General features: G+C 41.7%; 3 protein-coding genes across 3 annotated transcripts; all 3 read right to left on the reverse strand.

The window, feature by feature from the left end:
- Window positions 1-21,099: 21,099 nt before the first annotated feature.
- LOC113622633 (granzyme H-like) lies at window positions 21,100-24,203 on the reverse strand. Its single transcript, XM_027110965.1, has 5 exons — window positions 24,034-24,203; window positions 22,801-22,961; window positions 22,244-22,379; window positions 21,785-22,042; window positions 21,100-21,371 (listed from the first exon to the last, which is right to left on the reverse strand). Exons 1-5 carry the CDS (start codon window positions 24,085-24,087, stop codon window positions 21,183-21,185), a joined length of 798 nt encoding a protein of 265 aa, XP_026966766.1. The 5' UTR covers window positions 24,088-24,203; the 3' UTR covers window positions 21,100-21,182.
- Window positions 24,204-26,922: 2,719 nt separating this feature from the next.
- On the reverse strand, window positions 26,923-33,582 carry LOC113622959 (mast cell protease 3-like). The gene is given in 8 exon segments (XM_027111725.1): window positions 26,923-27,084; window positions 27,423-27,456; window positions 27,458-27,678; window positions 27,873-28,008; window positions 28,481-28,536; window positions 28,538-28,628; window positions 28,843-28,889; window positions 33,574-33,582. Coding segments are annotated over 8 exon segments (756 nt in total).
- A 7,596-nt stretch (window positions 33,583-41,178) lies between these two features.
- Window positions 41,179-46,109, reverse strand: LOC113622634 (granzyme B-like). The gene is made up of 5 exons (XM_027110967.1): window positions 45,904-46,109; window positions 43,116-43,263; window positions 42,526-42,661; window positions 42,069-42,326; window positions 41,179-41,413 (listed from the first exon to the last, which is right to left on the reverse strand). Exons 1-5 carry the CDS (start codon window positions 45,962-45,964, stop codon window positions 41,270-41,272), a joined length of 747 nt encoding a protein of 248 aa, XP_026966768.1. The 5' UTR covers window positions 45,965-46,109; the 3' UTR covers window positions 41,179-41,269.
- Between the last annotated feature and the right edge of the window lie 25,402 nt (window positions 46,110-71,511).

Here is a 71,511-nt window from a genome sequence, read left to right on the forward strand (position 1 = left end):
AGCCTCCAAGTGTTTGTGGTTTTTTACAGTTTTTTTCTAATAGTTGATTTATGATCTCATAGTGTTGTGGTCAGAGAAGAAGCTTGATATGATTTCAGTTTTCTTAAAGTTACCAAGGCTTGCTTTGTGACCCAGCAGGTGATCTCTCCTGGAGAATGTTCCATGTGCCCTTGAGAAGAATGTGTATTCTGATGCTTTTGGATGGAATGTTCTATAAATATCAATTAAATCCATCTGGTCTAATGTGTCATTTAAGGCCCATATTTCCTTATTGATTTTCTGTCTGGATGATCTGTCCATTGATGTAAGTGGGGTGTTAAAGCTCCCCACTATTATTGTGTTACTGTTGATGTCTCCATTTATGGCTGTTAGCATTTGTCTTGTATATTGAGCTGCTCCTATGTTGGGTGCATATATATTTACAATTATTTTATCTTCTTCTTGGATTGATCCCTGGATCATTATTAGTGTCCTGCTTTGTCTCTTATAACAGTCTTTATTTTAAAGACTAGTTTATCTGATATGAGTATTGCTACTCCAACTTTCTTTTGATTTCCATCTGTGTGGAATACCGTTTTCCATCCCCTCACTTTCAGTCTATATGTGTTCCTAGATCTGAGGTCGGTCTCTCGTAGACAGCATATATACGGATCTTGTTTTTAAGAGCATTTTCTCTGTTAATTTATTTAAAATGACATACAATTAATTAAGGGGCAATTTTGACATTGAATTGTGGGTTTTTTTACATGTTGTTTTTTATAATTTACTTTCTCATATAATATTTTTTACATCTTTATTGGAGTATAATTGCTTTACAATGGTGTGTTAGTTTCTGCTTTATAACAAAGTGAATCAGTTATACATATACATATGTTCCCATATCTCTTCCCTCTTGCATCTCCCTCCCTCCCACCATCCCTATCCCACCCCTCTAGGTGGTCACAAAGCACCGAGCTGATCTCCCTGTGCTATGTGGCTGCTTCCCACTAGCTATCTATTGTATGTTTGGTAGTGTATATATGTCCATGCCACTCTCTCACTTTGTCACAGCTTAGCCTTCCACCTCCCCATATCCTCAAGTCCATTCTCTACTAAGTCTGTGTCTTTATTCCTGTCTTACCCCTAGGTTCTTCATGACTTCTTTTTTTTTTTCTTAAATGCCATATATATGTGTCAGCATACGGTATTTGTCTTTCTCTTTCTGACTTACTTCACTCTGTATGACAGACTCTAGGTCCATCCACCTCATTACAAATAGCTCAATTTCGTTTCCTTTTATGGCTGAGTAATATTCCATTGTATATATGTGCCACATCTTCTTTATCCATTCATCCGATGATGGACACTTAGGTTGTTTCCATCTCCGGGCTACTGTAAATAGAGCTGCAATGAACATTTTGGTACATGACTCTTTTAGAATTATGGTTTCCTCAGGGTATATGCCCAGTAGTGGGATTGCTGGGTCATATGGTAGTTCTATTTGTAGTTTTCTAAGGAACCTCCATACTGTTCTCCATAGTGGCTATACCAATTTACATTCCCACAGGCAGTGCAAGAGTGTTCCCTTTTCTCCACACCCTCTCCAGCATTTATTGTTTCTAGATTTTTTGATGATGGCCATTCTGACTGGTGTGAGATGATATCTCATTGTAGTTTTGATTTGCATTTCTCTAATGATTAATGATGTTGAGCATTCTTTCATGTGTTTGTTGGCAGTCTGTATATCTTCTTTGGAGAAATGTCTATTTAGGTTTTCTGCCCATTTTTGGATTGGGCTGTTTGTATTTTTGTTATTGAGCTGCGTGAGCTGCTTATAAATTTTGGAGATTAATCCTTTGTCAGTTGCTTCATTTGAAAATATTTTCCCCCCCTTCAGAGAGTTGTCTTTTGGTCTTGTTTATGGTTTCTTTTGCTGTGCAAAAGCTTTGCAGTTTCATTAGGTCCCATTTGTTTATTTTTGGTTTTATTTCCATTTCTCTAGGAGGTGGGTCAAAAAGGATCTTGCTGTGATTTATGTCATAGAGTGTTCTGCCTATGTTTTCCTCTAAGAGTTTGATAGTTTCTGGCCTTACATTTAGGTCTTTAATCCATTTTGAGCTTATTTTTGTGTATGGTGTTAGGGAGTGATCTAATCTCATACTTTTAAATGTACCTGTCCAGTTTTCCCAGCACCACTTATTGAAGAGGCTGTCCTTTCTCCACTGTATATTCCTGCCTCCTTTATCAAAGGTAAGGTGACTATATGTGTATGGGTTTATCTCTGGGCTTTCTATCCTGTTCCATGGATCTATATTTCTGTTTTTGTGCCAGTACCATACTGTCTTGATTACTGTAGCTTTGTAGTATAGTCTGAAGTTAGGGAGTCTGATTCCTCCAGCTCCGTTTTTCTTTCTCAAGATTGCTTTGGCTATTCAGGGTCTTTTGTGTTTCCATACAAATTGTGAAATTTTTTGTTCTACTTCTGTCAAAAATGCCAGTGGTAGTTTGATAGGGATTGCATTGAATCTGTAGATTGCTTTGGGTAATAGAGTCATTTTCACAATGTTTACTCTTCCAATACAAGAACATGGTATATCTCTCCATCTATTTGTATCATCCTTAATTACTTTCATCAGTGTCTTATAATTTTCTGCATACAGGTCTTTTGTCTCCTTAGGTAGGTTTATTCCTAGGTATTTTATCCTTTTTGTTGCAATGGTAAATGGGAGTGTTTTGTTAATTTCACTTTCAGATTTTTCATCAGTAGTGTATAGGAATGCCAGAGATTTCTGTGCATTAATTTTGTATTCTGCTACTTTACCAAATTCATTGATTAGCTCCAGTAGTTTTCTGGTAGCATCTTTAGGATTCTCTATGTATAGTATCATGTCCTCTGCAAACAGTGACAGCTTTACTTCTTCTTTTCCGATTTGGATTCCTTTTATTTCCTTTTCGTCTCTGATTGCTTTGGCTAAAACTTCCAAAACTATGTTGAATAAGAGTGGTGAGAGTGGGCAACCTTGTTTTGTTCCTGATCTTAGTGGAAATTCTTTCAGTTTTTCACCATTGAGGACCATGTTGGCTGTGGGTTTGTCATATATGGCCTTTATTATGTTGAGGAAAGTTCCCTCTATGCCTACTTTCTGCAGGGTTTTTATCATAAATGGGTGTTATATTTTGCCAAAAGCTTCCTTGCATCTATTGAGATAACCATATGGTTTTTCTCCTTCAGTTTTTTAATATGGTGTATCACATTGATTGATTTGCCTATATTGAAGAATCCTTGCATTCCTGGAATAAACCCCACTTGATCATGGTGTATGATCCTTTTAATGTGCTGTGGGATTCAGTTTGCTAGTATTTTGTTGAGGATTTTTTCATCTATGTTCATCAATGATAATGGCCTGTATTGGCCTGTATATTGTTCTTTGTAACATCCTTGTCTGGTTTTGGTATCAGGGTGATGGTGGCCTCGTAAAATGAGTTTGGGAGTGTTACTCCCTCTGCTATATTTCGGAAGAGTTTGAGAAGGATAGGTGTTAGCTCTTCTCTAATAGTTTGATAGAATTCTGTGAAGCCATCTGGTCCTGGGCTTTTGTTTGTTGGAAGATTTGTGTGTGTGTGTGTGTGTGATATGGAGGCCTTTCACTGTTGTGGCCTCTTCCATTGTGGAGCACAGGCTCTGGAAGCACAGGATCAGCGGCCCCGGTGCACGAGTCCATCTGCTCCGCGGCATGAGGGATCTTCCCGGACCGGGGCACGAACCTGTGTCCCCTGCATCAGCAGGCGGACTCTCAACCACTGCGCCATCAGGGAAACCCTGTTGGAAGATTTTTAATCACAGTTTCAATTGCAGTGCTTGTGATTGGTCTGTTCATATTTTCTATTTCTTCCTGATTCAGTCTTGGCACGTTGTGCATTTCTAAGAATTTGTCTATTTCTTCCAGGTTGTCCATTTTATTGGCATCGAGTTGCTTGTAGTAATCTCTCATGATCTTTTGTATTTCTGCAGTGTCAGTTGTTACTTCTCCTTTTTCATTTCTAATTCTATTGATTTGAGTCTTCTCCCTTTTTTTCTTGATGAGTCTAGCTAATGGTTCATCAATTTTGTTTACCTTTTCCAAGAACCAGCTTTTAGTTTTATTGATCTTTGCTATTATTTCCTTCATTTCTTTTTCATTTATTTCTGGTCTGATTTTTATGATTTCTTTCCTTCTGCTAACTTTGGGGTTTTTTTGTTCTTCTTTCTCTAATTGCTTTAGGTGCAAGGTTACGTTGTTTATCTGAGATGTTTCCTGTTTCTTAAGGTAGGATTGTATTGCTATAAACTTCCCTCTTAGAACTGCTTTTGCTGCGTCCCATAGGTTTTGGGTCGTCGTGTCTCCCTTGTCATTTGTTTCTAGGTATTTTTTGATTTCTTCTTTGACTTCTTCAGTGATCACTTCATTATTAAGTACTGCATTGTTTAGCCTCCATATGTTTGTATTTTTTACAGATGTTTTCCTGTAATTGATATCTAGTCTCATAGCATTGTGGTCGGAAAAGATACTTGATATGATTTCAATTTTCTTAAATTTTCCAACTCTTGATTTGTGACCCAAGATATGATCTATCCTGGATAATGTTCCATGAGCAGTTGAGAAAAATGTGTATTCTGTTGTTTTTGGATGGAATGTCCTATAAATATCAATTAAGTCCATCTTGTTTAATGTATCATTAAAAGCTTGTGTTTCCTTATTTATTTTCATTTTGGATGATCTGTCCATTGGTGAAAGTGGGGTGTTAAAGTCCCCTACTATGAATGTGTTACTGTCAATTTCCCCCTTTATGGCTGTTAGTATTTGCCTTATGTATTGAGGTGCTCCTATGTTAGGTGCATAAATATTTACAATTGTTATATCTTCTTCTTGGATCGATCGCTTGATCATTATGTAGTGTCCTTCTTTGTCTCCTCTAATAGTCTTTATTTTAAAGTCTATTTTGTCTTATATGAGAATTGCTATTCCAGCTTTCTTTGGTTTCCATTTGCATGGAATATCTTTTTCCATTGCCTCACTTTCAGTCTGTATGTGTCTCTAGGTCTGAAGTGGGTCTCTTGTAGACAGCATATATATGGGTCTTGTTTTTGTATCCATTCAGCCAGTCTGTGTCTTTTGGTGGGAGCATTTAATCCATTTACATTTAAGGTAATTATCAGTATGTATGTTCCTATTCCCATTTTCTTAATTGTTTTGGGTTTGTTATTATAGGTCTTTTCCTTCTCTTGTGTTTCTCGCCTAGAGAAGATCTTTTAGCATTTGTTGTAAAGCTGGTTTGGTGGTGCTGAACTCTCTCAGCTTTTGCTTGGCTGTAAAGGTTTTAATTTCTCCATCAAATCTGAATGAGATTCGTGCTGGGTAGAGTAATCTTGGTTGTAGGTTTTTCTCCTTCATCACTTTAAACATGTCCTGCCAGTCCCTTCTGGCTTGCAGAGTTTCTGCTGTAAGATCAGCTGTTAACCTTATGGGGATTCCCTTGTGTGTTATTTGTTGTTTTTCCCTTGCTACTTTTAGTATATTTTCTTTGTATTTAATTTTTGACAGTTTGATTAATATGTGTCTTGGCATGTTTCTCCTTGGATTTATCCTGTATGGGACTCTCTGCGTCCTGGACTTGATTAACTATTTCCTTTCCTATATTAGAGAAAGTTTCAACTATAATCTCTTCAAATATTTTCTCAGTCCCTTTCTTTTACTCTTCTTCTTCTGGAACCCCTATAATTTGAATGTTGGTCCATAGAATGTTGTCCCAGAAGTCTCTGAGACTGTCCTCATTTCTTTTCATTCTTTCTTCTTTATTCTGCTCTGCAGTAGTTATTTCCACTCTTTTATCTTCCAGGTCACTTACCCGTTCTTCTGCCTCAGTTATTCTGCTATTGATCCCTTCTAGAGTATTTTAATTTCATTTATTGTGTTGTTCATCATTGCTTGTTTCATCTTTAATTCTTCTAGGTCCTTGTTAAATGTTTCTTGCATTTTCTCTATTCTATTTCCAAGATTTTGGATCATCTTTATGATCATTATTCTGAATTCTTTTTCAGGTAGACTGCCTATTTCCTCTTCATTTGTTAGATCTGGTGGGTTTTTATCTTGCTCATTCATCTGCTGTGTGTTTTTCTGTCTTCTCATTTTTCTTATCTTACTGTGTTTGGGGTCTCCTTTTTGCAGGCTGCAGGTTCGTAGTTCCCGTTGTTTTTGGTGTCTGTCCCCAGTGGTTAAAGTTGGTTCAGTGGGTTGTGTAGGCTTCCTGGTGGAGGGGACTGGTGCCTATGTTCTGGTGGGTGAGGCTGGATCTTGTCTTTGTGGTGGGCAGGTCCACATCTGGTGGTGTGTTTTTTGGTGTCTGTTGACTTATTATAATTTTAGGCAGCCTCTCTGCTAATGAGTGGCGTTGTGTTCCTGTCCTGCTAGTTGTTCGGCATAGGGTGTCCAGCACTGTATCTTGCTGGTCGTTGAGTGAAGCTGGGTGTTGGTGTTGTGATTGCGATCTCTGGGAGATTTTCGCCGTTTGATATTACGTGGAGCTGGGAGGTCTCTTGTGGACCAGTGTCCTGAAGTTGGCTCTCCCACCTCAGAGGCACAGCACTGACTCCTGGCTGTAGCACCAAGAGCCTTTCATCCACACGGCTCAGAATAAAAGGGAGAAAAAGTAGAAAGAAAGAAAGAAAGAAAGAAAGAAAGAGAGAGAGGGAGAGAGAGAGAAAGAAAGAAAGAAGATAAAAGAAAATAAAGTACAGTAAGGTAAAATAAAGTTATTAAAATATAATTATTAAGAAAAAAAAATTTTTTAAGTAAAAAATAAAACAAAAAACCCCCCAAAAAACCAGGTGGATAAAGCCCTAGGACAAATGGTGAAAGCAAAGCTATACAGACAAAATCTCACACAGAAGCATACACATACACACTCACAAAAAGAGGAAAAGGGGAAAAAATAATAAATCTTGCTCTCAAAGTCCACCTCCTCAATTTGGGATGATTCGTTGTCTATTCAGGTATTCCACAGATGCAGGGTACATCAAGTTGATTGTGGAGATTTAATCCGCTGCTCCTGAGGCCTCTGGGAGAGCTTTCCCTTTCTCTTCTTTGTTCGCACAGCTCCCGGGGTTCAGATTTGGATTTGGCCCCGCCTCTGCGTGTAGGTCGCTGGAGGGCGTCTGTTCTTCACTCAGACAGGACGGGGTTAAAGGAGCTGCTGATTCAGGGGCTCTGGCTCATTCAGGCTGCGGGGGAAGGAGGGGTACAGAGTGCGGGGGGAGCCTGTGGCGGCAGAGGCCTGCGTGACGTTGCACCCGCCTGAAGCGCACCGTGCGTTCTCCTGGGGAAGTTTTCCCTGCATCCTGGGACCCTGGCAGTGGCGGGCTGCACAAGCTCCCCGGAAGGGAGGTGTGGAGAGTGACCTGTGCTTGCACACAGGCTTCTTGGTGGCGGCAGCAGCAGCCTTAGCATCTCATGCCCGTCTCTCGGGTCCGCGCTGTTAGCCACGGCCCGCACCCATCTCTGGAGCTCCTTTAAGCAGCGCTCTGAATTCCCTCTCCTCGCGCACCAGGAAACAAAGAGGCAAGAAAACGTCTCTTGTCTCTTCGGCAGCTCCAGACTTTTTCCTGGACTCCCTCCTGGCTAGCTGTGGCGCACTAGCCCCCTTCAGGCTGTGTTTACGCCACCAGCCCCAGTCCTCTCCCTGCGCTCCGACCAAAGCCCGAGCCTCAGCTCCCAGCCCACGCCCGTCCTGGTGGGTGAGCAGACAAACCTCTCGGGCTGGTGAGTGCTGGTCAGCACCGATCCTCTGTGTGGGAATTTCTCCGCTTTGCTCTCCGCACCCCTGTTGCTGCGCTCTCCTCCATGGCTCCGAAGCTTCCCCCCTCCGCCACCCCCAGCCTCTGCCCACTAAGGGGCTTCTAGTGTGTGGAAACCTTTCCTCCTTCACAGTTCTCTCCCACTGATGCAGGTCCCGTCCCTATTCTTTTGTTTGTTTTTTCTTTTGCCCTACCCAGGTACGTGGGGAGTATCTTGCCTTTTGGGAGGTCTGAGGTCTTCTGCCAGCCTTCAGTAGGTGTTCTGTAGGAGTTGTTCCACGTGTAGATGTATTTCTGGTGTATCTGTGGGGAGGAAGGTGATCTCCGTGTCTTACTCTTCCACCATCTTCCCCCTGTCCTGAATTGTGGGTTTTTATAACATATGTAGCTGTAATGCATATAACAAATATGCCCAGAGAGGATAAGTATGGTGGAGATGTAAGTAAGGGCCAGATTTTGACAGATTTTCTGTGCACTGAAACAAGGTTGGAATTAGCATGAAAACCAGGGAGAGTCCCTGCAGGGTCTTGATCTTGGGTCAGGTTTGATTTGCCCTTAGAAGGATCACTCCAGGTCCAATGCAGATGTGACTCTATCAAATATACCAGTACATGGCCCACTTTTCCATCAAAGAGCCTCAGAAAATAGAATGAGGATGTACAGCACAGGGAACTCTGCTCAATATTCTGTAATAACCTGCTAGTGTTGGAGGGTCTCCTGCAGAGGTGGAGGTGGCTGTGTCTCACCGTGAGGACATGGACACTGGCAGCAGAAGTTCTGTGAAGCACTCCTTGACATGAGTCCTCCCAGAGTCCACCATTAGCCCCACCAAAAAAAAAAAGCTGGATCTTGTTTTTGTATCCATTCAGCCAGTCTGTGTCTTTTGGTTGGAGCATTTAATCCATTTACATTTAAGGTAATTATTGATACATATGTTCTTATTGCCATCTTGTTAATTGTTTTGGATTTGTTTTAGTAGGCCTTTTTTCTTCCCTTCCTCTTTTGTTCTCTTCTCTTGTGTTTTGATGACTATGTTTAGTGTTGTGTTTGGATTGCTTTTCCTTTTCTCTGTGTGTATCTATTGTAGATTTTTGGTTTGTCGTTCCAGTGAGGTTTTGATACAGCCAGCCATATATATATATATGTATGTATATATGTATATATATATATATATATATATATATACACATATATACTGGTCTCTTAATTTCAAATGCATTTCCAATATACTGCATTTGTACTCTCCTCTTCTCATGATTGTTGGTTTTGATATCGTATTTGTGTGTGGATGATTTCCTACCTTTGCTGTATGTTTGCCTTTACTGATGAGCTTTCCCATTTGTAATTTTCTTGTTTCTAGTTGTGGCCTTTTCTTTTCCAACTACAGAAGTTCCTTTAGCATTTGTTGGAAAGCTGGTTTTGGTGGTGCTGAATTCTCTTAGCTTTTGCTTGTCTGTAAAGTTTTGATTTCTCCATCAAATCTGAATGAGAGCGTTGTTGGCTAGAGTATTCTTGGTTGTAGGTTTTTCCCTTTCATCAGTTTAAATATGTCATGTTACTCCATTCTGGTCTGCAGAGTTTCTGCGGAAAAATCAAAAGATAACCTTATGGGGATTCCCTTGTATGTTTTTTGTTGCTTTTCCCTTGTTGCTTTTAATATTTTCTCTGTATTTAATTTTTGTTAATTTGATTAATATGTGTTTTTGTGTATTCTGCCTTAGGCTTATCTTGTATGGGACTGTCTGTGCTTCCTGAGCTTGAGTATTTCCTTTCCCATGTTAGGGAAGTTTTTGGCTATTATATCTTTAAATATTTTCTTAGTTCCTTTCTCTCTCTTCTTCTGGGACCAGTATAATGTGAATGTTGGCTTCTTAGACTGTCTTCATCTCTTTTCATTCTTCTTTCTTTATTCTGTTCTGCAACAGTGATTTCCACCAGTCTGTCTTCCGTTTCTCTTATTCATTCTTCTGCCTTATTTATTCTGTTATTGATTCCTTCTAGTGTATTTTTTTATTTCAGTTACTGTATTGTATTTTTCAGTTACTGTATTGTATTGTATTATTCATCTCTGTTCTTTAAAGCTTCTAGACTTTTACTAAACATTACTTGTATCCTCTCTGTCTGTGCCTCCATTCGTTTTCCTAGATCTTGGATCATTTTTACTCTCATTACTCTGAAATGTTTTTAAGTTAGATAACCTAACTTCACTTCACTTGGTTGTTCTCCTTGGGTTTTATCTTGTTCCTTTGTCTGGATCGTATTTCTCTGCCATCTCATTTTGTCTAACTTTCTGTGTTTGTGGTCTCTGTTCCGCAGGCTGCAGGATGGTAATTCCTTTTGGTTCTGGTGTCTGCCCACTGGTGGGTGAGGTTGGTCTAGAAGATTGTGCAGGCTTTCTGGTAGGTGGGACTGTTGCCTGCCCACTGGAGGGTGGAGCTGGGTTTTGTTCCTCTGGTGGGCAGGGCCATGTCAAGGGATGTGTTTATAGGCAGATCTTGGCTCAGGATGACTTTAGGCAACCTGTCTGCTGATGGGTGGGACTGTGTTTCCACCCTTGGGTTGTTTGGCCTGAGGTGTCCCAGGACTGGATTCTGCAGGCTGTTGGGTAGGGCCAGGTCTCTGTGCCAAAATGGCAACCTCTGGGAGATCTCACACCGATGAGTCCCTGAGGTATCTGCCACCAGTGTCCTTGCCCCCACAGTGAGCCAGAGCTGATCCCTGCCTCCCCAGGAGACCTTCCAGGACCCACAGGTAGGTCTGACCCAGGCTCTTTTGGAGTCACTGTTTTGTCCTGGGTCCTAGTGCATGTGCAACCTTGCATGTGTACTCCAAGAGTGAAGTCTCTGTTTCCCCTAGTCCTGTGGAATTCCTTCATTCAAGCCCCCTGTCCTTCAAAGTCTATTGCTCTCAGGGCTCCTCCTCCTGATGGCAGACCCCCAGGCTGGGGATCCAGATGTGGGGCTCAGAAGTTTCACTCGTGTGGGAGAATCTCTGAAATATAATTATTTTCCAGTTTGTGGGTTGCCCACCTGGTGGGTATGGGATTTGATTATATTGTGTAAGTGCCCCTCCTGCCATCTCATTGCAGCTTCTTATTTGTCTTTCTGTGTTGAATTTTTTTTTTTGGTAGGTTCGAGTCTTTTTTGTCAATCATTGTTCAGCAGTTAGTTGTGATTTTGGTGTTTTCTTTTGAGGAGGTAAGATCAAGTCCTTTTACTCCACCATCTTGTCTCTTTTCCTACACGAGTTTTTTTCAATAGTAAATACTACCATACTACACTATCCATGGTCGATTGTATAAGTGAATGCAAAACCACAAAATGGGAAGGCTGACTATAAGTTTTATTTGAATTTTCCACTGGGTGGAGGGTTGATCCCCTTAACCCCTATACTGTTCAAGGGTCAAGTGTCAATAATGAGTCAAAATATAAAGCATAATGGAAAAAAATGAGTTCAAAATGATTAATAGTGTTACAAATAATTTGTAGTAAAATTTGTCGAGTATGTATGAATAAAAATAAAATGACCATTTAACACTATATCTCAAATTAATTAATTTAAAGAAAAAAACTTTTAGAAGATAGGAGAATTTCTTTATAAACTTGACATTGGGAAAAAATTTAAGATATAAAAAGTACTAACCTTCAGTAATTACAAAGTAAAAATTGATAAATTGATCTATATAAAAAATTTGTTGGGTAAATATGAATAGAGGTGAAATTCTGTTTATCAAAGATACTATTAAGATAGTGAAAAGGAAAGCCACAGGGTGGGAGAAGATATTTGCAATAACTGAGAAAGGGTTTCTATCTAGGAGATATGTGTGTATATGTATAAATCATATCTATGTTATCTTATATGTCATTGGGAAGGCAATAATTTGAAAATATACATTAAATTGACAAATCCCTAAAAATATAAATTAATGAAATGTATCCAAGAAGTTTGAATTTTCCTATAAACAAATAAACTGATTCAGTTTTCAAAAACATTCCATCAAGGAGAACCCCACGCTCACAAAGCTTCACTGAACATCTCTACAAAATAGTCAAAGAACATTATGTAATGTGTACTGGAGAGTAGGCACTACTGATCTCTTTTATGGGACTAGCAAAACCTCGATGCCAAACCCAGTGAAGACAATATGGGAAAGGAATATTTCAGGCTAATATCATGAATATTGAGGTAAGTCAAATCATTCAATAAGGAAAAATATCATCTCAGGACTAATTTGGATTTAGGAGTAGGTGGCATTGTATTCAAAACCCAATTGCTATAACACAATACATTGATTGATGAAATGATTATTCAATTAAAGCAAAACAGAATAAGCAATTTCTGAAATTCACCCTCATCAATTAAAATTCTAGCAAACTAGAACTAAAAAAAAGAATGTCTTTAATTTGATAAAATGTCTCCATAAAAATCCCCAAGCAGGGGCTTCCCTGATGGCGCAGTGGTTGGGAGTCCACCTGCCAATGCAGGGGACACGAGTTTGTGCCCTGGTCCGGGGGGATCCCATGTGCCACGGAACGGCTGGGACCGTGAGCCATGGCCGCTGGACCTGCGCGTCCGGAGCCTGTGCTCCGCAACGGGAGAGGCCACAGCAGTGAGGGGCCCATGTACAGCAAAAAAAAAAAAAAAAAAAAAATCCCCAAGCAATCATTATATGCTTAAACACACAGTGTTTTAGTTTGAGAGCAAAAAATACAAGGGCACATGGATAGCCATAATCACCATTTGTCTTCAGTATTACACTAGAGATTTTACCCAGTGCAGTTAAGCAGGAAATAGAAGTGAAAGTCATAAGGTCAGGAAAAGAGGAAATAAAACTTTGAATATATGAGATATTATAGTGTACACAGAGAATGCTCAAGAACCTGCAGATCAGTTATTACAATTAACTAGACAGTTTGACAAATTAGTTGGGCACAAAATCAACTTAAACTTTAATCATATTTCGATATATACTGTAATACTGTTGGAAAATGAAATTTGAAAAGATTAACGTTTAAACCATGAAAATTATCAAGTAACTAAATATAAATCTAAAAAAAGATGTGCAAGACCTCTTTGGTGAAAATTATAGAATTATATTAAGAAGACCTAAGCTTAGAGATATTCTATGTTCATGTTTGGAAGAGAAAATATTTTCAAAATGTCAGTTCTCCAAAAAGTGATCTATAGATTCATTGCACCCAAGAGGTATTTCATAGAACTTAATTGATTCTAGATAGATGTGGAAAAATCAATGGCCCACATTAGCCAGGACAGTCTTGAAGAATGAGAATAAGATGGGAGGTCTTGCTTTAGCAAATTAAGTCATAGTAATGACAATAGTGTGGTATTGATGAGGGCATAGAGACATAGACTAAGGGACAAGAAATAGAGATCCCACACAGATATGGGCACTGATACACACATATTGAACACTTGGTTTATGATGGAGGTTTTATGGCAGAGAGTGGGGGAAAGACTATTTTCTTTTTCCCTCATAAATAAGTGGTGCTAGGACAATAAATGTCTCTATGGTGTCTTATAAGAACACATATTTATACATGGAAAAAATCCCTGACCCTTATTTCACACCATGCCCAATAATCCATTTTAGGTGGATTATAGATCCAAGTGTGAATAAGTATTTGAAAATATAATGCAACAATATCTTCAGGATAGGTAAATATTTTAAATACGTTACATAAAAGTATTAATCATCAATAAAAGTATTGATGACTTTGACATTAAAATAGAGAGAAACAAAAGCCAGAGGTTAGGGATTAGAGAGAACATTTGGGTGGAGAGGGGATATATGACAGTAGAGAGAGGTATATATGCTTTTATTTTCTGTTTTAATGAAAGAAAGTATGATAGTTGAACAAATAAGACTGTGATACATTTCACAATATCCATAGCTACTTACATCTACTTTGGACTGTTTTATTACATTTCCATAAGTTACAATTGTTTTCTTCTCTGGGATGTTGGGACATTAGATAGGGTGTTTCCCATATCTTCCCGGGGCTCCAAATACCACCAACAATCCAAATATTCTGGGCAGGCAGTTGCCAGATGGTACTGGATCACTTCCCCTTCCCTCTTTTGCTGCTTCTTTGGTCAGAAATCAACATAGTTGGTCTTGGCTTTCTAGGAGACCAGTGTACTCCTGAGGCATTCTGGACATCATCAGGGCTGTTTTAACATCACTCTTAGAAGGACATTTTGGAAGCTCCTTGGGGAACTTCTACTGATGAGCTTGTGTTGCCACCACCATTGTCTTTTCACCACATGTGTAAAGAAAGACAAATGAAATGGAAACACAACACTCCAAAATCTATGAGATGCAGGAAAAGCAGTCCTAAGAGGGAATTTAATGCAATACTGGCATTCCTCAAGAAACAAGAAACATCTCAAATAAGCAAAGTAACCTATCATCTAAAGGCATTCAAAAAAAAAAAAAAAGCCCAAAGTCAGCAGAAGGAAGGAAATAATAAAGATCAGAGAGGAAATAAATAAAATGGAGACAACAAATAATGGGAAAAAAATCTATGAAACAAAGAGCTGATTTTTTTGAAGGAATAAACAAAATTAATAAACCTTTAGCCATGCTCACCAAGAAGAAAAGAGCGAGGCCCCAAGTAAACAAAATAAGAAATGAAAGAGGAGAAATAACAACTGACATCACAGAGATACAAAAAATCATAAGAGAATACTACAAACATGTATGTGTCAACATATTGGTTAGCGTAGAAGAAATGGACAAATTTCTAGAAAGTCACAACCTGCCAAGACTGAGTCAAGAAGACACAGATAATTTGAACAGACTGATCACTAGTAGTTAAATTGAATGTCTAATTAACAAAACTCCCAGCAAACAAAAGTCCAGGGCCAGATGACTTCACAGGGGAATTCTACCAAACATATAAGTAAGAGCTTATACCTATCCATCTCAAACTATACCAAATAATTAAAGAGGAAGATACACTCCCAAATTCATTGTATGACGGCACCATTACCCTGACACCAAAACATACAAAGGCACTACAAAAAAAATTATAGGCCAATATCTTTGAAGAATATAGATGTAAAAATCCTCAACAAAATATTAGCAAACCAAATTCAGCAATGTATAAGAAGCATCATACAATGTGATCAAGTTGGATTTATTCCAGGACACAAGGATCATTCAACATTCACAAACCAATCCATGTGATACACCACATTAAAAAAGAACAGATAAAAATCAAATGATCATTTCAATAGATGCAAAAAAAGCACTTGACAAAATTCAATATCCACTCATGATAAAAACTCCTAGTAAAGTGGGTATACAGGGAACACATCTCAACATAATAAAGACCATTTATGACAAACTCAAAGTCAAGGATGCCCATATATGGGGATATATGTATACTTATAGCTGATTCACTTTGTTGTACAGTAGAAACTAACACAACATTGTAAAGCAATTATACTCCAATAAAGATATAAAAAATAAAATTGTATCAGAAAGAATAAAATTAAGGAATAAACTTAACCAAGGAGGTAAAAGACGTATAGAAAACTATAAAACATTGATGAGGAAATCGGAGATGATACAAAGAAATGGAAAGGTATCTGGCACTCTTAGATTGGAAGAATTAATATTGTTAAAATGACCTTACTACCCAAAGCAATCTACAGGCTAATGCAATCCCTATCAAAATACCCATGACATTTTTCAAATAACTAGAAAAAATCGTCCTAAAATTCATATGGAACCACAAGAGACCCCAAATTGCCAAAGCAATCTTGAGAAAAAAGAACAAAGCTGGAGTTATCACTCTCTCTGACTTCAGACCGTATTACAAAGCTACAGTAATCCAAACAGCATGGTACTGGCATACAAACAGGCACATAGAACAATGGAGTAGAATATACAACCCATGCACCTACAGTCCATTTAACCTAGGAAATAAACTCATGCACCTATGGTCCATTAATCTACAACAAAAGAGACAAGAGTCTACAATGGAGACAGACAATCTCTTCAACAAGTGGTGCTGGGAAAACTGGACAGCTACATGTAAAACAATTAGATTAGATACTTCCTCACACCATAAACAAAAATAAACTCAAAATGGTTTAAAGACCTAAATGTAAGACCTGAAACCATAAAACTCCTAGAAGAGAACATAGCCAGAACACTGCCTATTGTAACAATATTTTTTTGGATTTATCTCCTAAGGCAAAAGAAATAGAAGCAAAAATAAACAAATGGTACCTAATTAAATGTAAAAGCTTTTGCATAGCAAAGGAAACAAAAGAAACCAAAGAAAAGGCAACCTACAGGATGGAAGAAAATATTTGCAAATGATAAGACTGACATGGGGTTAATATCTAAAAGATATAAACAGCTCATACAACTCAATATCAAAAAACAAACAACCCAATCAATAAATGGGCAGAAGACCTGAATAGACATTTTTTTCCAAAGAAGACATACAAATGGCTAACTGGCACATGAAAAGATGCTCAACATACAAATCAAAACAACAATGAGATATAACCTCATACCTGTCGGAATGGCTATCAACAAAAAGAACACAAATAACAAATGTTGGAGAGGATGTGGAGAAAAGGGGACCCTCCTACACTGCTGGTGGGAATGTAAGCTGGTGCAGCCACTATGGAGAACAGTATGGAGTTTCCTCAAAAATCTAAAAATAGAACTTCCATATGATCCAGTGATTCCATTCCTGGGTATATATCCAGAAAAATAAACAAAAACACTAATTGAAAAAATACATGTACCCCAGTGTTCATAATAGCACTATTTACAATAGCCAAGATACAGAAGCAACCCAAGTGCCAATTAAACAAATGGATAAAGAAGATATGGTATACATATACAGTGGAATATTACTTGGCCATTAAAAACAATGAAATTCTGCCATTTACAGCAGTGTGGATGGACCTAGAGAATATTATGATTAGTGAAATAAGTTAGAAGACAAATACTATATGATATTTATATGTGGAATCTAAAAAATAGTACAACTGTTTGTATATGGAAAGTGGAAACACACTCACAGATATAGAAAACAAACTAGTGGTTACCAAAGGAGAGAGGGAAGCTGGGAGTGGCATTTAGGGGTATGTGATTCAGAGGTACAAACTATTGTGTATAAAATAGATAAGCAACAAGGATATACTGTACAGCACAGGGAATTATAGCCATTATCTTGTAATAACTTTTAATGGAGTATAATCTGTAAAATACTGAATCACTATGCTGTATACCTAAAACAAATATAATAATATAAATCAACTATACTTCAATAAAAAGACATAAAAAAATCTAAAAGCAAAAACAAATAAATGAAAATTTATCTAATTAAATCTGATTTTTCTATTAAAAAATAAGCAGAAGAAAATTTTGGGGCCCATGATCCTTTTAAACAGCAAACAGTAGTAAGTACCGTGGTAGAGAAGATCTGGCAGCTTACCAAAACCAATTTTCTTTTCTTCCAGGGGGCATAGGTGAACTCCACTGTCCAGTCTACCTTGAGGGTAGGTGTGACTCTGTCACTGTCGCAGGAAATGGGATGTGAATGAAATGCTGTGAGCCTCTTCCAGAGCTGGGCTGTAAACTCCCATGCCTGACCATCTAGTTTCTTCCCTTTCCACGATTTGACACAGATGAATACAGGGAACTTGGAAGCATCTTTAGGGAACTGAGACTGTGTCTCATAATCTTGGGCTGACCATGTAATTTATTACCCAACTGGGACACCTGAGAGTGGAAGGGGGCACTGCTCAGCAGGAATACTCACTTTGGACTGTGCCTGAGCAAGAAATAGACCGTGCCTGAGCAAGAAATATACTTCTATTGTGCTAGCCACGAAATGCTAAAGTTTATCTGTTAGAATTGTCAGGGTTATCTTAACTAACAAATGCCAACTTACTTAAGCCAGCATTTTTCTAACATGGAATGTTTTTAAAAATAAAATTGTTTTACTAATGGTAAATTTTAAATAGTGAATAAATGAAAAACAGAAAGAAGAAAAATGTCAGCCTTAATCTCACCATCCAACTGACCACTGTTAATGGATGTATTTCCATCCAGAGTTTTTACATGTGTATTTTTTATAGATGTGATTACAATACTTTCAGTTTTGAATCCTATAGTTCATTCAACAAACATTTTCCTCATTTTATTAAAAAATCTATTAGTGAAGATCATTTTAGTATCTCTTCATATTTAATAAAAAGGCATTTAAGTTATCTAAATCATGCATAAATGTTGTAGAAAAATTAGATAAGTGGATGTGCAGGAAGAAAGAAAGGCCTAAAAGGAAAATGTGTGTATAAACAAAAATTGACTGCAGTATATGCTGCTCTTAACCTGCCTTTGACTTAAATCTAATGAACATTCTTTCATGTGGCAATTGTAATTCTATATCATGACTTTAAAGTTGCCATAGTGTTCAAAGCTATGAAACTTCTAAAAAGCAAAACCCCAGTTAGTGTTGGATTAATTAGTTTTTCTAAGATTTGACTTGTGTAACTTTTTTAGGCATTACCTTCTCCACTTTTCTCGGTGTGGTTGATGGTTACGTCAGGCACCTTTTTTCCTTTTTTTTAAAAGATGTTTGTGTACAAGGTGTGATAGTGCATTTTCTCAATGTCCGTTCTGCATCTCATTATTATCATTTTTGTCGATCCTTCTCAATTATATAAGCAAAAATTATTAATATTTTCATTTGCATTGATTAATTAGTGACCTTTCACTTTTCCCCAAGTGTTTATTCAATTTTTTTAATTATGATTTGCCTATTAATGTTCTTAGCCTAGTTGACTTTCTTTCGTTTTCTCAGCTTAGTTTTTGTTCTTTTGTTTTCTTAGCCTAGTTTCCTAGAGCGGTGGATAATGTAGATGGTAATGGCTACGTAATGCGAATGTGCTATACTTTACCATCTCCCTATTTTGGACATTAATACTGATTCTAATTTGAGACCTATGATGAAATAATGGTGTGATGAACATCGATACGAATAACCCCCCTAAACACACACACACGCACTCTTTAGATCTTATGTAGGTTAAAGTCCTAGAAATAAAAACCACTAGATCAAAGAGAGAAATAATGTAAATATATTTAGATATCATTTTAAGGAAACACATACCATTAAGGGCAGCCCCGGGTTCATGACGCTACAGTCATCATAAGGTAATAGTTTTTCTTCCTAATGTATCTCGTACTAGGTCAAGTGCTTCTGTCAGGTGTAAGGGGGAAGAGTGACCCATCAGGCATTGTCCCTCAAGGCCACACACCCTTGCCTGCGGTGGTGGATCTGCTGCTGGCTCTGGCTTACACCCTGGGGTTCCATGGAGCTCTTCATGGCTGACTTTCTGGGCTCTCTACATTCCTTTTGCATGACGGCTTCTCCTAAGAGTGTCGTCATTTACTGCCGTGACCTGAAGTTGTCCCTTGTCTCACGCACATCTTACTGTTCGCTTGCTCACCTCCATGCATGTATTCAGCTCTTTTGTCACCTGTGCTCTGCCGGCTCCAGGGAAGACTTGGCAGATGGATGTAGGGACTGTCTTGTGTAAAAAATAAGTTTTTATTTGCTTTTCACCTTAGTTTTCAACGTGCTGAGTTTTGCTTTTCATATTCATGCGATTTGTTTTTCTTTTTAGTGAAATTCCTTCTATTTACGATGTTGATCTCACTTTATTCAGTGTTTGTCCAGTTATCGTGAATTTGTTGTGTTCTGTTACATCCAATGCACTGGTGGTGCTGTTTGAAGGATACAGGACATCTGGGTCACAGTGAACTGTGTTACCCTTTAAGTGTGGCATTTTGTGGATTTGTGGACTGAGGTTCATGTCTCCACGTGTGATATAACTAAAGATCAGGCTGTTCTGGCTGCCTCTCTCCTTTTTCCCTCCCTCCCCTCCGGACATGGACTCCACAGAGCACAGATTGGAAACCCCAGGACCTGTGGGTCACCAAGCCTCTTCCAATTTCACATTGCCCTTGTGGAATCAAGCAAGATCATGCGTGTGAAACTCTAATGTGCAATCCAGCTAAAATACAGAGAATTTAATTATTTTCAAGACAAGATTTCTTTCAGATTCCAAATACAGGTCCATCTGTGTCAAACTGAACTTCCTAGTGGAAGGAGAGGAACCAGCAGAATTTAGAGGAAATTTCTCATCACTGCAAGTTTCCCAACTGGCGGAGGCAGAGCCTGTTATGTGCTGGTACAGTGAGAGGTCAACATTTGATCTACTGATGGAGGGCAGAGTGGTACTTTCCCACCCAGCAGCCCTGGGTCCCTCTGGCTCACAAGGCTGCCATAATCTGGTTGTCAGCAGGGAGAGTCAGGGGTCCAAGGCCAGGCCAGGCTGAAAAGGGCTTAGGCTGCTGAGTGACTACACAGGCCTTGGAGGTGGCTGAGCCCCTGGGGGATGCTGGGTTGGATCCAGGGCCTGAGCTGGCCCCACCCAGGTGGGAGATGGGTACTGGCTCCTCTGATAAGCATCAGGTACTGGCTGGCAAGTCAGGTTTGGAGGGGACAGTCAAAGGAGGAGAATTCACATGGGGCCCTGGGAGCTCTGTTAGGGAGATGAGAGGGAGGCTGGCTCAAAACAGCATGAGCTGGAAGGGAAAGGAGCTGGTGGCCAGGGCACTCAGATAGAAAACAGGGGCTGGTGTGGGACAGTAGACAGGGAGCAAGGTTGACTGAGTCCCGTGTTGGGCCCAGGGCAGAGTGGGGAGATGGGACTCCAGTGAGGCTGAGGGCCATCATGGGAACATCTCAGCCTCCTAAGCTCTAGACGGTCCTGGTTATGGGAGAAGCCTGCCCTCACTGGAGAGAGAGGCCCTGGAAACAGGAAACTGAGTGTCCATGGCATGACCCCCTGACCTCCTAGGTCCCTGGAGTTATTCTCCTTCCTCTGACCTGTTCTTTGCTCTGCCAAACTGAAGAGGGGTTGGAGACAGTGGTTGGCTTAGAGAAGGTAAAAAATTTCTAAGGCCCAGAGAGGACCATTTTGAGGGAGAGAAGATTGTCGTTTTTAATGGATCTCACTTTAGACTCAGACCTGGCAGAAGGCTAAGCACCAAAGAGGCATGATTGAGAAATCAATGAGACTCTATACAGACCTCATGGGATTTAGGGAGGAGTGAGGGCTGGGGAGAGAGGGGGAAGCAATACCCAGAACTGACAGCAGAGGGCATCCTGGAGAAGTGTGGTTGCATATTGAGGCGGTTCAATGAATAAATAGGAATTCAGGTGTAATCACGCTACAGATCCATTTATTGTGGCCCCGTGATCCCACTGCGAACCCCTATGGGATTCTTGCTGCTGCCCCAGAATGATGGTCAGCAGAGAGAAAGGTCAGTCTCAAGCTGCTGTTCGAGGCGCTTCATTGTTCTCTTTAACCAGGGCAGGAAGTGTGAGACCTTGGTGAAGACTCCTGGAGATGTCCCGGTTGATTTTCCATAGGAGAAAATACCCTGGATCACGTCTTTGCACACGTTTTTGCACACGAGGGGCCCGCCGGAGTCACCCTGTGGGTAGAGAAAGGAAGGGCTGAGTGGGCCTCCTTCCGGTCCTATCTTCCCTGCCACCCCAGGCTGGGTGGTCTCTGTCAGGGGCTGTGAGGAAGATCTGGGCCAGAGGAGGCCTGGTCACCTCCCTCGCTGCTGGGGTCCAGCCTGGCTATGACTGTTCTTTGCAGCTCGACTCAGGTCTACCTTTCTGTCAGTCCTCATGGAAACTCTGGTGATAACGCAGCTACGGGATGACTGATCCTTCCTCACCCCCAACCCTGATCCACTCAGGGGAGAGAATTAAATTTTGGATTAGTGGACCTGCCTGCCCAAGCTCTCAGGCTGAGGATGAGGTTATGGCCCGTCCCCTACCCAGACCTCCCCAAGATCCTCTCCCCGGGGCCTGTGTGCTTAGATGCGAGGAACCTGACCTTGAAGGCAGTCTTCACCTTCCTCGGGTCCCCCACGCAAATCTGGGTGGCCTGGCTGTAATAGGCTGGGAAGAGGGATTTGCACACTGGATCCTCCTGCACCGTCAGCTCTGCCTCCTGCAGGGTGGTGGTTAGAGTGCCCACGGCCACCTGCCCCCAGCCGGCCACACTGCACGCCTTTCCTGGCTTCACCTGGACCTCGTGCCTGGGCAGGCTGAGGGGTCTCACAGCTGCAGTCCCCTTGGCCTTTCTCTCCAGCTGAGGGGAAGAGACAAGAGTCCAGCTCAGCCAATGGCCTCTGGGCTTGGGTGCCAGGATGAGGCTGCACTGACCACCCCCCTCACCTGAGCCACTGGGACTGATCAGGCAGCCAGATGGGAGGGAGGAAAGGGACAGGTGGTAGTGGAGGGGAAACGATCTGTCCCCAGGAGGGCCGGAGGAGTGGGGAGGTTTCCTTGCCTGCAGTAACATGATGTCATTGGAGTAGCTCTTAGGATCATAGTCTGGGTGGGGGACGGCTCGTCTCACTGGGATCATCTGCTGGGTCCTCTCCTGTTTCTTGATGTTGTGGGCCCCCAGGATGACGTTGATTAAACTGCACAGAGAGCAGAGCAGGAGTGTGGGGACTCTGCCCTGTGCTTCTCAATGACATGAGGGCAGGGATCCTGGGAGCTTTCTCAGGCAATACGGCGAAATTACTCTGAGTTTGGATTTTGACTCTCTGTGCACTCTTTCATCCTCCACTGATGCTTCATCTGACCCGTGTGGGCCCTCGCTTCTCAACCTTGCCTCTTGCTGTCACCTCTGACCCTCTGACCTCAAAACTCACCTGCCCCATTTCTCAGCTTTTCGTCACCCTAGTGCGGCTCTTAAGATGGCTTGTTTGATGAGGTCTTGTGGTCCTGAGTTACCACGATCTCAGGGTGAGGGAGGGGCTCCCCTGGGCCCAGCCCCTGGGGAGGGGCTGGGGTCCCTGTCGGGGTCTCAGGAGGGGTAGGCTGGCTGCTGCCCCTCACCTTCCTCTGCAGTGAGCAGCCGTCAGAACAAAGTCCTTTTGCACGAGGACACCGCCGCACCTCTTCCTACTCTCCTTATCCAGAAGCTGAACAAACACCATGTAGGGACGGGAGTGGGGCTTGGCCTCGTGGCCCCCGATGATCTCCTCTGTAAGAAAAGGCTGGAAGATGGGGTGATGGGAGAGGTGTGGTCAGGATGGAGGCTCAGGGAGGTGACGGTCAGGTGGGTTGACAGCACCTTGCAGACACCGGGGGAGAGTCCTCCAGGTTCTCACTGCAGCAGGATAACCTTTTCTGAACCTCAAGCCTCACAATCTCCCTCTGAGAGAGGGGTCAGTGCTTGTTCTTCAGGTCCTGCATCAGGCACATGTGCGGAGGAGGGCGGGTCTGCCTTCCCGATGGTGGAGGCCCAGAGAATCGTGGACGGGACTCCCTGATGAGCCCTCACTCCCGCCGAGTCTCCGGGACCCTCTAATCCTCTGCTAACATCTTGATTTGTGCCATTTTCTAATAATTACCTATGAGCTTATGGAATTGGATTTTCTAAAATCCTCATGTCCTTGGGCCTAACACAACCTAGGATCTCAGTAAATGATTTTTTGGCTGCAAGAGTGAATGGCCTCCAATTAGCTTTAGGCTGAGGTTTGGTGGGGATAGTGCTGGTGGCATTCAAGGCCATAGGGGTGGGGGGAGGGCACTGCCAAAGACAGTGGGGCAGCTGAGGGCCTGGGAGGTGGGGGAGATGGGGCAGAAAATGAGCTGTTTGCGTCCTGGGGCAGAGTCGAGTCGCCCAGAGAGCTTTGGGTGCTGTCGTCTAGCACTTCTGATCAATCACCCCCTGGGTTCCTCTCCTGGGCAGGAGTGAGGGGCGGAGGGTACTGAGAAATATCGTTGGTTCTTAAGCTGGGTCCACTGACAATTCCTATACTGTAGTGGATTCACTTGAGCTGCCTATTCCGGGGGTGAAGTGAGGGATTTTAATTACCTGTGTTTTGCAGCTTCACATCCTCTGCCAAATACACAACCCACTTGCCCTGCTGGTGAGAGAGAAGCTAAGACCCACCCTTCCTTTCTGCCATCCGTCCTCACTGAGTGTCTATGCAGCATCGAAATTGTTAGTCTGGGTTTGGGATGGGAGCTGGGGTTGAGAAAGGTGAGCTGGGCAGAAGGGTCAGGACTACAGTAGGTTTAGTGAGATGGGCTCTGGCCTCAAGAATGGGGATTGTCACTCACCAGTCCCAGCCCGGTGGGCAGAAGAAAGGCCATCAGGAGCAGGAGAGGCTGCATCTTCCCCGAAGTTCTGCCCAGGTTGGAGCTGCTGGTGTTTCTTCCTTCCAGACACAAAACACAGGGGAAGGAAGGAGGGCAGGCTCAGTTCACACACAGACCTCCCAGACTTGTGCTCCCCCGCCGAGCCAGGTGTCAGCATGCCACGTGGTCGTCCACGTTCTCTGCCGTGGGTTAAGTGAGAACGACACTGTCACCCCACTTGTACTCCCACCGCTGAGTCACAAAGCCAGAAGAAAGAACAAGAAAGTGAAGGCTGTGGTTCAGCCAGCACAGGGGCTGGGTCCCAGAAACCCCTCAGTGACTGAATCAAGAATATCTTCATTTTTCGACTCTTGGTTCCTTTTTGATTCTGGTGAAATCCTGAATAATTACACAATAGGCTAGGTCCTATTGTGTAATACGAGAGACACAGCTCCTGCCCCTGAGAGGCTGGCTGTCAGCTGGAGTAGACCTAGAATCTGTGGGTAGAGAATAAGATGGCAAGGACTGTGGTGAGGGGGGTCTGCTTGGTGCCATTGTGAGGTAGAGGCTGGACTTGCTTTAGGAGCAGGTAGACCTGGACCACCCAAGTACCCCACGCAGCAACCCCATTTCTTATGTTGCCACCATCCCAGTCTCATATTTTTGAAGTGTTTAGAATTGCTTCTTTAAATGTAAACGTTCTGCAACAAAGAGAGCTTTTCCATTTTTTTGGTGGTTTTTTGTTTTTGTGTGTGTTTTTTAAAAAATTAATTAATTACTTTTGGCTGTGTTGGGTCTTCATTGCTGCACCCGGGCTTTCTCTAGTTGTGGTGAGCAGGGGCTACTCTTTGTTGCAGTGTGCGGGCTTCTCATTGCAGTGGCTTCTCTTGTTGCAGAGCACGGGCTGTAGGCATGTGGGCTTCAGTAGGTGTGGCATGTGGGCTCAGTAGTTGTGGCTCATGGGCTCTAGAGTGCAGGCTCAGTAGTTGTGGTGCACAGGCTTAGTTGCTCTGCGGCATGTGGGATCTTCCCGGGCCAGGGCTCGAACCCGTGTCCCCTGCATTGGCAGGTGGATTCTTAACCACTGTGCCACTGGGTAAGTCCAAGAGAGCTTTTCTTATCCCACAATCTTGAACAAAATGCCTGGACTTGATATTCACTTGACCAAAACAAACCATCACTGGGTCCATTGGAAGTGAGTGACTGATTGGGTTGTGCTGAGGTGTTTAGCACCCCTCGAGCCGAGATGGGGGCTGTCCCACTCAAATCAGGGTGCCTGTGAGTGGGGAGGGGCTTCCTCTATAGAAATGCTGCTTACTGGTGTGCACTGAAGGGGAAACGGATGCCGGTCATCCTAATAATTACTACCCACTAAGTATTCTCTGTCCAGAGAACCACATCTCTGATGGCCCTGGGCATAGTAATCCTAGACATTTGCAGATGATCCCACCACTCTCACCAGTATGAGGACAGAAGGAAGAGTGATGGCAGGGAAGGCATGAGGAGTTCTCAGCAACCCAACCCCAAGTCAGTTGAAGAAACAGCATTCTATGGACTTATAGAAAAAGAGGGGAAGGAAACATGCTTAAGCATGAATGATGATTATCTTGGGATGGTGGAATTCTTGGTAATTTTAATTTTCTTATATGTTCTGTATTTAATTGTCTTTCTATGATGAATGTGTTAGTTTCTATGATGAATATATGTTACTTTTATACCCAAAACACATTTTGCCAGACATGAAGCTCACTCACCATGCATACATTCAGCCAACAAGTTCTTCTCTTCAGTCCAACCATCTCTAAGCTGCATGTTTTAAAAATGAGGTTGCTTTTCTGAATATGTTCTTATATTAAAAATTCAGGGGCTTCCCTGGTGGCGCAGTGGTTGAGAGTCCGTCTGCCGATGCAGGGAACATGGGTTCGTGCCCCGGTCCAGGAAGATCCCACATGCCGCGGAGCGGCTGGGCCCGTGAGCCATGGCTGCTGAGCCTGAGCATCCGGAGCCTGTGCTCCGCAACGAGGGAGGCCACAGCAGTGAGAGGCCCGCGTACCGCAAAAAAAAAAAAAAAAAAAGATGGAAGAGCGTCTTCAAGGTCACTTTGGGCTGAGGGAGGATGTGCCGTCAGGACACCAGAGGTTGCACAGGGTCCTGGGCTCAGGGCTCCAGGACAGAGCTGCGACAGGCACTTGAGCTGGGCCTGGGAATACCGAAGGCCCTCCTGAAACTCTCTCAGCCTTCGGAGCTCTGGCTGCTCTGACGTGGAGAGGGAACTCTGCATGGGGAGCACTACACATTTCTAAAGCCTCCCCACATTTCTGTTTCTGGGGTTGAGAAGGGCCCCCCTCAACCTCAGAGCTTCTCAGGTGGTCCTCCTTCCAAATCTGGATTCTCCTATGTTGCCACATTGGCACTGGGATAGGGTGGGGCAGGGGAGTGGGTGTGGGTTAGGAGGAGGGCATATGGATGCGATAAGGGGGTCCTCGAGAAGAGGGTCATGTTCTCCTGAGGAGGTGTCTCCCTTTTCTGATGGAGCCCATGGTCAGCCTGGCAGGGGGAGCTGGCACTGGGGACGAGGGACTGGAGGGAGCTGGCTGTCAGTGCAGCAGGAATTTTTATTCTAGAGTTGGAAGGGTGGGTGGTGTGTTGGAGGGGGAAGCCCATAACAGATCAGAAATGTGAACGGATGGTTGCCAGACACAGTAGGTGCCTAACGAATGTGCTTGAATGAATAAAATAGGAATCAATGATTTCTGCTCAAGAGATGAAAGTTTATTAAGTTCCAGGCAGTCCCCCCTTCACCCCCTTTTGGCCCAGTGCCATTCTGACCTCTATCCCAGAGGAGATGGAGGGATCCATCCCAGGGGCACGTTAGTCTGGTCCCTGCAGTTTATAGTAGCTCATTGTTTTTTGGATCCAGTACAGAAGGCTCGAGACTCTGGTGTAGACATTTGGAGGTGTCCCATTCTCTTCTCCAAAGGAGACGATGCCCTGGGCCATGCCGTTACACACAAGGGGGCCCCCAGAGGCGCCCTGTGGGCAGAGAGAGGAGGGGCTGAGCCGGATCTTCTTCAGGTGTGGTCCTCTGTGCTGCCCCAGGGTGGATGGTCTCTGTTGGGGGCCCTGGCTGATATCAGGGACTGTTGGTCCTGAGGATTCAGCCTGGCCTTGACAATCTCCCCTCCTCCTCCCCAAGGAAGCCTCTGCCCATATGTGGTGGTGGGACAGTCTCCATGCCCCCAGGGAAACAGGACAGAGACTGGATAGGAGAAAAGGCTGGGGACACAGGGATATGATTAGTTCCCACTGCCCTGGACCCTCACAGCTTGGCTGTGCCCAGGGCTTTGCATGGCTAACGCTGGGGATCTCACCAAAAAAGAACCCTTCCTCTTTCTTGGGTTCCCTACATATCTGGGTAGTGGTGTTGTAATCTTTGTAGCAAGAGATGCATTCCTCATCCCTTTGGACTTCAAGGTCTACCGCCTGCAGTTTCTCTGCCATGGGATTGTTCATGCCCAGGTGCCCCCAGCCGGCCACACTGCACACCATCCCTGGCTTCACCAGCTCCCTCCTCCAGGGCAGCCTGATGGGGCTCACAGCGGCGGTCAGGTAGGCCTTCCTCCTCAGCTGAAGGCAGAGGAAAGGCATTCTAACCTACTTTTGGCCCACAGAGGCCTCAGGGACAGTTATGGGGTTGCCTTCCTCACTGCCCTGGGACAACTGAAGGGGTCATACCGGAAGGAGGGACAGGAATGAGGTCATGGGGGATTCAAAACCCAGGTATGAAAGTGTGCAAGAACCAGTGTGGCTACGTGCCCTACCTGCAGTCACATGATAGCATTGACCCACTTATTATGATCATAGCCTGGGTGGGGGATGGCTCTTCTCACTAGGATGACCTGCTGGGTCCTCTCCTGCTGGTAGATGTTGTGGTCCCTCGGGGTGACGTTGATTGAGCTGCCCCGAGAGCAGAGAGGGAGGTGGAGTCGCAGGAAATACAGACCAGGAGCCGTGAGGAAAGAGCACAGCTTGGGACAGGGTGGGACTGGAGGGGAGAAAGTTCTAGGTGTGGGACCTGGGGCTGAGCTTCTCTGTGCTGCCTGCTTCCTGGCAGCCCGGGCTGGGTGCAAGTTCCTGGAGTCCACTTAGGGTGTTCAGTCCTGCACAGAGCTTGACCGTCTCTAAGGAAAACCAGGAATTTCTCACATCTGCACTCTGGACTCCAGGGTGCAACCTCAGCTTCCTTCCATCCCACCTTTGATCAGTCCCTTCTCTCCACGGGCCACTCGCATTGACCTGTTCCTCTCTCCCCAAAGCTCACCTGTCCTCTGAAGAGCTCTCCTACGTTACTTGGTGGCCCAGGTCTGCAGCCCCTGAGAACCCTGTGAGGGGTCTACAGAGGGGTGGGGGCCCAGGTGTTGCTCCTCACCTTCCCCAGCAGTGAGCTGCTGTCAGCATGAAGTCCTCATGCACAAGGAGACCCCCCACAGATGAAACTTTTCTCTGAAGCATGGTACTCAAGAAACGCCATGTAGGGACGAGAGTGAGGCTTGGCCTCATGGCCCTGATGATTTTGCCTGAAAGAGAGATTGCAGTCTGCCCGCTGTGCTCATGGAGCCAAGGCCTGGAGAGGGGGGATGGGAGCAGATTTGCTGGTCTTTGAGGGAATTTGACCAGAGTTCAGAAAGTTCCTGGAGATGGACCAGAGCCAGGATATGTATGAGTGTAGCACCTGAGCAGGGTTTCTCCAGTGCAGGATGGGACTGGACCTCTGACGGTGGGGACGGTCACTTACCTGCCTCCCCACTGGGGGACAGAAGAAGGGCCAGCAGGAGCATCTCTCCAGGAAGGCTGCCCAGATCTGAGTCGCCGCTGCTTCCTTCTGGTCCTTTAACCCTGGGGGTCCCCTCTGGTGTTGTGACCTTTATCAAGTGAGGTTTCTCTGAAAGTCTCACAGCTCTGTCTGATCAAGTCCTGGGGTCTGAGTGGAGCATGAACTACCGGTCACCACGGAAGGACCCGTAGCTCTCGGCTCAGCGCCACCACAGCAGCAGAAAACAAGAAAGGCAGCTCCAAGTAGGGGTAGTTGGAGATGTTGTATCAGCCAGTAGCAGGTCCCTGAGCCCTAGCAGCCTGGCTCTCAGGATGATAGATTCAAGAATATCTTAATTCTCGTGGTTCTCTTTAGATCACCAGGGTGACTGTGTATTGAGGCCTCTTTTTGTGTGAGACTGTGGGAAACATTGGAGATAACATCTCTTGCTTCTGGTGGAGGAGACAAGCCGTCATGATCAGACAAGGATGGTGAGATCCTTGGTATGGGATGGACAGAATGGTGTGAGAGTGATGCTGAAGAGGGCTTATTCCAGTTATAAAGAACTGAGTGGTTTAAGAACAGCAGCGACATTGCTTTTACCCACGAATCTGCATTTTGGTCAGGGTACAGTGTGGATAGCATCCCTCTGTTCCCCTTGGTGTCAGGGAGGCTTGAATCCTGGAAACTGAATCATCTGAAGGCTCACTCACACCTACCCAGTGGTTAGTGCTTGCTGTTCACTGGGCCCGTTGGTTTCCCTTCACAAGGTCCCCTCAAGTAGTCTCAGTTCATGGGATTGTTTGGCTCCCTCACAACACAGTGGTGGGCTTCCCCAGAATGAGCATCTGCTAAAAAAAGAATGAGCCAGGCAGAAGCATCTATTCTACCCTATTCCACTAACTGAAGCGATCAAGAGCCCCCACCAGATTAAAAAGGAAGGGTCGTAGACCCCACCTCCCAGCAGGAGGAGTGTTGCCGTCATGTAAGGAGAACGCGTGGGATGGGAGATACACAACGGTAGTCGTAGCAAAGCAGAATCTGCCGCACTGCTTTAGGGGTCTGGAGAGTTAGTCAGAGCCATTGAAACCACTGATCCGTCTAAGCCTAGGTCAGTGCCTTTGGATAGGTTGAGGTCTGCTCTGTCCAACCCACGTGCACTGAGAATGGAAGAAGTTTGCCTGTCCCCAGAGCTACTCTTTTTAATGAATTACTGATACCATGTGAAGTGAGAATGGGTGCCAGGGAGCCAAAGCAGAGTACCCACACCACTATCCAGAGAATTGCATTCTGGTGTCTCTGTACCATTTGCTAAACAAATTATCCTGATCATGTCTCCATAATGGAAAAGAAGGAGAGAGTCATGGAATGGAAAACATTGTTGGTTCTACATATCGTGATCCCAAGTCTCTTAAAAAGCAACAAAACCTTAAAGAAACAAAGCACACTCTCAGTAGGGAGCCACGGTAGATGAGAGCGTGGTGTCCAAGCCAGGCCTGCATGGGGTGGGAATGTGCCCGCTCCAGGCGTCTCTCCTGTGTGGACACACTCCCTACGTGGGCTCGGACACCCTGCACTGGGCAGCCTGGATGAGTAATTAGAATACACGTGAGGCAGGGAGTGGATGCCCAAGTCTGTTGAAGAGGGTGTTTAAACAGGGACTGGCTATTAGGTGGTATCGGAGCTCAAGGGAGATTTAAAGGCCTTCATGGAGTCGGGGCGGTGGAGAGGGGGGAGTCTGGCGGGATGTGTCAGAGCAGGATAAATAGGGTGAGGTGGGCATGGGTATGAAGGGGCTGCCTGATGTGGATTGCCAGAGCCTGGGTGGGGGGAGCAGGGGAGGCACTTGGAGAAGATGAGTGAGAGATCTGTTATATAAATCTCCGTGGGGATTAATCAAATAAGTCAACATATTAAGCTAATGAGCCAGGTTTCTCACTGTCTGAGGATTAGATGGTATTGGTGGCGTCAAGGTTAATCCCCTGGGTTTGATCGTAGGACTGTGGTTATGCAAGAGTGTCCTTGTTTGTAGGGATTACACTCTATAAGGTATTTGAGAAGTTGATGGAGCACCATGTCAGTAACTTTACTCGCAAATGAGTCTGGAAGACAAAAGTTTTTGTATTGCAATGGCAACTTTTCTATAAGCTGGAGATTATTTCAAAATTAAAAGGAAATCTGTACCTTTCATATATACAAATAATAAACACTTTGAAGATATAATTGGGAAGAACATCTGTTATAGTAGCAGCAAAAAAAGATGAGGGGCTTAGGAAAACCTGAACCAGAATTGTGAAAAACCTATTTGTGCAAAATGTTAAAGAACTTCTGAAAAACACAAAAACAGACTTTAGAAACAGCAAGATATTCTTAGTTCTCACATATGACAGATCTACACCCAAAAGGTACTGATTCTCCCAAAGCTAATATATAAATGTGATTATAAAAATAATATATATGATGTGATTTTTAAAAACCCACCCAATTTTTTCACTTGGTGTTACACAAAGTCTAGATTGTTTCTAAAATTTGTGTAGAAAATAAGCATGAAAGGATCACTAGGGGAATTGTTAAAAAGAAAAAGGAATAGTACGGCAGAGGGTTAGCCTATCAGATCTTAAGAACGCCTATAAAAGTTCTTTCCGAAAAACAGTGTGGTATTGTATCATGAACAGAGAGAGAGTCTAGTGAAACACAATGGAAAAATTCAGAAACATTCACAGGTATATATGGAAATGAAGTTTATAATAAAGTAGCAATTCAAATCATAAGGGAAAAGATGGACTTTTAATAAATGATTTAGGAACAACTGGATAGTCATTTGTTAAGAGATTACGTTGGAGCAGTATCCTACAGAAACCACCAGAATAAAGTCCAAATAGGTAAGATATTTGTATACTGAAATACACAAAATAAAACCATATATTGCCTGGAAATAAACATGGGTAAAGTCCTTTAGAAAGTGAGAGTGGAGAAAGCCTTTCTAGCAATGACTCTAAATTCATACACTTTAAAAGAAAGACTGATAAATAAATTATGATTTGAAAAACTAAATTTTAAAGTTTGTATATCAAAGAAGAGTGTAAGAAAATTCAAATTACATGCAGCAAACTTGTAAAGAATTATTGCAACCTTTGTCACAATTAAGGAGCTAATCTAATATTCAAAGATCTCTAAATCCAGAAGAAACAGACCAAAAACCTGATAGAATGGGCGAAAGACCTGAGCGTTCACAGTAAAATAAATGTAAAAAATAATAAAGAGTCTCAACTTCACTCTTATTCAGATAAATAGAAATAAGAAAAGGAAAAAAGAAAATAATTATTCTACTCTATCTCATCTCTCAGATGGCCAAAAGTTCTAAAGTTAAACAGCATATACCATGGGTAAGGCTTTTTTTTAATTGGTGTTGCAAGATACATCTCTTTTCCCCCAATAAGTTTACTTTCCTCCTATCCATGTCTTTATATTTAAGATGTTTCTCATTAAACAGCACAAGGTTGAGTCTTGCATTTTTATCCAGACTAACAATCTGTGTCCTTTGGAGTACTTAATCTAGTTACATTTAATGCAGCTACTGATAGGGTTGGATTGAAGAATATCGTATTGCTATTTGATTTCTATTAATGTGGTTTATTCTTTGTTCTTTTGCCCTACTTTTCCTGCTATATTTTGTTGTATCTCATTTTGTCTTCTTTATTGGCTTTTAGTTATATATCTATATATTATTTTAGCTATTACTCTAAGATTACAATATGCCTCCTTCACATATTACAGGCAACCTTGAATTCATGCTATACCACTTCATATGTGAACATTGTAATGATATATTTTCATTTGTCTTCCTTCTCACCCTTTGAGTTCTTTTTGTCATACATTTCACCACTATATGCCGTAAATACTAAAGCATTTTTTGCCTTAAAGTCAATAATCCATGTAAGAAATTGATATAAATACTTTTCCACTTGGTCACTTTTTAAAAATTAGAGTATAGTTGATTTACAATATTATATTACTTTCAGGTGTCCATATTTTTACAGTTTATACTGACTATAAAGTTATTATAAAATATTGGCTGTATTCCCTGTGTTGTACATTACATCCTTGTATCTTATTTATTTTATACCTAGTGGTTTGTACCTCTTAGTCTCCTTCCTCTATCTTCTTTCTCCCATTACCCTCTCCCCTCTGGTAACCACTAGCTTTTTTCTCTGTATCTATGAGCCTGTTTGTGTTTTATTACATTCGTTCATTTGTTTTATATTTTAGATTCCACGTGTAAGTGAAAATGTACAGTATTTATCTTTATCTGATTTATTTCACTAAACATAATACCCTCCATGTCCATCCATGTTGTTGCAAATGGTAAATTTCATTGTTTATTTTATGGCTGAGTATATTCTATTGTGCATATATATATGCCACATCTTCTCTATGCATTCATCTGTTGATGGACACTGAGATTGATTCCATAAATTGGCTTCTGTGAACATTGGTATAACTTTTTGAACTAGTTTTTTTGTTTTCTTCAGATATATACGCAGGAGTGGAATTGCTGAATCACATGGTAGTTCTATTTTTAAGTATTTGAGGAACCTCAGTACTGTTTTCTATAGTGGCTATACCAATTTATATTCCCACCAACAGGATACCAGTTTTTTCTTTTCAACACATCCTTGCTAGCATTTGTTATTTCTTGTCTTTTTGACAATAACCATTCTGAGAAGTGTGAGGTGATATCTCACTGTGATTTTGATTTGCATTTACCTGATGATTAGTGATGTTGAACATCTTTTCATGTATCTGTTGGCCATTTGCATGTCTTCTTTAGAAAAATGTCTATTCAGATGACTGCCCATTAAAAACATTTTTTTAATTGAAGTATAGTTGATTTACAATGTTGTGTTAATTTCTGCTGCACATCAAAGTGATTCAGTTATACATATATATATATTCTTTTCATATTCTTTTCCATTATGATTTTTCACAGGATACTGAGTATAGTTCCCTGCACCCTGCCTATTTTTCAATTGGTTTTTTTTTTTTTTATAATGAGTTGTGTGAGTTCTTTATATATTTTAGATATTAATTGCTTATCAGACATATCACTTGTAAATAGTTTCTCTTATTCAGTAGGTTGCCTTTTGGTTTTGTTGATGGTTTCCTTTGCTGTGCAAAAGCTTTTAAGTTTAATTAGGTCCCATTTGTTTCTTTTTGCTTTTGTTTCCCTTGCCTGAGGAGAAATATCCAAAAAACCCCAATATATTGCTGAGACCTATGCCAAAGAGTGCACCGCCTATGTTTTCTTCTGAGAATTTAATGGTTTAAGGTCTTTAATAAATTTTGAGTTTATTTTTGTATATGGTGTGAGAAAATGTTCTAATTTTACTCTTTCACATGTAGCTGTCCAGTTTTCCTGACACCACTTATTGAAGAGACTTTTCTCCATTGTATTATCTTGCCTTCTTTGTGGTATATTTATTGACTTATGTACATGTGTTCATTTCTGGGCTCTCTATTCTGTTCCATTAATCTTTGTGTCTGTTTTTGTGCCAAATTCATACTGTTTTGATTATGGTAGCTTTATGGTACCGTATGAAGTCAGGGAGGATGATACCTCTAGCTTTGTTCTTTTTCCTCAGCATTTCTTTGGCTATTTGGGGTCCTTTGTTTTTGCATATGAATTTTAGGATCATTTGTTCTAGCTCTGAAAAATGGCATGGGTATTTTTATAGGGATTGCATTAAATCTGTAGGTTGTTTTGGGTCATATCTCATGTTAATAATATTAATTCTTTCAATCCCTGAACATGTGATATCTTTCCATTTATTTGTTCAACTTCTTTCAATCAATGTTTTATAGTTTTTAGAGTATAGATCTTTCACCTTTTTGAATAAATTTATTCATAGGTATTTTATTTATTTTGATGGGTTGTAATTGGGATTTTTTTCTTTCTATTTCTGGGAGTTCATTACTAGTATATAAAAAAACAACAGATTTCCATATATTCATCTTATATCCTGCAACTTTACTGAATTCATTTATTTCTTCTAATATATTTTTTTTTTTGGTGGAGTCGTTTGAGTTTTCTATATATAATATCATGTCATCTGCAAATAGTGACAATTTTACTTCTTTCATTCCTATTTGGATGCTTTTATTTCTTTTTCTTGTCTGATTGTTGTGGCTAGGATTTCCAATACTATGTTAAATAGAAATTGTGAGTGTGGGCCTTTTTGTCTTGTTCCTAACCTTAGAGGAAAAGCTTTCAGCTTTTCATCGTTGAATATGATGTTAGCTGTGGGTTTGTCATAAATGGCCTTTATTATGTTGAGACATGTTCGCTCTATACCAACTTTGTTGAAAGTTTTTATCATGAATCGATGTTGAATTTTGTCAAATGCTTTATCTGTATCTATTGAGATGATCATATGATTTTTATTCTTTGTTTTGTTAATGTGGTGTAGGGTTGATTGATTTGCAGATAAGGAACCATCCATCTGTCCCTTGAATAAATCCCACTTGATCTTGGTGTATGATCCTTTTAATGTATTGTTGAAGTTGGTTTGTTAATATTTTATTGAGGATTTTTGCATCTATGTAGGTCAGGGATTTTCTTTTTTTGTATTTCATTCCTTCCTTCCTTCCTTCCTTCCTTCCTTCCTTCCTTCCTTCCTTCCTTCCTTCCTTCCTTCCTCCTTCCCTCCCTCCCTCCGTCTCTCCCTTCCTTCTCTCTCTCTTTCTTCTTTCTTTCTTTCCCTCTCTTTCTTTCTTTCTTTCTCTTTCTTTCCCTCTCTCTCTTTCTTTCTTTCCCTCTTTCTTTCTTTCTCTCTTTCTTTCTTTCTTTTTTTCCCTCTCTCTCTTTCTTTCTCTTTCTTTCCCTCTCTCTCTCTCTTTTTCTTTCTTTCTTTCTTTCTTCTTTCGTATTTGTCTGGTTTCAGTATCAGAGTAATGTTATCCTCATGGAATGTTTGTGAGTGTTCCCTCTTCATTATTTTGGAATAGTTGAGGAGGATAGGTGTTAACTCTTTAAATGTTTGGTAGAATTCCTTTGTCAAGCTGTCTGGTTCTGGACTTTTGTTTACTGGGAGATTTTTGATTTCTGAATCAATTTCAATTCTAGTTATCAGCTGTTCAGATGATCTATTTCTTCCTGATTCAGTCTTGGAAGATTGTATGTCTCTAGGAATTCATCCATTTATTCTAGGTTGTCCCATTTGTTGGCATATAACTTTTTTGCAGTATTCTCTTATGATTGTTTGTATTTCTGTGGTATCAATTGTAGCTTCACCTATTTCATTTCTTATTTTACTTATTTGGGTTCTCTCCCTTTTTTCTTAAAAAAAAGAAAAAAACATGGGCAGTTTTCAGTATGCTACCTTGGTGTGGGGACTGGGAGCAAGTCTGTGCACTCTTCAAGAGTGGAGTCTAGGGAGAGCCCTCCAGTAAGCCCAATGATTTTTAAACCAGCTAATGGGTCTCACCTTTTCAGTGTCAGACCCCAGGGCTGGGGTGCCTAATATGAAGCTCAAACCCCCTTCTTCACAGTGAGGATCCCTGAGTCTGTGACATCCCCTCATTTTATGGGTCATCACTAGGGATAATGGTCTTGCCTAGATATCATCCCCTCCTCTTCCCAGACTCCCTGTGTGTGTGTATGTGTGCTTTAATAGCCTTGGTTGTAGAAGAGCTATTCTGCTAGTCTTCCAGTTATTCTCAGCAAGAGTTGCTCTATATGTAGTTGTAGTTTTGATGTGTTCTTGGGGGCAGGTGAGCTCGGGGTCTTCCTACTTCACCATCTTGAGTCCACATTTTACACTTTTATTTTTGTTTTTCCCTTCCTGCTTGCAAATGGGGGAATCATCTCCCTTCAGCTTGAAGACTTCTTTTAGTATTTCTTACAGTGCAGGTCTGATGGCAACAAATTCTCTTACCTTTGTTTTTCTGAAAATGTCTTTATTTTGTCTTCATTTTTGAACAATATTTTCACTGGACATAGAATTCTAGGTTGAATTCCAAAAATAGGTTGCTATTTTTTTTCTTTCAATCATTTAAAAATGTTATTTCCCTGCCTTCTGACTTCCATTATTTCTGACAAGAAGCTTGTTGTGATTCTTGTTTCCCCTAAAGTAATGTAAGTTCTTTTCCCCTCTGCCTATGGTCAACTGTTTTCTCTTTATCTTTGATTTTCATTAATTTGACTATTACATGCTTAGATGTGATTTTCTTTGTCTTACTTGATTAACACAGGTTCATTGAGCCTCTTGACTCTGAATAAGAAATGTAGTCTAGCAATATGCCTCTGGAAAGTAAGGAAACTTTTGTTGAATTTTTTTCATAGTGAAATGTGTTTGTTGGCCAAAAGGGTATTGTGTGGGATACCAAGACAGGAAATAAACCCTGGAAGTTCTGCAAGTCCACAGTGAGTGCTATTGGCAGAAGTATGGTCATGGTCAGGGAAGGCAGAGCCATCCCTGTTCCAATGCACATTCCCAAGAGAAATTAGCAAGAACTTGCATCCCTTTAGGTCTCTCGCCCCAGAACTGGCTTGGCAGTTCTCTCTCCAATCACACTGGGACCTGAGTCTTCTTGTGGGTCTGGAGGGCAGGAGGGGTGATGGGAGAGGGTCTTGGTGAGTAGAGGCATTTCGTTAGAGGTCATTGCGGAGATGTTTTACTGCATTTCATTTTTTATTTCCATTACAGAGATCTTGCTTAAGCAAGGCAAGAATTTTTTCCTTGAAGGTGGGGGACAGAGGATACTTCTAAGGACAAGAAGATTTGAAGGAATCAGCATGTTTCACGTACTTACCTGCCTCCATCCAAGTGTGCCCATGAGCAGACAGACCAGCTCACCAGGAAGGTGTTTTGAATACTTGTCAGAGAATGGCTGCCACGGGGGCCCAGAGGCTTGCTCTCTGGGGAGGTAAGTGTCTGAGCAGAGGCTCATGTCTTGTCCAGGGATGCCAGGAAGTCATCACAAGGGCAGGGGTTAGAAAACATGGAAGGCCTCTTGCTGGCTTGGCTGTCAGGGAGTCTGGCTCAGTCCAGGCTCTGTCCTAACCCTATGGTGCCTCCAGTCGGTCACTACCCCCTCCTGGGACTTTGTCTCCCTCATCTCTGAAAGGAGAATGAGGGTCTGCAACAAAGATTCTTAAACCTGTTTTAAATCATAAAACCATTTCCTCAAAATAAATGTAATACTTGAGCTGCACATGTATGTGGCTGGGCAACTTTTTAAAATGCTGTGTTTTTTTGTTTCTATATTTTCCTTTTTGTCTTTTTCAATCAAGGAGCCAGGTCCTTAGTATGTCTTAGGGTTTTTTTCAGCTCTAAATCAGAAGCTGTGTGACACCACTGCTCTTCCTTTGTAAAAGTGCCCAGGTCATTAGGAGATTACGCTGCTGCATGCTTTGTGCACAAAAATGGGAAACGGCGTGCTTTTGAGGGTTATGTGATCCCAGGGTATTGACCCCATGGCGCAGAGGAGCATGGTGTGTTTTTGGGGCAGGATGGCACCTGCACAGAGCTGGAACTCACACTCAGCTCCCAGGCAGTGCTGCATAGCAGTGCAAGACCTTGGGTAGATGGCTGCTAGGAGTGTCTGGCGAGGTGAGCCCAGCACAGGGAGATCCTTGCTCAGCAAAAAATCACATACTCTACATGGTGGCCTCCAAGCCTTTCCTTCCTAAGTCTGAAAAGTCTAGGTCGTCTTGGACTGTATGGATGCAGCAGCAACCGTGATGGCCTAAAGAGCAGAGACGCTTCTCCATTTGTCCAGACCACATGGGCCTCCCTGATTCCAGTTTCATCTGCACAGGCAGGAGCTTGCAGTCATGACAGGGATCATGTTTTTGGTCCATCCAACAGGATGAGTGTGTAGACTCAGATTCTGATTACCTTCAAACAAATACTTCATATGGGTTTTCCTACCACCTGAATGTGTGCGATGACATTCCTACCTGCTACTTTTAGAGTAAAAGAAATAAGGTTGCCCTTGTTCCTTCTTCCTCCCTCCCTGCTACCTTCTCCCCTAGGGGACAAGGATGCTCCCGTGAGCAGAGCGGGATCTTCACATCTAGGAAACAAATGACTCGTTCTAGAGTCACATGTAATAGCACTTCTACAGAGTGTAACCAGCAAAAAAAATAAACACAAATGCTTTATCCCTGTGGACTTCCCACAGGGATAAAGAGATCTAGGCCCCTCAGGTGGAATCATGTGAAGGTGGGAAGGGAGAGAAAAGATTCAGATGAAAGTCAACACTGTCAGTTCCACCCGCGCTCAGATGATAGAACCTGTGTTACCGAGTCCACGTGCGCTCTGCTTGCTGCGTGATGGGCCAATAAATCAGAGGCGAGGTATCGAGGCAAGGGATAGGGCTTTATTCGCAAAGCCGGCAGACCGAGAAGACGGCCGACTGAAGTCTCAAAACTAACCATCTTGTCTTGGTTTGGATGCCAATTTCTTTTACAGAAGAGAGATGGGAGAGGAGATGAGGAAGTAAGGTAAAAAGGCCATAAGATTGGCAACTGTCCCCTGGAATGGCCAGCCTTCGGGAGGGGATGTGATAATTTCTTCTTTCTTTTTTTTAAAAATAAACTTATTATTTATTTATTGTTTATTTTCATTCATTCGTTCGTTTTTGGCTGCCTTGGGTCTTCGTTGCTGCGTGCAGGCTTTCTCTAGTTGCGGCGAACAGGGGCTACTCTTCGTTGTGGTGCACGGGTTTCTCATTGCGGTGGCTTCTCTTGTGTGGAGCATGGGCTCTAGGTGCACGGGATTCAGTAGTTGTGGCACGTGGGCTCAGTAGTTGTGGCTTGCAGGCTCTAGAACACAGGCTCAGTAGTTGTGGTACACGGGCTTAGTTGCTCCGTGGCATGTGGGATCTTCCTGGACCAGGGCTCGAACCCATGTCTCCTGCATTGGCAGGTGGATTCTTAACCACTGTGCCACCAGGGAAGTCCAATTTCTTCTTTCTTGCAGCCATCCAAAGAAGCCAGCCATCTTCTTTCTTGCAAACATCCTGACAGGGTCAGAATGTTTCCCTAAATAAAGGCACTTTCGTTTAACGTTCAGGCAGAGAGGCAGGGTTCCCTGAGGCAGGCCATTGTGTATAGACAGTATCGTTTTAGTGAACAAAAGCAACAGAAAGCAAAGGTTAAAGTAAAAGAAACAGATCCAACATGTAGTCAGATTTGGCTCCTCACTGTTACACCTATCTTATGTCCACCGTACAACCCCAGTGTCTGGCACTTAGTAGGTGCTCAATCAGTGCGTGTGTTGATTGGTGAAAAACATTGTGCTTTTCAGTCCTGCTAAAGACAGGAGTCCTTTCTAACTCAAAAGGTCCCAGGTGACCAGCAGGGAATCTCAGCCTAGAGGCCACCAGCGACTAAAGGGACTCAGGCTACTGAGTGACCACGTGGCCAGTGGACCCTGAACACATGGCGGACATTGGGCTGCATGTGGGAATTGAGCTGGCCCTGACCAGGAGGGAGATGGGGCCAAGGGTTCTGGAGAGACATCCCTCATGGGCCCTGCCTGGTGCCAGCACAAGCCTGGTCCCTCTGATACCCCTCTCTGCCAGGGCATGAGCTGGGTTGGCATCTCAGTGGTGATGCCCTGCTGGAACCCTAGGGTGCTCAGGGTGTCCTGGTGGGAAGGCTATGAGGAAGGGGTCAGCTCAGATCAGTGTGGTCTGGAGGGGACAGGAATCGGTGGACTCTGAGAACTCATGGTGGTGAGCAGGGATGGACAAGAGGCAGCCTGGGGACTGGAGGCAGAGCTGGTCCGTGAGCTCCGAGGAGGGCTGGGAGGACACTCAGCCTAGGTGAGAATGAGGAGCTTCTCACGAGACCCACCCCTGCTCTGTGCCGGCCTCCCTGGCTGTGGGAGAGAAACGTCTGCTCAGGAAGGCGCCTCCCCTCCCCAGTGGTGGGGCTCTGTCCTGGAGCTGCAGCCCCAGGCTGTGCCTGCTTGGTGTCCAGGACCCATGGTGTGATCCCCCCCTCTCCGCCATGTAACACAGGGCCAGGAGCCAAGAAGCTCACCCTGAGCCCCAGGACCAGAGAGGTTCGTGTTTTCTCCTGACGGTGCTCAGCGGCAGCCCTGGAAGGAGGGCAGGCCCTGAAAGACAGGCGTGGGTATGCAGGACCTGGGTAACAGCTTTGCATGGGGTTTATGGGAAGAGATGGTGGGAGGGGGAAGAGGTGGAAGCAGAAAACTGCAAAATTTGGTCGTTGGCTTTCGAAACATAGAGTGGGTGCCTATGAAGAAGGGTCAGTGAGTAAACGAGAAGCCAGCCCTTCCTGCTCAGCTGAGAGACATTTATTCAGCTGCTGATACCCCCAGCCCCCCAGTGTAATTCTGGATCAGCTCCAGGGAAGAAGTTCTGGTTCCGCAGTCAGAGGCTTTTCATGGTTTTCTTTATCCAGGGCAGGAAACTTGAGACTTTGGTGCAGGCCCGTGGAGGTGACCCATTTTTTTGTCCATAGGAGACAATGCCCTGGGCCACATTGTTACACACCAGAGGGCCCCCGGAGTCCCCCTGAGGACAGAGAAGGGGAAGCACTGAGCCAGGTCTCCTCCTGGTCCTGCCTCCCTACTGTCCCAAGCCCCCTCTCGGGGGAGGCCACCTTGCATGGCCTCCAGGTAGGAGGTCAGAGGGCAGGGCAGGCCCCCGTGGTCCCCTCGGCTGCCAAGCCCTGACCCTGGACATTGTCACTGCTTCACTTCACCAGGTGGCAGCACCCTGTCCTCCCCCAGGTCTCAGATCCTTTCTCTATCAAGACGCTGTGGGACTGTGGGCTCCAAGCTGCTGTTCAAGGACATGGAAGCAGGTTGGTGGGCTGACACTCAACAGGGAGGATGAGCTCATTAAGCCAGGTGGGTTCCAGTTCTGAGGAGGCACCTGGTTTTAACTACCACACACTCAGGAAGCCCAGTTTTCTAACACCTGTGCCTTCGTGTGTTGCAAATTCCCGCTCTGAAGGAGCACCAGGTTGAGATTCCCCGTAGGTCTTTTGTAGACTTGCAGGGGCCCTAGGCACTCCCAGCTCTGGCTGTTGCCCCTTCTCTTCCTGGAGAGAAAGGTCCCAGCTTAGAAGGTGGGGCAGTTCCCACACTGCTTGGGTCCCCGGGTCCCAGATCTTCTACAAACACGTGTCTCCCCAGAGCCAGGCAAGGTAGGTGGTCATTCTCACCTTAAAGGAAGCTTTGTTTTCCTTCGGGTCCCCCACACACAGCTGAATGGCATTGTTGTAATAATTGTGTAAGTAGAGTTCACACTTTTGATCCTTCTGTATGGTCAGCTTTACCTCCTGCAGTGTGTCTGAGTACGTGCCCAGAGCGACCTGCCCCCAGCCGGCTACACTGCACACCCGTCCTGGCTTCACCCGAGCCTTGCGCCTGGGCAGGCTGAGGGGTCTCACGGCTGCAGTCTGCTTGACCTTTCTCTCCAGCTGATGGGAAGAGGCAAGAGAGTCCAGCTCAGCCAGTGGTCCCCGGGCCTGGACACGGCAATGATGCTGCCGTGTCTTCCCTCTCACCTGAGCCACAGGGACTGGTCAGGCAGCCAGATGGGAGGGAGGAAAGGGATGCGTGGCAGTGGGAGGGGAAATGATCTGTTTCCAGGAGGGCAGGAGAAGCAAGGAGGTTTACCTTTAGTAACATGATGTCATTGGAGTAGTTCTTTTCATTATAGCCTGGGTGGGGGATGGCTCTTCTCACCGGGATGACCTGCTGGGTCCTCTCCCGATCCTTGATGTTGTGGGCCCCCAGGGTGACGTTGACTGAGCTGCACAGACAGCAAAGCAGGAGGTGGAGTCACAGGAGATACAGCCCGGGAGCCGAAGGGCAGGTGACACCAGGGCCGGGCTGCAGCTGAGGGGAAATGCAGGCAACAGGAGGGCCCCGGGGGCTGAACTGTCTGTGCCCTCTGTTTCTTGGCAGGCAAGGTCGGATTCTGGAGCCATTGGTAAGGGCACAGTGGTTCCCAAGTGTCAGCCCCAGGAAAACATGTGAAATTGCATTAGTTTGTATTCTGATACCAAGGCATGCCCTATCTCTAGTCTCTCTTACTTCAGCAATGCCTCTGACACTGACCTGCCCCTCCCCGCTGCCCTCTTTCTCACCCTCTCAGGAGCCCTCCCAGCTCATGCGTTCCTAGGAGGCTGGTTGCTTCCAGAGAAAAAGGCAGGGCTCCCTGTCAGGGGTTTTCAGGAGGGTGCGGGCTACTTCCGGCTCCTCACCTTCCCCAGCAGTGAGCGGCTGTCAGCACAAAGTCCTCTCGAATCAGGAACCCACCGCACCTTTTTTGATCATCCTGGTCCCAGATCTGAAGAAATGCCATGTAGGGGCGGGAGTGGGGCTTGACCTCATGGCCCCCGATGATCTCCCCTGAAGGAAAAGACTGTTCTGCTTGTGTGCAACCACTGACTGCACCTGGCAGGCATCGACTTGATGCTCAGAACTGCTGGGCACTGCAGGTCCAGCCTGGCCTGAGGTTGGCAGTGTGAGGGGCCTCAACATCCTCTTCTAGAAAAGGGAAGAGCAGCAGTCTGGGTCTGTGAAACTGTCTTCCACACATAGTTGGAGGTGAGCATACCTGTCTTAGGTACAGCAAAGTCCTAGAGGCTTCTGAACATTCCTCTCCCGACTATGCTTTGTTTTAATGAGTTTCTAAGGGCCCGGTAATCCCGGGCCCTTTAATGAGTTTCTAAGGGCCCGGTCATCCCGTGATGTCTAGCCTAGCTTTCCAGTGCTCAGGGCTTTAGAGGAGGGATCTAGATGTCATCATAGCCTATTTCCCAGGGCCTGACACACAGTAAGTGCCCAATAAGTATTTGCTGGCTACATGAAGGAATGACCACACCCCTGTCCACCCCCCACCGACACACACACAAAATGGGCCTCTGGAAGGGGGTTGTTGGTAGGGCCAACGCTGGTGGGATTCTGGAAAGGAGAGAAGTTCTGGTCTGCCCAACAGTGGCTTCATCCTTGAAAGAGGGGAGCCAGTAATGGCTCAGGAAGAAAAGCAGATTAAAGACCTAAATGTAAGGCCAGAAACTATCAAACTCTTAGAGGAAAACATCGGCAGAACACTCTACGACATAAATCGCAGTAAGATCCTTTTTGACCCACCTCCTAGAGAAATGGAAATAAAAACAAAAATAAACAAATGGGACCTACTGAAACTTAAAAGATTCTGCACAGCAAAGGAAACCATAAACAAGACCAAAAGACAACCCTCAGAATGGGAGAAAATATTTGCAAATGAAGCAACCGACAAAGGATTAATCTCCAAAATTTATAAGCAGCTCATGCAGCTCAATAACAAAAAGACAAACAACCCAATCCAAAAATGGGCAGAAGACCTAAATAGACATTTCTCCAAAGAAGATATACAGATTGCCAACAAACACATGAAAGAATGCTCAACATCATTAATCATTAGAGAAATGCAAATCAAAACTACAATGAGATATCATCTCACACCAGTCAGAATGGCCATCATCAAAAAATCTAGAAACAATAAATGCTGGAGAGGGTGTGGAGAAAAGGGAACACTCTTGCACTGCTGGTGGGAATGTGAATTGGTTCAGCCACTATGGAGAACAGTATGGAGGTTCCTTAAAAAATTACAAATAGAACTACCATACGACCCAGCAATCCCACTCCTGGGCATATACCCTGCGCAAACCATAATTCAAAAAGAGTCATGGGGCTTCCCTGGTGGCACAGTGGTTGAGAGTCCACCTGCCGATGCAGGGGACACAGGTTCGTGCCCTGGTCCGGGAAGATCCCACATGCCACGGAGCGGCCCGTGAGCCATGGCCGCTGAGCCTGCATGTCCAGAGCCTGTGCTCTGCAACGGGAGAAGCCACAACAGTGAGAGGCCCGTGTACCGCAAAAAAAAAAAAGAGTCGTGTACCAAAATGTTCATTGCAGCACTATTTACAATAGCCAGGACATGGAAGCAACCTAAGTGTCCATCAACAGATGAATGGATAAAGAAGATGTGGCACATATATACAATGGAATATTACTCAGCCATAAAAAGAAATGAAATTGAGTTATTTGTAGTAAGGTGGATGGACCTAGAGTCTGTCATACAGAGTGAAGTAAGTCAGAAAGAGAAAAACAAATACCGTATGCTAACACATATATATGGAATCTAAGAAAAAAAAAAAGGGGTCATGAAGAACCTAGGGGTAAGACGGGAATAAAGACACAGACCTACTAGAGAATGGACTTGAGGACACAGGGAGGGGGAAGGGTAAGCTGTGACAAAGTGAGAGAGTGGCATGGACATATATACACTACCAAATGTAAAATAGATAGCTAGTGGGAAGCAGCTGCATAGCACAGGGAGATCAGCTTGGTGCTTTCTGACCACCTAGAGGGGTGGGATGGGGGGGTGGGATAGGGAGGGTGGGAGGGAGGGAGATGCAAGAGGGAAGAGATATGGGAACATATGTATATGTATAACTGATTCACTTTGTTATAAAGCAGAAACTAACACACCATTGTAAAGCAATTATACTCCAATAAAGATGTTAAAAAAAAAAAAAAAGAAGAGGAAAGCAGAGGTGGGGAAAGGGACTGAGGAGCCTGGGGACTGAGCAAAGGCAACAGCACCAACTCCGAGGTCTGCTGAGCAGTTGCTGAGGGAGCACCTGTCTCATCCTAGATGCAGAAGCCAGGCCCACTCTGCCGTCTTCAGGGGAATTGATTATCTTCTCTTTTCCAGTTTCCGACCCTCTGCCATCACTTCTAGGAAAGTTCGATTTTCCACACAGCAAATGTAGGGCTGGAGGAGGGGATAGTACCCACTGGCTTTTCTTGAGAACAACCTTTGCTCTGTCACTCCTGCTGGAGGCGTATCCAGCATCATACTTGGGGGTATGAGATGGGACGGGAGCTGGTGTTCAGAATGTTTCCAGTGGATAGAGGGATCAGGGGTGTGCAGAAGGGGCAGGTGATCGGTGCCAACTGGGGTAAGAGGTTGGGCCTCTGAGGGTGGGGATGGTCACTCACCAGCCTTTGCCCTGGGGGGCAGTGAAAAGGCCAACAGGAGCAGGAACAGGAGTGGCTGCATCTTCCCAGGAAGGCTGCCCAGGTCGGAGCTGCTGGTGTTTCCTCCTTGCTCTCTTTTTAGCCCCCCCAGGAGAGGAAGGAGGTGCAAGTGGGCTCAGTGACCTCTTGTTCCCCTCTGGTTTTGTGGTGCTTCATCCTAGAAGGCTTTCTACGGAAGCTGCCTCGCCCCCACTCCGTCTACCTGATGACGTTCTCTGGGCAGTTGTGTGAGAAACATGTAGTGACCACATGGGTACCCACAGATGATGACTCAGCGCAGACCACTTGTTCCAGCCTAGAGCAGGAACCCAAGAATACAGGGCGGGGACTGTAGGATGTGGTATCGCCCAGTAGAGGTCCTGGAGCCCAGAAACCTGAGTCATCAGTGGTTGAACCACCAAGGCCTCATTTCCATGCTGCTGAGTCCACAGGATGACTTCTTTAGCTGATGCGAGTTTAGGCTCTTCTCTATGCTATGATCAAACATACTGCACATGTGTCTCCTTCCCTTAGAGAGCTGACTGTCTGGTGGAAGAGAAAGAAACATCTGTGACCAGATTGCAACTCAGGAAGGGCTTGGTTGAGGGACGCACAGGACAATAACAGAGCATGGCCACCATGTACTAAATCTATAGAGGCACCCATTCATCACCTTAACTTCCTTTCTAGAGGACTTTTAACATCTTTTATTTTTTTTAATTACAAATGCTCAGAGTGATAGAGTCCATCTCTCTTGTTAATGTTTGGAAACAAACGTTCTGCACTTGACATTTGGCCTAAATTCATGAATCACTCTGACCCTAGAAATTGAATCCAGGGATGATTTAAGCCTAGGTCATTCTTACTTTGGATAGGCTGGGGTCAGTTTCACCCAAACCACATGAACTGAGACAGAGAAAAGGCTGGTTCGCCAAAGGAAGTTCAAATTACTAAGTAGCCTGTACCATGTGAAGTGGGAAAGCATGCTGGCTGACCAAAGACCAATAATTGTCCTTTTAGTATTCTCTGTGCTGTGTGCAGAAAGCCACACTTCTGATACAGCAGGCCTGGCACATTATAGGATGACATTGGCTGAACAAACTCTGCTAATGATCTTGCTAAAATGGAAATGAAGGACCATTCTTTCTAAATAGCCCAAGCCCAGTTCTGTTCAAGAACAACAAAGAATCTCTCAGTGATTAGACTCTGGTGATTTAAGGTTCCATCTTTACATTTCTGTACTTTACAATTTTTCTATGAGGAATATTATGCATCAAAAGACATAATTCCAGGGTAAATATCCTCCTTATGAAAACAGATACATTTATTAAGCCTCTACTTTTTTGATCTTAGCTTGCCCAGTGGTAGAAATTTTAAAAATAAAATTAGTTTTTTTATTTTAGTGGTAGTATATGTTATTAAGAAAATTTGAGGTACTTCCATGGTGGCTCAGTGATTAAGAATCTGCCTGCCAATGCAGGGGACACGGGTTCGAGCCCTGGTCTGGGAAGATCCCACATGCTGCGGAGCAACTAAGCCCGTGCGCCACAACTACTGAGCCTGCGCTATACAGCCTGCGAGCCACAAATCCTGAGCCCATATGATGCAACTACTGAAGCCCATGTGCCTAGAGCCCATGCTCCACAACAGAGAACCCACTGCAATGAGAAGCCCACGCACCACAATGAAGAGTAGCCCCAGCTCGTCACAACTACAGAAAGCCCACGCACATAGACTGGCTGAATGGATACAAAAACAAGACCCATATATATGCTGTCTAAAAGAGACCCACTTCAGACCTAGGGACACATACAGACTGAAAGTGAGGGGATGGAAAAAGATATTCCATACAAACGGAAATCAAAAGAAAGCTGGAGTAGCAATTCTCCTATCAGACAAAATAGACTTTAAAATAAAGACTATTACAAGAGACAAAAAAAGGACACTACATAATGATCAAGGGATCAATCCAAGAAGAAGATATAGCAATTGTAAATTTTTATGCACCCAACACAGGAGCACCTCAAAACATAAGGCAAGTGCTAACAGCCATATAAGGGGAAATTGACAGTAATACAATCATAGTAGGGGATTTTAACACCCCACTTTCACCAATGGACAGATCATCCAAAATGAAAATAAATAAGGAAATGCAAGCTTTAAATGATACATTAAACAAGATGGCCTTAATTGATATTTACAGGGCATTCAATCCAAAAACAACAGAATATACTTTCTTCTGAAGTGCTCATGGAACATTCTCCAGGACAGATCATATCTTGGGTCAGAAATCAAGCCTCGGTAAATTTAAGAAAATTGAAATCATATCAAGTATCTTTTCCAACCACAGTGCTATGAGACTAGATATCAATTACAGGAAAAAATCTGGAAAAAAATACAGACACATGGAGGCCAAACAATACACTACTAAATAACCAAGAGATCACTGAAGAAATCAAAGAGGAAATAAAAATATACTTAGAAACAAATGACAATGAAAACACGACAGCCCAAAACCTATAGGGTGCAGCAAAAGCGATTCTAAGAGGGAAGTTTATAGCAATACAATCTTACCTCAAGAAACAAGAAACAGCTCAAATAAGCAACCTAACCTTACACCTAAAGCAATTAGAGAAAGAACAAAAAAACCCCGCAGTTAGCAGAAGGAAAGAAATCATGAAGATCAGATCAGAAATAAATGAAAAAGAAATGAAGTAAACAATAGCAAAGATCAATAAAACTAAAAACTGGTTCTTTGAGACGATAAACAAAATTGATAAAGCATTAGCCAGACTCATCAAGAAAAAAAGGGAGAAGACTCAAATCAATAGAATTAGAAATGATAAAGGAGAAGTAACAACGGACACTGCAGAAATACATAGGATCATGAGAGATTATTACAAGCAACTACATGCTAATAAAATGGACAACCTGGAAGAAATGGACAAATTCTTAGAAAAGCAGAACCTTCCAAGACAGAACCAGGAAGAAATAGAAACTATAAACAGACCAATCACAAGCACTGAAATTGAAACTGCCATTAAAAATCTTCCAACAAACAAAAGCCCAGGACCAGATGGCTTCACAGGTGAATTCTATCAAACATTTAGAGAAGAGTTAACACCCATCCTTCTCAAACTCTTCCAAAAATTTGCAGAGGAAGGAACACTCCCAAACTCATTCTATGAGGCCACCATCACCCTGATACCAAAACCAGACAAAGATGTCACAGAGAAAGAAAACTACAGCCAATATCACTGATGAACATAGATGCAAAAATCCTCAACAAAATACTAGCAAACAGAATCCAACAACACGTTAAAAGGATCATACACCGTAAACAAGTGAGGTTTATCCCAGGAATGCAAGGATTCTTCAATATACGCAAATCAATCAATGTGATAAACCATGTTAACAAATTGAAGGAGAAAAACCATATGATCATCTCAATAGATACAGAAAAAGCTTCGACAAAATTCCACACCAATTTATGATTAAAACCCTCCAGAAAGTAGACACAGAGTGAACTTTCCTCAACATAATAAAGGTCATATATGACAAACCCACAGCCAACATCATTCTCAATGGTGAAAAACTGAAACAATTTCCACTAAGATCAGGAACAAGACAAGGATGTCCACTCTCACCACTATTATTCAACATATTTTGGAAGATTTAACCGCAGCAATCAGAGAAGGAAATGAAATTAAGGGAATCCAAGTCAGAAAAGAAGTAAAGCTGTCACTGTTTGCAGATGACATGATACTATACATAGAAAATCCTAAAGATGCTACCAGAAAACTACTAGAGCTAATCAATGAAGTTCGTAAAGTAGCAGGATAAAAAATTAATGCACAGAAATCTCTTGCATTCCTACACTAATGATGAAAAATCTGAAAGGGAAATCAAGAAAACACTCCCATTTACCATTGCAACAAAAAGAACAAAATACCTAGGAATAAACTTACCTAAGGAGACAGAAGACCTGCATGCAGAAAACTGTAAGACACTGATGAAAGAAATTAAAGAGGATACAAACAGATGGAGAGATATACCATGTTTTTGGATTGGAAGGATCAACATTGTGAAAATGACTCTACTACCCAAAGCAATCTACAGATTCAATGCAATCCCTATCAAACTACCAATGGCATTTCCCACAGAACTAGAACAGAAAATTTCACAATTTGTATGGAAACACAAAAGACCCCAAATAGCCTAAGCACCCTTAAGAAAGAAAAACACACCTGAAGGAGTCAGGCTTCTGAACTTCAGACTATACTACAAAGCTACAGTCATCAAGACAGCATGGTACTGGCACAAAAACAGAAATATAGATCAATGGAACAGGATAGAAAGCCTAGAGATAAACCCACACACATATGGTCAACTTATATTTGATAAAAGAAACAAGAATATACAATGGAGAAAAGACAGCCTCTTCAATAAGTGGTGCTGGGAAAACTGGACAGCTACATGTAAAAGAATGAAATTAGAACACTCCCTAACACCATATGCAAAAATAAACTCAAAATGGATTAAGGACCTAAATGTAAGGCCAGAAACTATCAAATTCTTAGAGGAAAACATAGGCAGGACACTCTATGACATAAATCACAGCAAGATCCTTTTTGACCCACCTCCTAGAGAAATGGAAATAGAAACAAAAATAAGTAAATGGGACCTAATGAAACTTAAAAGCGTTTGCACAGCAAAGGAAACCATAAACAAGATGAAAAGACAACCCTCAGAATGGGAAAAAAATATTTGTAAATGAAGCAACTGACAAAGGATTAATCTCCAAAATTTATAAGCAGCGCATGCAGCTCAATATCAAAAAAAACAAACAACCCAATCCAAAATTGGGCAGAAGACCTAAACAGACATTTCTCGAAAGAAGATGTACAGACTGCCAACAAACACATGAAGGGATGCTCAGCATCACTAATCATTAGAGAAATGCAAATCCAAACTACAATGAGGTATCACCTCATACCAGTCAGAATGGCCATCATCAAAAAATCTACAAACAGGGCTTCCCTGGTGGCGCAGTGGTTGAGAGTCCACCTGCCGATGCAGGGGACACGGGTTCGTGTCCTGGTCCAGGAAGATCCCACGTGCTGCGGAGCGGCTGGGCCCGTGAGCCATGGTCGCTGAGCCTGCGCGTCCGGAGCCTGTGCTCCGCAATGGGAGAGGCCACAACAGTGAGAGGCCTGCATACCGCAAAAAAATAAAAATAAAAAATCTACAAACAATAAATGCTGGAGTGGATGCAGAGAAAAGGGAACCCTCTCTCACTGTTGGTGGGAATGTAAATTGATACAGCCACTATGGAGAACAGTATGGTGGTTCCTTAAAAAACTACAAACAGAACTACCATACAACCCAACAATCTCACTGCTGGCCATATACCCTGAGAAAATCATAATTCAAAAAGAGTCATGTACCACAATGTTCACTGCAGCTCTATTTACAATAGCCAGAATACAGAAGCAACCTAGTGTCCATCGACAGAGGAATGGATAAAGAAGATGTGGCACATATATACAGTGGAATATTACTCAGCTATAAAAAGAAATGAAATTGAGTTATTTGTAGTGAGGTGGATGGACCTAGAGTCTGTCATACAGAATTAAATAAATCAGAAAGAGAAAAACGAATACTGTATGCTAACACATATATATATGGAATCTAAAAAAAAAAGGAAAAATTGTTCTGAAGAACCAAGGGGCAGGACAGGAATAAAGACGCAGAAGTAGAGAAAGGACTTGAGCACACAGGGAGTGGGACGGGTAAGCTGGGATGAAGTGAGAGAGTGGCATGGACATGTATACACTACCAAATGTAAAACAGATAGCTAGTGGGATGCAGCTGCATAGCACAGGGAGATCAGCTCAGTGCTTTGTGACCACCTAGAGGGGTGGGATAGGGAAGGTGGGAGGGAGACGCAAGAGGGAGGGGATATGGGGACATATGTATACATATAGTTGATTCACTTTGTTATACAGCAGAAACTAACACAACATTGTAAAAAAAATTATACTCCAATAAAGATGTTAAAAAAAAATAAAATACTTGGGATCATGTTACATATACAATGTAATTTTCTATTATCCTCACTAAACCCTGCAACTTAAGCATTTCCCCCACATTCCTAAACATCTATTAGTCAATATCACCATAGTCTCTCTTCTCTAATTATTAAAAATTTTAACATGAAATTAATTTCTAAAATTGTTGGAAAATTAAAAAAATAATTTAAGCAGAAAGAAAATAATTAAAAATACCTGATTTCCCATCACTCATTGATAATCATCTTTAATGTCTTGAAGGGTGATCTAACATTTTTTCTCATGTATATCTGCATTTTTAAAAATCATAAGGGGATTATGCTAAATACAAGGCTGTGACCCTTTATTAAAATTGAGGTGAAATTCACATAACCTACAATTAACTATTTTAAATACAATTTAGTGGCATTAAGTGCATTCCAAGTGTGCAACCACCTGCTCTCTCTAGTTTGAAAACTTTTTCATAACCCCAGAAGAACATCCCATCCACACGGGCTGACTACTTGGTCATGGTGTATAATCCTTTTAGTGTGCTGTTGAATTCAGTTTGATAGTATCTTGTTGAGGATTTTTGCATCTATTTTCATAAGGGATATTGGTCTGCAATTTTCTTTTCTTTTGGTATCTTTGGTCTTGGTATCTGGGTAATCCTGGCCTTATACAATGTGTTAGGAAGAGTTCCCTCCTCTAATTTTTTGGAACAAGTCTGGGTAAGATTGGTGTTAATTCTTCTTTAAATGTTCGTAGAATTCACCGGTGTAGAAATCTGGTCCTGGGATTTTCTTTGTTGGCAGGTTTTTGTTTATTGTTTCAATCTCTTTTCTTGTCATAAGTCTGGTTAGATTTCTTATTTCTTCTTGAGTCAGTTTTGGTAGTTTCTGTGTTTCCAGGAATTTGTTCACTTCATCTTAATTATCTAATTTTTTGGTGTAGAAATGTTGATAGCATTCTCTAATAATCCTTTTAATTTCTCTGAGGTTGGTAGTAATGTCCCCTTCTTTCATTTCTGATTTTCTTAATTTGAGTCTTCTTTTTTTGTTGTTGTTGGTCTAGCTAAAAGTTTGTCAAATTTGTTGATCTTTTCAAAGAACAAACTTTTGGTTTTGTTGATGCTTTCTATTTTGATTATTTTTCTCTAATCTTTATTATTTCCTTCCTTTTGCTGGTTTGGGTTGTTTGATCTATTTTTAGTTTTGTTAGGCTTAAATTTGTGTTGTTGATTAGAAATCTTTCTTTTTCTTTAATGTAGTCATTTATAGCTATATATTTTCCTCTGAGCATTGCTTTTACTGCATCCTATACATTTTGTATGTTGTGTTTTCATATTCACTTGTCCCAAAGTTCTTTCTAATTTCTCTTGCAATTTTTTCTTAGACCCACTGGTTACTTAAGATTGTGTTGTTTAATTTCCATGTATTTCCATGTTTGTGAATTTTCCAGTTTTCCTTCTCTTATTGATCTCTAGCTTCATTCCATTGTGGTTGAAGAAGATAATTTATATTATTTTAATCTTTTAAAATGTATTGAGAAATGTTTTATGGCCTAACCTATGGTGTATCCTAGAGAATTCTGTGTATGCACTTGAGAAGTACGTGTAGCATACTGCTGTCAGAGTGTTTTGTATGTCTGTTTGTTCTAATTGGTTTATAGATGTTCTATCTACAATTGAAAGTAAGGTATTGAAGTCTCCAACTATGTTTATAAAACTGTCTATTTCTCTCCTCAATTATCTCAATGTTTTCTTCATATATTTTGGAGTTCTGATGTTTGGTGTGTTATGTATTCTTAATGAATTGACCTTTTGTCAATATATGATGTCCTTTGTCTCTTTTAACAATTTTTCACTTAAAATCTATTTTACCTGGTATTGATATAACCACTCCAGTTTCCTCTGGGTTGCTATTTGCATAGAATATCTTTTTCTACTTTTTCATTTCCAACATTTTTGTCTTTGTATTTAAAGGGAGTCTCTTGAAAGCTGCATAGACTTGAATCATATTTTTAAATTTATTCTTCCAATTTCTATCTTTTAATTGGTTAGTTTAATCCACTTAAAATTTAAATGATTACTGATAATGATAGGCTTACCTCTGCCATTTTGCTATTTGGTTTTTATATATTTTCTGTTTCTCAATTCCTCCAATATTGCCTTCTTTTTTGTTTGCTTTTTTTTTCTACTGTACTTTTTTTTTTTTTTTTTTTTTTGCTTTACGCAGCCCTCTCACTGTTGTGGCCTCTCCCGTTGTGGAGCACAGGCTCCGGACACGCAGGCTCAGCGGCCATGGCTCACGGGCCCAGCCACTCCACGGCATGTGGGATCTTCCCAGACCAGGGCATGAACCCGCATCCCCTGCATCGGCAGGTGGACTCTCAACCACTGCGCCACCAGGGAAGACCCTCTACTGTACTATTTTAAATACCTCTTCATTTCCATTTCTGTATATTTTAAAGTTACTTTCTTAATGGTTACTGTATTTAATGCCCTAAATTTATACCAATATAGTTTGAATATATACCAATTTAGCCTCAACAACATACATTAACTCTGATCCTATTCAGCTCCATCTCCATCTTGTTATTGACACAAATTATATCTTTTTACATGTGTGTCCATTACATAGGTTATAATTTCTTTTAATGCATTTGTCTTTTAAATCCTACAAGAAACAAAAAGAAATTATAAGCCCAAAATACAATACTACTAGCTTTTGTAATTATCTATGTGGTTATTTTTACCAGAGATCTTTTTTCTTCATTTGGCTTCAAGTTGCCATCTCTTGTCCTTAGGTTTCAACTTGAAGGACCCCCCTTTAGCATTTCTTGTAGGGCAGGTCTACAGGGCAGGAATTAATGATTAATTCCCAAAGTTTTTGTTTGTCTGAGAATATTTTATTTCTCCATTTTTGAAGGGAAGTTTTGCCAATATAGAATTCTTGGTTGACAGTTTTTTGTTTTTTCTTTCAGCACTTTAAATATATCATCTCACTGCCTCTATGGTTACTGATGAGAAATTGACCATTAATCTCATTGAAAATCACTTGTCCATGATGAGTCACTTCTCTCTCGCTGCTTTCTAGATTTTCTCTTTGTTTTTGGCTCATGACAGTTTGGTTGTAGTGTGTTTCAGTGTGGATCTCTTTGAGATTATCCTGCTTGGAGTTTGTTGAGCACATATTCCTGTATTTCATCAAATTTGGGATATTTTTGGCCATTACTTCTTCAGGTGTTTTTTCTGACTCTTCTTTCTTCTTCTTCTATGATTCCCATAATGCTTATGTTGATACTTTTGATATTGTCTCATAGATCCCTTAAGCTCTGTTTATTTTTCTTCATTATTTTTTCCTTTCTGCTCCTCATACTGGGTTATTTTATTTTCCCTGCAAGTTCATTGTTTCTTTCTTCTGCCTGGTCAGATCTACTTTTGAAATTCTCTTTTGAATTTTACATTTCAGTTGTTGTACTTTTCAGTTCCAGAATTATAATTTCTATCTCTTTATGACATTCTCTACATTTTCATATATTGTTCCTGATTTGCTTTAGTTCCCTTCATGGTCTCTTTCAGCTCTTTGAGTACTTTTAAGACAGTCAATTAAAAATCTGTGTCCAGGTTTCCTCAAAAATGTTTTCTGTCAAGTTCTTTTCTTCCATCTGTGAATGGACCATATTTTCTTATTCCTTTGTATTTGCATATTTTCATTGAAAACAGGATATTTTGAATACAATACTGTACTCTGGGAATTGCACTGTCCCCATCCCCCAGGGATTGCTTGTATTGTTTGTTGAATGATACAGTCATCCATTTGTCTAGTGACTTTTCTGAACTATTTTTGCAAGGACTATATTCCATGTTTGTGTGGTCACTGAAGTCTCTGTTACCTTATCTCTGTCTAATTGCCCCTACGAAGACTGGCTCAATCTCTGTAAGTACAGAAACCAGGGAGATGTTTCAGAATATTTTTCATGGCTTTCAGTGTTGTCTGAAGACTAAAGTGACAGATTGATCAGACAAGATGAGGGGTAACAGAGTCAGCAGAGCACAGCTCTATGGAACATTTATTTGCTCTGTGTCTATGATGTGTGTGTGTCATTTCTGTTGTCTTTAAGCTGGAGAATTTCAGGGCTTTGTGTCCATCCCTGCCCAGGTGATTCCTCTCTGAATTGCTAGAGGTCCCACAATTTCACTAACTACTCCCTTGCTTTAGTATCAGCTTCTCATACAGGAAGGAGATGTTACAGGAGGACCTGGAACTTCAGAGTCTCAGGTCCTGCCCTTTCCTGCCACCCTCATTTCTATCCCCCTCCCTATTTGGATTGATTATTCAAGAGTTGGGTTGAGGTCCTGAATATAGCCATGTTGACATGATATGCTGATTAGGCTGAAGAGGGAGGATGTAGGGAGTTTGGGAAAATTTTTCTTTAAACTTCAATGGCTAGTCAAATGGCCAAGACTGTGTAGTATCCCTCCCAAATCCAGAAACAGTAACACAAATATAAGGCAGAGGAAAGCTTACTGAGGTGGACACATGTGGAGAAGAGCATCATACAGGAAACTTCCTAAGAAAGAACCCCCACCTGGAAAAAGCCTTAGTGGAGAGACCAAATTTCTTCCTAGATGTGACCAAAGGGAGCCACACTAAGAGGTAGTGAAAACAATTTGGGACTTGTAACTTTAAGAATCTGTGTCTAAGTAAAAATAAGTAATAATAAAAACATATATTTGTAAAAGGAGGTATGATTAATCAGCCCACTGAACCAATGAAAGAATAATATCCAACATGATAATGCTGGTTAATATTTCTTTTTCCTTTTTTAAAATTTTATTTATTTATTTTTCTTTTATTTTCTTTTATTTATTTTTTTATACAGCAGGTTCTTATTACTCATCAGTTTTATACACATCAGTGTATACATGTCAATCCCAATCTCCCAATTCATCCCACTACCACAACGCCACCACCCCGCCACTTCTCCCCTTGGTGTCCATACGTTTGTTCTCTACATCTGTGTCTCTATTTCTGCCCTGCAAACTGTTTCATCTGTACCATTTTTCTAGGTTCCACACATATGCATTAATATACGATATTTGTTTTCCTCTTTCTGACTTACTTCACTCTGTATGACAGTCTCTAGATCCATCCACGTCTCAACAAATGATCCAATTTCGTTCCTTTTTATGGCTGAGTCATATTCCATTGTATATATGTACCACAACTTCTTTATCCATTCGTCTGTCACTGGACATTTAGGTTGCTTCCATGACCTGGGCTGTTGTAAATAGTGATGCAATGAATATTCGGGTGCATGTGTCTTTTTGAATTATGGTTTTCTCAGGGTATATGCCCAGTAGTGGGATTGCTGGGTCATATGGTAATTCTATTTTTAGTTTTTTAAGGAACCACCATACAGTTCTCCCTAGTGGCTGTATCAATTTACATTCCCACCAACAGTGCAAGAGGGTTCCTTTTCTCCACACCCTCTCCAGCATTTGTTGTTTGTAGATTTTCTGATGATGCCCATTCTAAATGGTGTGAAGTGATACCTCATTGTAGTTTTGATTTGCATTTCTCTAATAATTAGTGATGTTGAGCAGCTTTTCATGTATTTCTTGCCCATCTATATGTCTTCTTTGGAGAAATGTCTATTTAGGTCTTCTGCCCATTTTTGGATTGGATTCTTTGTTTTTTTAATATTGAGCTACATGACCTGTTTATATATTTTGGAGATTAATCCTTTGTCTGTTGATTCGTTTCCAAATATTTTCTCCCATTCAGAGGGTTGTCTTTTCATCTTTTTTATGGTTTCCTTTGCTGTTCAAAAGCTTTTAAGTTTCATTAGGTCCCATTTGTTTATTTTAGTTTTTATTTCCATTACTCTAGGAGTTGGATCAAAAAAGATCTTGCTGTGATTTATGTCAAACAGTGTTCTTCCTATGTTTTCCTCTAAGAGTTTTACAGTATCCGGTCTTACATTTAGGTCTCTAATCCATTTTGAGTTTATTTTTGTGTGTTGTGTTAGGGAGTGTTCTAATTTCATTCTTTTACATGTAGCTGTGCAGTTTTCCCAGCATCACTTATTGAAGAGACTGTCTTTTCTCCATTTTACATCCTTGCCTCCTTTGTCATAGATTATTTGACCATAGGTGCGTGGGTTTATCTCTGGGCTTTCTATCTTGTCCCATTGACCTATGTTTCTGTTTTTGTGCCAGTACCATATTGTCTTGATTACTGTAGCTTTATAGTATACTCTGAAGTCAGGGAGTCTGATTCCTCCAGCTCCGGTTTTTTCCCTCAAGACTGCTTTGGCTATTTGGGGTCTTTTGTGTCTCCATACAAATTTTAAAATTTTTTGTTCTAGTTCCATAAAAAATGCCATTGGTAATTTGATGGAGATTGCATTGAATCTGTCGATTGCTTTGGGTAGTATAGTCATTTTCACAATATTGATTCTTCAATCCAAGAACATTGTATATCTCTCCATCTGTTGGAATCATCTTTAATTTCTTTCATCAGTGTCTTATAGTTTTCTGCATACAGGTCTTTTGTCTCCGTAGGTAGGTTTATTCCTAGGTATTTTATTCTTTTTGTTGCAGTGGTAAATGGGAGTTTCCTTAATTACTCTTTCAGATTTTTCATCATTAGTGTATAGGATTGCAAGAGATTTCTGTGCATTAATTTTGTATCCTGCAACTTTACCAAATTCATTGATTAGCTTTAGTAGTTTTCTGGTAGCATCTTTAGGGTTCTCTATGTATAGTATCATGCAGTGACAGTTTTACTTCTTCTTTTCTAATTTGTATTCCTTTTATTTCTTTGTCTTCTCTGATTGCCGTGGCTAGTACTTCCAAAACTATGTTGAATAGTAGTGGCGAGAGTGGACATCTTTGTCTTGTTCCTAATCTTAGAGGAAATGCTTTCAGTTTTTCACCATTGAGAATGATGTTTGCTGTGAGTTTGTCATATATGGCCTTTATTATGTTGAGGTAGTTTCCCTCTATGCCCACTTTCTGGAGAGTTTTTATCATAAATGGGTGTTGAATTTTGTCAAAAGCTTCTTCAGCATCTACTGAGATGATCATATGTTGTTTTCTGTTTGTTTGTTTTTGTTTTTGCGGTACACGGGCTTCTCACTGCTGTGGCCTCTCCTGCTGCAGAGTACAGGCTCCAGACGCACAGGTTCAGCGGCCATGGCTCACAGGCCCAGCCTCTCCGTGGCATGTTGGATCCTCCTGGACCGGGGCACGAACCCGTGCCCTCTGCATCGGCAGGTGGACTCTCAACCACTGTGCCACCAGGGAAGCCTGATCATATGGTTTTTATTCTTCAATTTGTTAATATGGTGTATCACATTGATTGATTTGCATATGTTGAAGAATTCTTGCATCCCTGGGATAAATCCCACTTGATCATGGTGTATGATCCTTTTAATGTTTTGTTGGATTCAGTTTGCTAGTATTTTGTTGAGTAATTTTACATCTATATTCATCAGTGATATTGGTCTGTAATTTCTTTTTTTGTAGTATCTTTGTTTCTATTTCATTTATTTCTGCTCTGATCTTTATGATTTCTTTCCTTCTAGTAACTTTGGGTTTTGTTTGTTCTTCTTTCTCTAGTTCCTTTAGGTGTAAGGTTAGATATTTTATTTGAGATTTTTCTTGTTTCTTGAGGTAGGCTTGTATAGCTATAAACTTCCCTCTTAGAACTGCTTTTGCTGCATCCCATAGGTTTTGGATCATCATGTTTTCATTGTCATTTGTCTCTAGGTATTTTTTGATTTCCTCTTTGATTTCTTCAGTGATCTCTTGGTTATTTAGTAACGTATTGTAACGTTATTTAGTAACGTTATTTAGTAACGTTATTTAGTTATTTAGTAACGTTATTTAGTAACGTTATTAGTTAACGTTATTTAGTAACGTTATTTAGTTAACGTTAGTTAACTAAATATTTAGTTAACTAAATATTTAGTTAACGTTTAGTAACGTTATTTAGTTATTAGTTAACGTTATTTAGTAACGTTATTTAGTAACGTATTGTAACGTATATTAGTAACGTATTGTTTAGCCTCCATGTGTTTGTGTTCTTTGTTTTTTTTCCCTGTAATTGATTTCTAATGTCATAGTGTTGTGGTCAGAAAAGATGCTTGATATGATTTCCATTTTCTTAAATTTACTGAGGCTTGATTTGTGACCCAAGATGTGATCTATCCTGGAGAATGTTCCATGTGCACTTGAGAAGAAAGTGTAATCTGCTGTTTTTGGATGGAATGTCCTATAAATATCAATTAAATCCATCTGGTCTATTGTGTCATTTAAAACTTCTATTTCCTTATTTATTTTCACTTTGGATGATCTGTACATTAGTGTAAGTGAGGTGTTAAAGTCTTCCACTATTATTGTGTTACTGTTGATTTCCTCTTTTATAGCTGTTAGCAGTTGCCTTATGTATTGAGGTGGTCCTATGTTGGGTGCATATATATTTATAATTGTTATATCTTGTTCTTGGATTGATCCCCTGATCATTATGTAGTGTCCTTCCTTGTCTCTTGTAACATTCTTTATTTTAAAGTCTATTTTATCTGATATGAGTATTGCTACTCCAGCTTTCTTTTGATTTCCATTTGCATGGAATATCTTTTTCCATCCCCTCACTTTCAGTCTGAATGTGTCCCTAGGTCTGAAGTGTGTCTCTTGTAGACAGCATATATATGGGTCTTGTTTTTGTACGCATTCAGCAAGCCTGTGTCTTTTTGTTGGAGCATTTAATCCATTCATGTTTAGGGTAATTATTGATATGTATGTTCCTATTACCATTTTCTTAATTGTTTTGGGTTTGTTTTTGTAGGTCCTTATCTTCTCTTGTGTCTCCCAATTAGAGAAGTTCCTTTAGCATTTGTTCTAGAGCTGGTTTGGTGGTACTGAATTCTATTAGCTTTTGCTTGTCTGAAAAGCTTTTGATTTCTCCATCAAATCTCAATGAGATCCTTGCCATGTAGAGTAATCTTGTTTGTATCTTCTTCCCTTTCATCACTTTAAGTATATCATGCCACTCCCTTCTGGCTTATAGAGTTTCTGCTGAGAAATCAGCTGTTAACCTTATGGGAGTTCCCTTGTATGTTATTTGTCATTTTTCCATTGCTTCTTTTAAGAATTTTTCTTTGTTTTTAATTTTTGCCAATTTGATTATTATGTGTCTTGGTGTGTTTCTCCTTGTATTTATCCTGTATGGGACTCTCTGTGCTTCCTGGACTTCAGTGGCTATTTCCTTTCCCATGTTAGGGAAGTTTTTGACTATAATCTCTTCAAATATTTTCTCGGGTCCTTTCTCTCTTTCTTCTCCTTCTGGGACCCCTATAATGCGAATATTGTTGTGTTTAATGTTGTCCCAGAGGTATCTTAGGCTGTGTTCATTTCTTTTCATTCTTTTTTCTTTATTCTGTTCCATAGCAGTGAATTCCACCATTCTGTTTCCCAGGTCACTTATCCGTTCTTCTGCCTCAGTTATTCTGCTATTGATTCATTCTAGTGTAGTTTTCATTTCAGTTATTGTATTGTTCATCTCTGTTTGTTTGTTCTTTAATTCTTCTAGGTCTTTGTAAAACATTTCTTGCATCTTCTCGATCTTTGCCTCCATTGTTTTTCCGAGGTGCTGGATCATATTCACTATCATTACTCTGAATTCCTTTTCTGGGTGGTTGCCTATGTCCACTTCATTTAGTTATTTTTCTGGGGTTTTATCTTGTTCCTTCTTCTGGTCCATAGCCCTCTGCCTTTTCATCTTGTTTATCTTTCTGTGAATGTGGTTTTTGTTCCACAGGCTGCAGGATTGTAGTTCTTGCTTCTGCTCTCTGCCCTCTGGTGGATGAGGCTATCTAAGTGGCTTATGCAAGTTTCCTGATGGGAGTGACTGGGTGGTTAATATTTTTGATCACTGATCATAGGTCCTCACTCCACCTTCCGAGTTAGCTATGGACATTTCTTCCATACATGAGAGAAACTGAGACACTGAGAGGGAAAGGAACTTGTTTTACCTCACTCAGCTTGTGAGAGTAGAGAGATCTGATTCCAAAGTCTGTGATCTTATCCATAGCTCCAGTAACTTGACCATTTCCTATATTGTTCCCCCTGTATTCTGGGGAAAAATTAAGGGGATGCTGAATAATAAAAGTTTCTGTCTATGTCTATAATGTACACCTCTGTTTCTCTTAGAAATAAAAGGTGCCTCAGTGGCTACCATACTGTGTTGGAAAAGTTCATTTGGATCACATATTCTCTTTGGTTTTATCCTTTATATCCTGATGGTTTCCCCAATATGCAAGATAATGTCATGCTTGGCTCATAATGTTTAATCCCCTTGGGCCTTAACCTCTCATAATTAGTGCCTATTGGAAGGGGGTAGGGCCATGGCAATGGCCCAATGACATGACATTGCCTCACTCTCACCTTCCCACACTCATGCATGGCATTGGAGTCTGTTGCTAGAAACGAGTTTCCCTGAGCCTGATCACTCTTGTTATGGCTAAAATCAGAACCTACAGGTGCAAGGTGTCAGAACGTGACCCCAGCTGATCAACAATGAGACTGAGCCCTGTCGTTGAGAAGAGATTCCTGCCTCAGGTGTTATCCCTGCATTTCTATTAGGAGGCTAGGATGAGAGTCAGAATTTCTGGGGTGCTTACATGACATCAAAGACAGCTTTAAGGGAAAGAACTGTCAGTGAAGATGAACCTAGGTCATGTGATGGAGTGGGGAAGTAGTACCCATTTTGTTTCTGTATTAGTTATGATGGAGTGAGATGGCAGGGATGTGGAGAGAAAATATCTTTATGACAGATATACATCTATGGGATTTCCAGAGTAATGTTAAACACTAGAACACCCTTAATTTTCCCTTGTTGCCTACTCTACTCATTGCTCAGCCAACAAAGAGGAAGGTCTGGATGTTGGATTGGGGATAATTCAGTAAAACTGTTGAGTGTTTAGATATCTGAGGTGATGAGTAGGAGGAAGATTACTGAGGAAAGGAGAGCAGAAGTGGGCTTGATTGAGAATGGTGTGCCTACCCCCAGCAAACTAAGGGAAAATATAAATATACAGAAGCCAAGAAATCAGTTGGTATTGACTGCACTTCTGGGTGGGAGTGAATTAGAAGGGAGTGATGTTCCAGGTTGTGATGTTGCCTTTGATGTGACTTTGGATCTCACTTAAGACCCCGCTACCCTCTGCTCCCCACCTGAGAATCTTTATCTCCCTAGGATCTTTGCCCAGCAAGACCATTTCCTTTCCCCAAGCATTTTGTTCCCACAAAGCCTAAAGTTCTCACCTTAAGCTTCTGGAGTGAATGGGTTTGTTCTCTTCCCATCTCACTCAAGGTCTAGTGCTATGTGCTTTCTCACCATGTCTGTATGGGATGTGGCAAATGGTTTGGTTTGGGGTAGGTAAGAGAGATGCTGCTGAATCATTTACAAGAACCTCCAGCATATGACTGCAAAACTGTTCATCTTCCTTTCTCTCTATCTCACAGTTCAGGGCACATGTAACAAAGTGTTGTTTTTCAAAAATCTAATTCACACCTAAGAATTTTTGTGTCACATCTTCTATCTGTCTTTCAGTCTTGGTATGTCATCTCCTAGTTGTAGATATCCCCTACTATTATGTTTCTCTGTTTATGACCAAGTACCAAGAAGCAACCATATATATGAACCATATATATGGAACCATATATATGAACAAAGCAAGATCTGGACCATTCCACTCAGCCCTTCAAAGTCTGCCCAAGAGAAATCAGGCACTGCAGAAACCTGCTGGGCTGCTGAGAACATTTTACCAAAGGAACTGTGGCAGGATGATTTCCTGTGATACCAATGACCATGTTAGTCTCTCTGTAGTCTCTATTAGCATTCATTTGTCAGAACTTCCAGGATATGACTACAAACCTCTAGATATTTTTTATGTTCCCTGATTTCAGTTTTCTAAACCTGGAAGCCTGAGGATTGATCTGTTACTGGACCATGTTTAATTCACCAAGACATTGAATTCCACCTTTGTGGTTTTCCAGCTTCCTTTGGCATCATATGCTAAGATTTTGGCTGTGCAGGTATGAGCATGTTAAATACCTACAGATAAATATACATAAATGGTACTTGGTAACTTCTGAGAATATAATGGGGATCAGAATCAGTAGAATTAGCATTGACTTGTATCCTATGGCTTGGCCCCTTTCTCCCAGGAATATCATCTTTGCTACCGTCTTACAGGGGCAGGGAGGTCAGGCTTTTTTCTTGACTCCATAGAGGTTAAAAGAGAAAAGAAGAGGAAAGCTGTGTCCTGAGATGGTGTCCACACTGGGTTCTACTCAGTGTCCAGAGGAAAGAGTCTTCACTGATAAGGTAACTCCCAGCTGACTCATGTAGGAAAAAGTGGACTGGGATATGGGTGCATATCATAGCTAGCTTCAAAAATTTTGAGGCTGAGGCTTCTCTGGTGGCTCAGTGGTTGAGAGCCCTCCTGCCGATGCAGGGGACGCGGGTTTGTGCCCCGGTCCGGGAAGATCCCACATGGCGCGGAGCGGCTGGGCCCATGAGCCATGGCCGCTGAGCCTGTGCGTCTGGAGCCTGTGCTCCGCAACGGGAGAGGCCACAACAGTAAGAGGCCCGTGTACTGAAGGAAAAAAAAATTTGAGGCTGTCACTTGGTGTGGTTTTTTGTTTGTTTGTTTGTTTTTAACACAAATATAATGTAGGGGAAATCTGGGAAGAGGGAAGGCAAAGAGCATTAATAATAACCCACACCATATTATGTTCCAAAGCATATATAATTTATATATGTTATCTCATTGAATTCTCCACCTTCTGCCTGGTCATTATTATTAATCACATTTTAAAATGAAAATGACTCAGAGATATTAAATGATGTGCCCAAGGTTACATGGTTACAGAAACTGTGTAGAAACACACACACACACACACACACACACACACACACACACACAGAGGACACATGCCTGGCAAGCTGCAAACTTTCCTCTATATCATTCTCAGAAGTGGTGGAAGTCACAGCAGGCAGATTTCAGCTCAGCAAAGAAGAGTGTTCTGACAGAGTTCTCTTGGGAGGGCTGCTCAGGTGCTTTCTCTGCAGGGAACTGTTGCAACACAGGCTGGAAAACACCTTTGTCAGGAGGACTGGGAGGTTATCATGGCTGGGGGCATAAGATCAATTTTAAGACCTTTTGCAGCTCTGAGACTTTATCTCTCAGTAGGAAGAGACCTGAGTTGGGGGTTAGGAGCCCTGGTCTCCTGTTCAGTGATGTGGCGCAGCTGCTATTCTCTGGGCCTCATTGTCTTCATCTCATAAAAGAGGATTGGGCTATAGTAGAGGCTTCTTAAACATGTTAACCATAGAAATGGTTCCTCAAATGGATTATATATGTGCGAAGGTAGCTTTTTGAAGTCAAATATCTATATCTATACCTATATCTTATATGTATATTTATACTTATGTATATAGACACAAGTATGCATATTGTTTTATGTACACTTTTTATATGATTACATACACACATGTATATATGTGTACATGTATATTTGTGTGTGCATGTGTGTATAGTATGTTTTTGTTTGTTTCCTTCATTTTTTTTCTGAACATGATCTTAGCACATTTAAAAAATTTATTAATAAAGTACAATTTACAATATAAACATATTAGATAAATTTTCACAAATTGAACATACCCATGTAACCAGGATCCAGATCAATAACCCACACATTACCAGCCCCCCAAAGTCCCACCACTTTGTGCTCTACTCTAGTCACTGTCTCCCAATCCAAAGCATTAAATTGTCTTCAAGAAACATAGATTACTTTTACCTATTTTTGTACTTTATGTGAATGGAATCACCCAGTATGTATTCTTCTGTGTCTGGTTTATTTCACTTACATTTTTGACATTTATCCATATTGTTGCATGTAGCAGTAGACATTTGTCATGGACTGAATGTTTGTGTACCCCTAAAATTCATGTCTTGAAGCCCTAATCCCTGTGTGGCTGTGTTTGGAGACAGGGTCTCCAAAGCAGCAACTAAAGCTAAATGATGTCATAAGGGTGGGGCCCCATCCAATTGGATTAGTGTCCTTAGGAGAAGAGACACCAGAAAGCTTTCTCTCTTTCTCTCCATACACATTCGCCAAGGAAAGGCCATGTGAAGACAGCAGCTGTCCACAAGCCAGGTAGAGACCTCACCAGAAACTAAATCAGCTGGAACAGAAATTTCTTTTCTCAGTTCTGTAGGCTGTAAGTCCAACATGACTGTGCCAGCAGGACTGGTTCCTTCAGAGTCCTCTCTCCTTGCCTTGAAGATGGCTGTCTTCTCCCTGTGTCTTCACAGTGTCTTCCTTCTGTATAGACCTATACTCAAATTTCCTCTTTTTATAAGGATACCAGTCAGACTGGATCGGGGCCCACCCTGATGATCTCATTTTAACTTAATTATCTCTCTAAAGGCTCCATCTCCATACAAAGTCACATTCTGAGGTACTGGGGATAAAGACTTCAACACATGAATCCTGGGGCTGGGAGGGGTGGGGGTTGGGTGACACCACTACACAACGCAGCCCATAACAGATGGGAATGGGCAAAAGATCAAGATTACTTATTTGTCCAATAATTCATCTGGTTCTTTACTGAAATGCTTCAGTCTTTTAGCAAAAAATGTAGGAGTTATTGTTCTGATCTCAGATTAATGAAGAATATCTTAAACATGTATTGTCAGCCTAATGATAACAGCTCTAACAAATAGACCACTAAGGTATAGTTTCTCAAACACTATAGAAGTTTATTTTTCACTTCTGTAAGTTTAAAGAGGGTACACATGACTGGAAGGGTGGCTCTCCTCCAAGCAGTTAATCCAATGGCAGCCCTGTCATCTTCAAAACGTGGCTTCCACTATCCCCTGGGGTTTTTCTAACCTAATCAAGGGAGAAAAGAGCATTGAGGTGTTGGTAGGGCTTTTTGGGTCAAGCCAGGAAGTGGCACACATCATGTCTACTCACATTCCATTGGTTAGAACTCAGCCACCTAGACACATTTAACAATACAAGCTGTGAAATGTAGTCTAGCTGTGTGCCCAGGAAGAAGAAAAAACAAATTTTTGATAAACTGTTAGCAATCTTCAACAAGTCTCAAAATTCACTATTGATAAAATACTGATAAATTTAACTACATTAAGATTAGGAAAAGACAAAGAAAATAGGAGGGAGTTCTCTGGTGGCCTAGTGGTTAGGATTCAGTGCTGTCACTGCTGCGGCCCAGGTTCAATACCTGGTGGGGAACTGAGATCCTGCAAGCCATGTGGTGAGGCCAAAATAAAAAAAAAAAAAAAAAAAAAAGGAATTCTCTGGCAATCCAGTGGTTAGCCTTGGCTCTTTCAATGCCGTCCCCTGGATTGAAAGCCATGAAGTGCGACCAAAAAACAAAAATAAACAAACAACAGAAACAAACAAAATAGGAAACACAGCTCATGAAGATGAAAAGATACTAAGTTGCATTAATAGTAAGAGAAGTGAAAATTAAGCCACAATTAGATACATTCACATTTTACAGATTATCAAACCTTTCAAAATCTGTCAGTATCAAGTATTGACAAAGAAGTAGAGTGGCAGGAACTCTCATCTATTGTTGTTGAGTGTGTAAAATGTTATATTTACAAGGGAAAACAGTTTGGCATTACTTTTTAAAGTTGAAAATGTATATATCTTATTTCTAGGTCTTTTCACAGGGAACTAAGAAGCATGGTTTTGGGCAAACTGTAATTTTTCCTTGATGATCTTATGTCCCTTTAAGACTAAAAGCTTTAGCAAGTGGATGCTGTCTTCTTGTGAGGAGGCTTGAGAAGGAGGGCAAAGAAGCAAATCATTCACATACTGCAACAAAGTAGAACCTCTAGAGAATTTTATATCATCTAGACCAGTCTTCAGGGTCTGTGAGAAATTAGGACTCTCAGTAAAAACTGTCCTGAGGCATTTCCTCATTAAAACCCTGAGGCATTACTGAATTGATTTCCTTCCCAAGTGAAGGCAAAAAAAGTATTTGCAAGCTTTATCAACAGGAATACTAAAGAATGCACTGCATAAATCACTTACAGGAAAGGATTTGTTTCCAGTGGGAATGGATGTTAGTAGCTTATGCGGGTTGGGAACAACAGGGTGTGAAGAGATAACAATGTTGTTTATTACTTGGAGGTCCCAGACAAACCTCCACCCTCAGCCCTTTTTTTCTCACCCTTAAAATGGGAGTGTTACATACAATACAAGGGATAATGAGGCCTTGAAGCTTGTAATCTTCTATTATGGGTTTTATGCCTTGAGGGGCTTCATTACTCATGGGTATTGATCAATTCTGGGAAGAGGTTCTGAGGAATCTGTTTGAATCACCATGGAAGGTGTGCTGTGAATTTTGCTGGTATCAGTAGGAAATTTTGCCCTTAAGAAGGGTAGTGGCTGATTCAATAGGGACAAATGATCAGTGTTTCCAGACTCAGCTCTAGTATCATCAGAGATGGAGCAAATAAAAGATGTCAAATGGTCATTTAATTCACTTGGTGGTGAATTGTCAAATTCTACTGTCAAATTCTAGAATTATTTTCCCTTTTTAGGAGAAAGAAATTCTGGCATGATACTTCTCAGCCTGATAAATGGATAGGGGTGGATAAACTAAAGAGAAAGTGGTGTGTATCTTTCAAAGAGCCTAGATGAAAGGGAATAGGTTCAGAGACAGGAACCTTTTGAGGTTCATTAGAGATTCCTACTATTTGAATTGTTTTGGTACTCCCGAGGCAAGGACTATTTTGTAGTAGTCAAGCACCAAGAGTGTAGCTCTGGGGTCAGTTAGGACAATTCAAATACTAGGAATCTCTATGGGAAAGCCCTGAGAATTGCCTGATAAAGTTGCCTAAGAATTTCCTGAGCCTGATCATATAATGTTGTTGGGCTGGTGTCTCAGTTATAATTCTAGAGACCTTTCAGGATTTTCCCAAGTAGCAGTTTTCATCCAATGCTGGGCCTGGCCTTCACTGACAAGCATATGAACTAGCTGATTAAATCAGAGAAACCAGGTTGATAAGTTTGAATGACTATATTAAATTTCTCAGCAAATCTGTGATGATCTTTGGTTAATTGGGGAAAATCTTTGACTATGTCTCACAGTTCTGCTTTAGTCCAGGGAATATAAGAAATTCAGGGTTTAGCCTCTGGGTCCTCAGAAGGCTTAATTTTAACGGGATAGGTTCTGTTAGGTTCAGGGGAAATAGGAGCGGGGAGAGTTTCAGGGAAAGAGGGAGGTTCAATGAGAGAATTAGTAGGGGGAACTGAGGGTATGGAGGAGGCATAGGTGGTATAGGAGGGAAGGAGGATGATGGTGCCAGAGGCGGAACCTGAGACAAAGAAGCCAGGGAAGAAAAGAGTGAGGTCAGAAGCCATGTTAGCTTGCTTTAATTATTGCTTGCCTCAGTGAATCTTAAAATCTTATCTGGCAGGGAGGCAATTTTAGGCTCCCAGTAACTTGAGGAAGCCTTGAAATACCAAACAAGACAGACATTCCATTCAGTTATGGAAGTTTTACAGCTATGGTTTACCAATTTTGTTTTAAGAAATGTAAGTCTGGGGTATCTAAAGGTATTTGTCATCTAAACAATTTGGCCTTTGGTTTTGGTGATTTCTTGGGACGGAAGGATGAAAGTCAAGGCCTTGGGTCCAACCAATATGGAGAGTCAAGAAAGAAACTCTCCTTGTGTTCATCTGGGGCCCCAAGGGCTGCCCCTTAGCATAAAAATAAAACACAATGAAATGTACCCCCAACAGAGAAGATAGCCTTGGTACTGAGCAAAGCAGAAAAAAAAAAAAAAAAGGGAAAAACAACAAGACTCTGAGAAGCTATGACCTAGGGCCTGTCTTCTTCATGATTTACAGCTTAGGTTCTCATTGGGTCTGAAGCAGTGGTCTTGGTTTTCAGGTGGTTTACAGGGGAAATGCCTTCAGATGCCAGGTAGAATCATTAGCAAATCCTCTCCGAAGAAGATACATTTAGTCTAGGGAATCCTGCCATCCCCTACCCTCCCCCATCACACACACAATATCTTTTTAAACATAATAAGTGGCACATAGTCAAAATACCAGAGAACACAGGAAAACATGGCACAATGAATGAGAGCCAGGAGAAATGACTTTTAGCAGGAACAGATCAGCAAGTTCTTGAGGTTTTGGAATTATCTAGCACACATTATAGCACAAATTTTAAAAGAACTGGAGGGGAGACTTCCCTGGTGGCGCAGTGGTTAAGAATCCGCCTGCCAATGCAGGGGGCACGGATTTGAGCCCTGGTCCAGGAAGATCCCACATGCCGCAGAGCAACTAAGCCTGTGCGCCACAACTACTGAGCCTGCGCTCTAGAGCCCGCAAGCCACAACTACTGAGCCTGCGAGGCACAACTACTGAGCCTGTGTGTCACAACTACTGAAGCCCATGCGCCTAGAGCCTGTGCTCCGCAATAAGCCACCGCAATGAGAAGCCCGTGCACCACAACGAAGAGTAGCCCACACTTGCCACAACTAGAGAAAGCCTGTGTGCAGCAATGAAGACCCAATGCAGCCAAAAATAAATAAATAAAAATAAATAAATTTATTAAAAAAGAAACTGGAGGGAACAGGAAAATATGAAGTGTCATTATGATTTGATAGAGGACTAAACAGAACTTCCAAAAGTAGAAAATGAAATAACAAAATAAAAAATTAAATGAATCATTTGCTTGCAGATTGCAGACAGCAGAAAAAATAATTATTAACTGGAAGAAATAGTAGAAGAAATTATTAGAGTACAATGCAGAAAAAACGAAACTAGTCTAGTAACTATTAAAGGAAAATGAACATTGTTTATATAATGATAATCACATTGTCTAATGGCACTTAAAAAACAGGGTAGAAATAAAATGCAAAAATGTTGGGAGAAATTAAATGAGATTAAAAGTCCTGCGTTTCTTGTTTTTTCAGGGAGGAGGGTAAATCTATTGATTAAATTTAATCTTTGATAAGTTAAGAAAACATGCAGTACTTTTATGTAACCACCAAGATAATACAAACAATGTATAACTTCTAAATTAGTAGAAGGGAAAAAAGGAAAGGTAAAAAGTAATCCATCCAAGGAAAAGTAAGAAAGGAGAGGGAAATAAACCCTGTAGAATAGTTAAGACAAATACAAAGGATAAAGTAAGAGTAGATTTAAAAGCAAGTATATCAATAAATATATTAAATATAGACATACAGAATGTTCCAATTAAAAGTTAAAGAATATCAGATCAGCTATGAAAAATAAAACCATAAATATATGCTCTGTGCAATAGACAGGTTTAAAAAGTTGAAAGTAAAAACAAGGAAATGGATATTTACCATATTTACAGTAACCATAGAAAACTATCACAGGAAAAAAGAAGGTGCAAATATTTAATATCAGGAACTAAAAAGGGAATTTTCTTTTAACCAATGC

The sequence above is a fragment of the Aethalodelphis obliquidens genome, unplaced genomic scaffold (genome assembly GCF_003676395.1).
Source record: "Aethalodelphis obliquidens isolate GAN/ISIS:26980383/991018 unplaced genomic scaffold, ASM367639v1 scaffold10, whole genome shotgun sequence".
Taxonomy (NCBI): Eukaryota; Metazoa; Chordata; class Mammalia; order Artiodactyla; family Delphinidae; genus Aethalodelphis; species Aethalodelphis obliquidens.

Coding starts and splice junctions, on each gene's coding strand:
- LOC113622633 (XM_027110965.1), bottom strand. CDS start 24,087: ATGCAGCCTCTCCTGCTCCTGATGGCCTTTCTTCTGCCCACCGGGCTG. Junction 22,380..22,800: donor GCTGCTCACTGCAGAGGAAG/GTGAGGGGCAGC, acceptor CTCTCTGTGCAG/TTTAATCAACGTCATCCTGG. Junction 22,043..22,243: donor ATGACATCATGTTACTGCAG/GCAAGGAAACCT, acceptor TCTTCCCCTCAG/CTGGAGAGAAAGGCCAAGGG.
- LOC113622634 (XM_027110967.1), bottom strand. CDS start 45,964: ATGCAGCCACTCCTGTTCCTGCTCCTGTTGGCCTTTTCACTGCCCCCC. Junction 42,327..42,525: donor ATGACATCATGTTACTAAAG/GTAAACCTCCTT, acceptor TCTTCCCATCAG/CTGGAGAGAAAGGTCAAGCA. Junction 41,414..42,068: donor AAAACAAAGCTTCCTTTAAG/GTGAGAATGACC, acceptor CTCTGTCCTCAG/GGGGACTCCGGGGGCCCTCT.